Genomic DNA, 72089 nt, shown 5'->3' with positions numbered 1-72089 from the left:
ATCAGAAAGATATAGTAGCGGTAGGTTATACAAAGTTTTATAAACAAAGAGTAAAATTTTAAAGTCTATTCGGAAATGAACCAGCAACCAATGTAGTGATCGCAATATTGGTGTGATATGGTCATATTTGCGGCTACTCAAGAGCAAACGGGCTGACATTTTGGACCATTTGAAGTCTAAAAATAGAAGCTGAAGGTAGACCAATATATAAAGAATTTTAAGCCTACTTGCTTAGGACCAAAACGAATAACTCTGGGTTTTATCTTCATTCAAAAGCTTGAAGTTATCGGTGAGCCAGAGTTTGATTTGTCTTCTAATCTTTTGAGGGTTAAGCTATCATTTTTGGATAGGTATATAAAGCTGTGTATCATCTGCATAGCAGTGATACATAATTCCAAACTTCCAAATTCCAAACGAGAATAGCTGGGATGCAAAAATCGATCTCTGTGGAACACCACAAGTCAGCTCTGCGTGAGAAGAAAGAAAGGTACTTAGACTCACTGAAAAGCTTCTATTTGATAAGAAGGACTCGAACCAATTCAGAACTGTGCCTAAGATGCCAAGTGCAGATTGGAGTCGAGTTAGAAGTATTTTGTGATCAACAAAATCAAAAGCAGAGCTTAAGTCGAGCATCACTAAGGCCAATGTATTACCCTTGTCGGAAGTCATCAAAATATCATTTAAAACATTTTAAAAGTGCAGATTCAGTACTATGCAGAGATTTAAATCAGGATTGAAAGACGTTGGATATGGAATTATTATATAAATAGTTTTGTAGCTGGAAAGAAGCGACCTTTCAAGTATTTTAGATAAAACGTCAAATTAGAAATAGTTCCAAGAAATTAGTTCTAAGAACCAGATTGGTAATACTTTACAAAAAGGTTCCATTAGTTAACACTGAGGTCTAAGGGTTTTTTGGGTCACTGAAGTGTTGGCATGCCCTGAAATTTGTGTTATTTTATTTATTTATTTATATATTTTTTCAGATTCTTGTAAGTATATTTAAGTGGCATAACACTGTATTTAGCACTACATTTGCTACAATAATACTTGAAGCATGGATGTATGATGTTGTGTTTTGATAAAATATGGATATCCATTTTTTTTTTATTCACTTTTACTTCATTAAGTCACTGAAATATGGCTAAAACAGTTAATAAATATGTATATATGCAGCTTTGGTTAACTAATTGATAATGGTTAGTGTTTATGCCACAAAATTATCTAATAATATCCCTGTTTACTCATTCACTTTAAACAATATTTAATTTTACATTTAGTAAGACACATGTTTTGTTTGTTAATGTATTTACTTGCATGAACAAACAATTAACAATACACATATTACAGTATTTATTAGTCTTTGTTAACATTAAAGAAAATCTAGTTGTTTACTGTTCATCTCATCTTACAGTGAGTTAACTAATGTTCACAAGCACAACTTTAGATTTAAATAATGTAAATGTTGTACTTTGATTATTAATAAATGCTGTACAAGTAGTCTAGGTTCAAATATGCTAAATTTACATTAACCAGTGTAAGCTTATCTTAAAGTGGGAGCGATTTTGTAATGCTTTTCCTTGCCTTGATTCACGGTCACTCTTGTGTCATTGACCTGCTGTAGAGTGCACTTACACCGTAAACAATCAAGAATGGTCTGGGGAGCACTTTTATTTGTAAATAACAAACCTTTTATTATGATATGGAAGTTGTTTAGCTGATGGCTTTGCCAGAGAATGGGCTAAATTAGCCTGATTACTTGCAAGCGTTTAAAAAGGAAGCATGCGGAAAAGGTGGTTCAACCCTTCACCCAGAGTAAATGCATCTTTCTTAAGGGTGTTCCCCGTTTTAATTATCTAAATGTAAATACTTAACAAATTTTACTCCGAGTAATGAGCTAAAGTGCGCACTACCTAAATGAGTTATTCTAATTAATCATGTATGAACCACTGCTTTAACGAAAAGCTGTTTAAATTCTACGGGCGCTGGGCAGGTGCCAAATTGCAAATCGGCATTTGCATTCATAGATGACTTCACCTATTAAGCCGTTCAAGTCCTCAGCAGCACTACAAACAGTATATGGATGGTGTTTTTTCCGAGCTTTCAAGAGCAGCAGCTTTGAACTTGCTTCAAATATTGCTGATTGCTGCTCCGGAGAGCTTCAAACGAATGCAGTTGAACTGATGTGCTTCTTCTGCGGAATAACGTCAAAGAGCATTTCTGTCATTTCTGCGCCGAGACTATATAACGATTTTAAAAGGAGGGTCGATCTCTAGGAAGTTTTTGGGCGTTTTAAGTGAAGATATGATGAATTGTAGATTCAGAAATGTAATGCACGTAGCTGCTGAGTCTGAGTAGTGGGTCCTAAAAACTTTGGAATGATTCAGTTTTGCTTTTTACACCTACATCCTCAGTCCAAATTAAAGCCGCAGTCTTAAGCTCAAACTTGTCTTTCTCCACAGGCATGTAATGAGTTCACTACCCACGTCATGAACCTGTTGAGGGAGCAGTCTCGCACACGGCCCATCTCGCCCAAAGAGATTGAACGCATGGTCAGCATCATTCATCGCAAATTCAGCTCCATCCAAATGCAGCTTAAACAGAGCACCTGTGAGGCCGTCATGATCTTGAGGTCCCGCTTCCTTGACGCCAGGTTGGTGTCCTCAATTTTATTTTATTTTTTTTTTTAGAATGTGTATGCACAAATTATTCTAACTTGTGTTTGAAATAATATATCATCTCCATTCATCTGCAACTATATGTTATTCAAAATGACAACTCGTAATTGCATTAATAGAAACACTGAAAGTCTTGGTACTTTGTTTCTCGAATTGTTTCTTGAAGTATGAACTTTTAACCTACATACCCAGGGTTTAGGCATTCCCACTGATGGAAAGGCACCTGTTATAAGCCATGCAGAATAATGTATTCAACATTATTCAACCACTAGCGGTTAAGATGGGGTGTTGCCAAGACAAGGGTTTTAGAGCTTAGAGGCCATCCACCGAACACAGTCATGCTAAGCACCTGAAAGCAGTTAAGAGTTTTATAGAGTGGAAATGAAGTCATTTGCGTTTGGTGGGTAGGAGGTCATCAGCAGGTGGTCCAGATTACTGTAATCACAAACAGTTGGTAGAGGAGATCTGGAGAGGCGTTCGGGGGAGAGAAATGATGCAGTGAACATGAGAAAAGAGTGGATGAGGTCTCGAGGAGAACACTCAAGTGAAGCGGAAGCACAATCGTTTGGCCGGCCACTCGTGTGAAAGGCATTAAACAAGGCGAGAGAAAGAAGCCAGCGCTTAACCGCGTTGGGGTGGGCTGCTGCAGTGAGTGGCGGTAAGTGCAACTCCATCAGGCCCTGCCCCAGTACTTGAGGAACAGTGTTCAGCTGGCCATGGCTTGATTTCCCTAATGTCCCAAGATACAGCTCTGACTGGGAATGCTTGAGCACTTCTAAACGCCCCCATCAGAATGAAAGCACGAGAAATAGAGAGAGGGAACGCTTGTCGCTCTAAACACTGAACATTTCACGCTTCGCTTAAAGCTCAACTGATAACGTAACAGCGTCCATTTGTGCGTCTACATATGTATTCCGATAATAGCCTTCCCGACTTCATTTCCTGCCAGCAGCTTCATTATGAGTTTGGCCATCACACAAGGTTTTATTTGAGTTTCTCTAATTGCCTTCCTCCTCTTGTTTCCCTCTCCAACTTGTCCGACGGCAGACGGAAACGGCGGAACTTCAGCAAGCAGGCGACCGAGATCCTGAATGAGTATTTTTACTCGCATCTTAGTAACCCTTACCCCAGCGAAGAGGCCAAAGAGGAGCTGGCTAAGAAGTGCAGCATAACAGTATCCCAGGTGAGATCACACCCCCCATCAATGTTCTTCTCAGTTTGTTGGATAATCTAAAAGGAATGATTAACTGTCTGTCAGAGCCTGAAGATTTAGAGTACCCATGCCCAGGGAATAGTTAGATAAATTCAATTCATTCCAATCCCTGCTATACATAAAAAAATATCTATGGTTAAAAATGCTGGTTTAAGATGGTCCATTAGCCTGGATAAGTTGGTCTACAGCTGGTCTAACTCAAGGATCTTCAATGCTGTTAATAAAGACCTAATCTCCCGCAGAGTTAAGTCTTACTGCAATCTCAAATTGGTAATCCGGAGGAGGTTCCTTAGCTGGTTCAGGCATGTTTGAATTAAGGCGAGCCAAATTACACTTTGGATTCTATTGACTTGGCAAATGTAGGAGACAGGAAATGCAATGTGTGAAAGTAATTGCATTCCATTGTTCAAATATGGTAAACTATGCGCTGCAAATTCATATCACATGAAGATGTGTGACTAATAGAAGTCATAATCTCTTAAAGTTTGTGTAAAATCAAAATTTACTATGTTTAATTTGCTAGCACATATTGCAATCTTTTAGCTAAATAACTAATGGCCCGTTTCCACTGAGAGGTACAGTAGGGTATGGTACAGGTTTATCAGGCTTGCGTTTCCATGGGCGTGATGTATGACAGAAAGTTTCAGACAATGTCATTTTTACTCGAGGAAATGTCTAAAGTAAAGCTGTACAGGTGGTTCACATATCATACTGTATGAGAAGCACTTCTCACAAAACAGATGCTTTATACACATAAATACTTGTGTATAAATGTTCATTACTAACCTTTCTATGAACATGATTTGATTGTAACTGCAGATCAATGAGTGCGAAATAGCCTACTGTAACGTCTGCAATAAAATAAAATAAATAAATAAATGCAACATATATGAACACACACAGCCCCTTACAGTCTCCGATATGTTACCAATTACAGAAAAACTACACACCGCATACATTTAGTCCTAATTTGGGTTCAAAAACAACACGAAATATAGCCCACAGTCAGTGCAAACCTGTCATCTGTGTCTGTAATCTTCAGCAGCAAATGTAACCTCTTGTTAGAAAGTAATTCCGTCATTCCGAGTTCATAATAGTCCAAAAGGCGATGATAAAAGTTAAACATGGCAGTTTGTTCATTTTCTTCTCCTTTGTTTTTTCGCGCTTCACTCTCACGTTTGTCCCTTTCTGAAAGGATCGGATATCAGAGCGCTTCAATGATTACGCGCATGTTAATAATATGAGCTCAAGAAGTTCGTTATTTCAAATATAGACGCGCGGCAAGCTCTTTGGAGAAAGTGAAACTGCTCGCACTTTTAGGCAGGCTCGTAAAACAACAACAGGACACAGCAGATGTTGTTTTTCTTGGCTTTGTGGCTGTTCATCAAAATGACGACAAGGTTTGTTTGAGCTAGGGTCGACCATGGCTTGTTATTATATGTATATATAATTACGGTGTAATGTCTTGGCTGTGTTTTTAAACATATTGGTTCCTTTGTTTTCATTCTCCTGCTTTTGCGAGTGACGTATCTCTGTAAACCAATAGCATTCAGCTGCACGTCTTGCTCCACCTTTTGGTACCCCTTTTTTCGTTCTAGGTACCCTTTGCAAAGGGTATCCAAAAAGTGGTACAGTTCACTTTTAAGTACCCTTTGACAGTGGAAACGGCCATAAAAGCGTACCAAACCAAACTGTACCGTACCATACCACTCAGTAGAAGCGGGCCAAAGGTTAATCCAATAAGTTTTTGGTAATAAACTTGGTTCTCTTAAATCAAATCCAGATTTGGACTGCTGTCCTTCTCTGTTTATGTCTGTTTGATGTCTTCAGCCACAATGTTCTGAACTTTTTACAGTTAGTTTGCTACAAGGGAATGATGAGCAAAAAGAAAGCCACAGCCTTAAGTCTATATTCTGTTTCAGTTGGACGTACACCGAAATAAACTTCCGGTTTACACTGACTTTAATTAACATTATAAAAGATGCTAACTTTAAAACTGTGGTTAATAGTTGGGGCTAACTCTGCAGACACAGATTTCCAATTCTGATTAGGGGTGGGGTGGTATTCAGATGGCCTTCTAAAACCAGCCTATGGTCCAGACTGTCAGACTAAGAGACCATCAAACCATCTTAGACTTATATAAAATATCTTTTTCAGCTTATATAAAATATATTTTACTCTAACTACAGATAATTGGCAAGTCTAGGTCAGATAAGGCAAACAAAGGCCCTGTCTCCAATGGTGCACTTAATGTGGAGAGTCTTGTGACTTTTGTTGGTGCTGTATGGTGTACAGTTTGTCGTTTTAGGTTTTCCAAACCCTCCCGAGCATCCCCTTTGCAGCCACTATGCACTATGCAGCATGGACTCGCAAGGAGGAGGATCGCAAGGGCACCGTTTGGGACAGGGCCAATCTTGATCACACCAGAAAGACTCTTCAGTCGCTCTCTCTCATTGTCCTCTTCTTTCCTCTCGTCACTGTCTAGCATGCATACCTGTTTGCTCTAACACATCAGTCTGATACTTCCACTGAGCTGAGTCTCAAGCAGGGCCTGAAGACACAGCGTGTACCCTGTTGTGGATGGATGCCACAGTTTGTGGTGATCTGTGTCAGTCATTGTGTTTTAGAGTAAATTTGTGCAAAATGTGAGTGTATGTGTGTCGGAGAGGAAGAAGAGGGACAAACTTTTAGTCACACAGTGTGATTTGTTATCGCGAAAGAAAGAAATAGGATTAAAAAAAATGCTATCAATTATTATATGAGCATTGCAGTGTTTTCCCACTCAAATATCTAAATTCAGAATCCACCTGAAGGCAAGAGTACCCACCCACACCCATCTCCCCACAGACAAAACTCTTTTGCGTTTTTCAAACTGTCACAGAGGTGGTCAAGGAAAATGTATACTGTTTAAGTCATTGGTCTCAGATCATATTTGCATACTCTGTGATGATATCAATGTTTTTTACTCTGTGGGGAGGGGTTATGGAGGGTTGTTCAGAGTCAGATCCTGTAAAAGCCATTCTTTTTTGCCTTCAGGGGGTGGGAACCACCATCACAGTGGCACAGGTATGTCATGACTTCTGCTCCACTTTTTTTGTGCCATTTTTTTCTTTATTGTTGCTTTTCCTTTATTCTGTCACCCCTTCATGTGTGTTCACTTATACCTCAGACCATGTTAAGACATACTCAGCACTCTGTTCCCCAAAAGTCCACCTTCCCTGCACTTAGCGACAACAGATCTGCACACCAAGCAAGTCTCGAGTGGAACTTTATTTGGAGTGCTCAGTAATCAGTATCAGACTGTATTTATGTAATATACATACGATATTTATGTATATACACCCCCTCCACTTTTCCCTAAAGAACTTCACTCGATTTGTCAAACCGCTTAAAGTATGTGTCCTGTCTTATGTCTTGTCATTATACATTTTGACATGCCTGTGGTAGATATTTACCTCACATTGTATTTAATCACTGCATATGTTAAGGTACCGTTTTTATTTGTATTTTTTAATGTTAATTTATATGCTGGACAATCTGTTCTCAATACTATTACAAAACTGGTTGGTATACTAACAATGGTGTTATTTTTAATGCATTTATTTATTTCATAACACAATCCAAAAAAAGTAAACTCTGATAAAATTGGGTAACACTTTAGTAATGTAGCAATTCACAATATTTACTACTGGCTTATTCTAGGCCCACACTGAATCTGCGCGCTAAGAAATCTGCAGATTTCCACAGATTTTAACACATACTTGAGTCTATTTATTCAGTTGTGTGTTAATATGTGTACATTTTGTATTTATTCAGTTTTTAAATTAATTTCTGACTAATATAATTACTGACTAATATGAAAACGTTCATATGATTTACTTACAATACAGTTTATACAGTAATAATTTAGGTTTTTAGTAGATATATGGTAGATATATTATATGAGAGACTTGTTTTGTTTACCAAATAAATGGATCTAAAAGATTTGCATTGTAAACATTAAATAAACATTAAAAAAAGATATATATTTTTAATCTAACATATTAAGTTTTTAGTTAAGATACACCCAAAATCATTCCGCATAAATCAGCAGATTTTTCACAATATTCTGCGCAGAAATAGCAAAAAAATGTCTGTAGATTCTGTCTGGCTCCACTTATAACCTGCCTATTATTATTGTATTAACTGTTTATTAGCACTTGCTGTATACAGTATGATCTTATTTTACACTCCTAATCCTACCCAATACCTAAGCTACTACCTAACTATTAATAAGCAGCTGTTAAGTAGTTTATTGAACTAAAAGTCTTAGATAGTGGCTTGTTAATAATTTGAATTGTACATTAAAATAATGTGTTACCCACATGTGCTATGCATTTAAAACCAAATGACATATAATAATATAATTAATATAATTTGAACTCTTATTGAAACAAATTCTTGCACATTTAGATTCCAGAGGCTGCCTGAGACATGCAACTGATTAGAAGTGATGTGTGGTGTTAATAGTATTGTTGATGAAATGTAGCTGCCGTTATCAGGCACCACTTCATTCAGCACACAGAATCAAGCTCATTATCTGGGCACGATCTCTGTGCATGTGTGATGCTCTGCCTTCTAAATGATCGCTTTGGCATACAGGGTCGCACAAGGTTTTTTTTTTAAATTGTTTTCATAACCGTTATGATTTTAGGCATTGAATCTAGAGGGGATATCGTGCACCCTGCAAATGAGTGGGCACAAAGTGTGGTGCCCATCACCCAATTAAATGGGGTTCTTCTGCTTCGATCTTCCTGCGGTTCAAACGAGCGACACTTATCAATATTTCAGCTCATTATACATGTAGCAGAGCTCTGCCTCAGGTTAATGTGTTAACTATTAATGCAGACCACTTCATTATTGATAATATCAGCAGCCCTGTCCACTGCAACCGCCTAGTGTGTGTGTGTATGTGTGTGTGTGAGAGAGAGAGAGATGAAGCCAGAAGTCTGAGTCTCCATTTAAGCTCCACTCTCAGCAAGAGAAGCAGTATAAATCGGGAGGTATTGAGACCTGGGTAAGATCATCCATCCCATTTCAGTGACACTAGCAGCTTATTGACCCAAGCTTGGGGAGGGAGTAGTGGTGAATTATTTACTACACCCACACAGGCTTTCCCCTCCATTGGTTTAAAGCAAACAAACCAGGTATTGGGTTCCAAGCGCAGAAGTCCACTGCATCTTCAGTCGAGTGTCTTCTGGCATAAATATGAATGTAAAAAAGTATGTAAACTTAAAGTCTGTGTTGTATAACCACCTAAAATTTAGATATACTGTAGATATGTGCTGTAGTCTTACAGAAATTTGTCTTATAGAATAAAACAATTGAAAGTCAGTTGAAACTAAACTTTCTCTATTTAAATAATTTGGTTACACTTCAGTTTAAGTACCACTTCTTGCTAATAACTACTCAGCAGGCACAGGACGTCAACATGACGTCAGATTGACGTTGTACGCCAACATCGTGGGACATTGCATTTTGTTTGGAAATGAAAATCGGGTTGACATCAGAACTCAACGTTCAACGTCAGACAGACATTGCATTTTGGTTACTTTCCAACGCAACCTAAAAACAACAAAATATCAACATCTAATGATGTAACAGCTTGACACTCTGTGGATGTTGTCTATCAGACGTTATATTTTGGTTGCCAAACCTGATGAATAAATGTCAGTTAATCCAAAACCAAACAAAGCGCTCAGGGGTAGCTCAAACATTTGGTCGGTGCTCTTTGGGTAAGGGATCCATCAAATCAACAGCAAAAATCAGTCCAAGGCACTCGAATAATGTGGAAAAATTAAAAAAAACTTTATTCACATGGCTAAACCTTAAAAAATCCTATGCGTTTCGGCAAGGAAATGCCTTCATCAGGTCAACAATGATCAGGTGTGTCTAGATTCTCTTTTGAGTACTACGATCACATGACTAATTTAAATATCTCAACAACACTTAATATAAATGTCAGTATATGATGTCAATATGACGTTGGTTTAAGATGTTGGCTCGACATTAGATTTTGGTCACTTTCCAACACAACCTAAAATCAACAAAATATCAACGTCATTTCATTTTGTTATTGGACGTCAAAACAACATTGTCCTTAGATGCTGGTGACCTAAATCTAACCTAATATTAATGTCTTATGACATAGTGTGTCTGCTGGGTAGTGTCTTATTATCTTATTATTATTATTATTGCGATATTGGCTGTGTGTTAGTTCTTATAAAGTACAAACTCTGAATGATCTTATTCTACATTCCTAAACATACCCAATACCTAAACCTAACAATAACTGTTAATAAGCAGCAAATTAAAAGTTTATTGAGGCAAAATTCATAGTTAATGGTTTATTAATAGCACAGGTTAAATTGTGTAAGCCCCAAGAAAACATATCTATTAAAATAACATAATAATACAATATTCTCGCATTTATCATAAGAATTTAAATTGATTTTAAAAAGTCAATACTGTATGTTTTGTGTTCTCAGACATCTCAGACATCCTTTTTCAATTTGCATAACCACTGAATTTATTGTAAAAGAAAAAAAAGACATACAGCAAATGATGGAAACAATAATTTGAATAAGCTGCATCTTGTAAACATCTTATTTTATTATAATATGAAATTTTAGGGTTAAGAAAAGAAAAGTATAAGTTATGTTATCTTTTGAGGTAGCATAGCTTAGAGACTGTGTGCCTTTTCCATGGCCTTAAACTGCTTCATAAGCAGGTTAAGTAAAAAGGATGACGGCTAGTGCTTTCATTGCTTCCAATTAAACCTTGCTTGTTAGTTTAACCTCTAGGTAAACCCATCAAACAATTGATGTTAAGGCAAAAGCCTGCCAACGGTGGTGGCTTCAGCCGAATGGTCATTAATTTTAATTGCCTAGATATTAAAGATTTAGAAGCGCAGAGGCATGGTGGGGGTAGAAATGATCTGATGTCATGTAAATTCAGCGGCTGTAGCGTAGTGTGGCTCGGGCTGCTGGAGATATTAAAATGGAAGCAGAGAGGTGGAAATTAAATAAAGCATCATTAAGGGGCTGAGGCTCTCTGGTCCTCCAGTCCAGCCAGAGCCGGAATACAGCAGGAGAGATTGCCACGGCGACAGGCCACCGTAATTTATAGGGCTATTAAGAAACAACCCTTAATCTCTTTATTATTCCACAATTATGCAGTGCTAGCATTTGCACATCTACCACCCCCCATGTGACCCAGATCTTATTGTTTTCTGGCTGCTGTTTTTAGTAAAATTAGCGTTATTGTAATTATTAATGTATTGGGTTGAGGCGGTGCGCCTGCTTTTAGGTGTACTGCGTGAGTTGTGGTTATTATTATGTCCGTTATTTTTCTTAAGGCGGGCACACAAAAGTGGTTTCATGCAAAAGAAAAGAACATTAGTGTTATTAAGACACAGAGTCAGAATTATTAGCCCCCCTGTTTATTTTTTCCCAATTTCGGAAAGCAGGTTTTTTCAACACATTTCTAAACATAATAGTTTTAATAACTCATTTCTAATAACTGATTTATTTTATCTTTACCATGATGAAAGTAAATAACATATGACTAGATATTTTTCAAGACACTTCTATACAGCTTAAAGTGATGTTTAAAGGATTAACTAGGTTAACTTGGCAGGTTAGGGTAATTAAGCAAATTATTGTATAACGATCGGAGTAAAATTATAGCTTAAAGAGGGCTAATAATTTTGATCTTAAAATCTTTTTTTTAAATCTAATTTTGATCTTAAAATGGCTTTTGAAAAAATTAAAAACTGCTTTTATTCTAGCCGAAATAAAACAAATAAGACTTTCTCTAGAAGAAAAAATATTATCAGACATACTGTGAAAGTTTCCTTGCTCTGTTAAACATAATTTGGGAAATTTTAAAAAAATAAAAAAAAATTCAAAGGGGGGCTAATAATTCTGACATTAACTGTACATGAAAGTCTTGCCTTACAACCAAATGCATCCAAGTTACCTTTAAAAAAAGGTAGTGGAAGTAAAAACAAAATAAAGTGTTATGTTAAAACTTAGCGAGAATGCATTAACATATTGAACAGGGCTGCGGACAAGGACAAACACTTTGTTTAGCAGGATCTCAGCTAGCCCTGCAAGGAAATATGCCACCTTCACGTTTGGCATTAGCTACCTGATCCCTTAAGCACAACACTGATCCTAATTTTGCCACAAGACAAGCAGCCCCTTGTGTGTTGGTTTTGTCTAGAGACAAACAGAGAGCATGTCACGCCTCCATCCGCAATAACGCACAAGCCCTGTCTGATAATCGCTTAATTAGTCTGCATGCCCAGCGGATATTACTGTGGGAGGCTGGGGACTGTGGACTTGATGGACCCAAACATGACATCTTGAAACAATCACTCTGCTCAGTGCACAGTGCCTCGTCTGCATTGACGTCTGACGCCCCCTCCTCTTTTTTCCCCCTTTCTTTTTCTTTCCATCTCTCCCCCAGGTATCCAACTGGTTCGGCAACAAGAGGATCCGCTACAAAAAAAACATCGGCAAGTTCCAAGAGGAGGCCAACCTGTATGCCGCTAAGACAGCCGTGACTGCAGCACATGCAGCAGCTGCCGCCGTCCAGAATAGTCAGACCAACTCACCCACCACACCCAACTCCGGTAAGCTTGCACCACTCCCGGACGAGCCCCCCGAAAACCAACCAGCCATCCAAAATCCCAGTTTGGTCCCTTCTGAACCTCTGCTCCCTTTGGCACGCTGGTTGGTTGCTGTGACAGTGAGAGGTCCCAGCCTGGGGGATGAGCCTCACTCTCCTGCCTATGAGACTATACATGCTGAACGAGACGAGCAAAGTCAAGCAGAAAACTGTGTGCACATGCTGAATATGTTTGTAGAATCGAGGGGTGGGAGGGTGGTGGTGCTGGTGGGGGTAGAAGAGATAATCCTCACCCACCGTCCTCCCTTCCTATCCATAAATATGTGACAGTGTTACCCCCGCTGTGAATTGATGGAAATCTCTTGCTCGGAGCATGTTACGCTCTTAAAGAAATGTATAGTTTGGAATAATGATGAATATTTGATTAGTGGAATGATGCAGTGTGTAGCTTAAATTTATGCTCTTTAAACATAATACGCAGAAGATTTGACTGTAATATGGACATGGCTTAAACCCTGAGGAGTTGTGGGTAAGCAATTTTTAAGGGGTCCCCTTTTTCTTGCACCCAGGATTCCAGATGAAAGATGAAGAATTTCAGCTGGATTCTGCAGAGAACAAAAACACTCTATTAACCAACATGTTCACTGGTACTGGCCTTTTCCATAAGCTTCTTATTGTCCTTCTTGTCATTGGCATATAATCCCCTTTATGAACTCGTCCACTAGAGTAGTATTAGGTGTGAACCCCTGTGGAAAACCTAGACTTCCAACTCCATACACCATCTCCGTGCCTTGTTGTGATTTCCCCCATTTGATTTTGCTTTTTTTGGTGACCCCGACGTGCCCTTTTAGAGTTTTAATGCAACCAGGCCGTCATCCCCATCCTTGTCCTTTCATTTCTTCCTTGTTTTCTTTTGCTGTCCTTTTGTTGCTTGCTTTCCGAGCATCACTTCCTAGTGTGGCGTGTGGTGTGTGTATGTCCTCTGTACACTGCGTGTATGTGTGAGTCTGTGATAGCCTCTCTTTCTCTTTCTCATCCTCTCGTTATTCAGCTCCTTACATCTTTCCTTTCTAGGTTCGTCAGGTTCTTTTAACCTCCCAAACTCGGGGGACTTGTTCATGAGCATGCAGAATCTGAATGGGGATTCTTACCAAGGGGCACAAGTCGGAGCCAATGTGCAGTCACAGGTAGGCGCTACGCACAGGAACTGGGGCTGTGAACCAGAGCAGACCTGTCAGCTAGCCTACCATCCACATTTAAACCTCAACCCCCCTCCCCTTTAACATATAGACAATGAAAAAGATTTGATCACCCCTTCAACAATTAGTCTCATTATAGTCATGTAAGATTAATAAGTAGGATATGGATATGGATGGATCCTTCACATTTCCAGTCTGGAACCCCCAACCAAATTACCATATCGCAGCCTATAAGAGGCCCATCTAAGTAGACACTCATTATTTACAGCAGTATGCTAGGATATTGATCCTGGAGCAGACCCCATTTTGTAGTTGATGTTGTGAATGCATTTTGGCTCTGACTTGAGCTCTTGGGTTGGTATTGGTTGTATGGTACTGTTCTTTCCTCCAAACCTCTATATCCTTTTCTCATTGTGATGTTTCCAGTCTTCCAAATTGGCATCCGCTCATTTCATCCTTGTGCTGAAGACACCATTTGAAGGAGAGAGAAAAGATAATCTAAACATTTCCTAGATTCCTATTATCTGCTTATACTTCGGTAATGGATTGTCACCAGTGCTAGATGTAATTAGTTACAAAGTAACTAGTTACTGTAATTAAACTACTTTTGACCTGAGAAATTACTATGAATTTTGTAGGTGATTTAATTAGTTAATCATACTTGTATAGATACTGTACATACATTCAGCAGGTCTGTAAAATCAATTCAAAAAAGCACAGTAATTGTATTTTTTGATTGTTCTAATATATATATATATATATATATATATGTATTTTTAGCATAGTTTTATTTTTCAACTAAAGAACATTTATCAAGGCATTTGCATGTCTGCTTGTCATTTGCAAAAATGTATTGAGAAGTTAGTTAGAAATTAAGAGATCCACAGTAATTGTGTATGTATATATTCAGATTGTTTTGCAGAATAATTAAATTTTAACTAAAGAAGGATGGTTTTATTTGTACATGCATAAAAAAAAAACAATTAATTGCTTTAGAAAATTAATATTAATATATGTATGAACACGGCTTGACATTAACACCCGTCAAATGCGGGTAGATTTCAGCTGTGGTAGGTTAGACAGGCACTCCCACTAGCCACTTTGACTGGTTGGAAATCATTTTCAAATTGTAGTTTTCTTAAAAGCAGGGTTTGACAATAAAGATGACCCAATATTCATGCTAATGTGATCTTAGAGTCAAGAAGCAGCATGACTGATAAAAATAACTGTGTTCTCGCGAGCAAAAGAAAGCAGGTGAATATGAGAGGATGATCAGCAGCAGCAGTCACTGCTTTCGTTTTAATTATTCTTTGAACAGATTATTAATAGGCCTAACATTAACCGTGTGTGCGTGATCATCCTTTCATTATCACTCGCAGTATGTTTTTTACTTACTTTCTTTTGCTTACTGTTATTTTTGTTAATAAAGTTTATTTCTCTTTTTTTTTCCAATAACATTGATTACCTCCCGTTTATGTGAAGTTAACTGGTGATCTGAGACCTTTAGCTAGCATATTTTAGATACTTGACAATAATTCTTATTTTAAAGAAAAGTTTGTTGAATAAAAAGTGCATGTATACAGCTATATTTTGCTTGTTTTGACACATGTAAAATTGTGGCTAAGAAATTATTATTTATTTTTGGTGTGGTCAGAGATAAATTTGGTCAATCCTTTATTTTGAGCCCTGAAAAGTCAAGTGAAATAAACACTAATTGCAACACAACCCATTTGCTCATAACACAACATCTAAATCAAGTAATTTTAGCATGTCAAACGCAAATTTATGCATTAAAAAATATATATTTTCCCAAAAACAAAAACGTGGCTAGTGAAAATGGCGAGTGGCTAGTAATGTTGGAAATCTACTAGCCACATTGACTGGTGATTAAAAAAGTTAAAGGTGCGAAGAAGGTGTCATTACTTTGAAACGGTTCATTTTTAGATACATGTTTAAGATGAAATTGTTTTCAAAACAAATCTAAAATGTCCTCTTTGACTCAAATTTAAACAATTAAGAGTTTAATTTCTATTGACTACGCAATGGGATTTATGTGGATTGTAGTCGTGAGTTAAGTAATCAAATTACACTTGAGTAACTAAGTTACTTTTAATTAAAAAACGCATTTAAATACAGTATTAATATTGTAACTAGCAATAACGACTTTATTTTAAGTAACTTATCCAACACTAGTTGTCTCAATCAAGATTCTCCTCCAACTGCTGTCATGTGTGAATATTTTTGTGCTTTTGTTGAAAATTCCAAATCATAATTATTTCATTCTTTCTTTATATGTTTTTGTGTTTTGAACTCTGTTTTGAACACCAGAAAGCTTTAGAGAGGGGAAACACATATGCTGTCCTAAATGTTGCATTAAACCACTTATGTATTCCTAACCTCATCCGGCTGGATATTCCATTTAGTATGATTCATTTAGTAAACTGCAGATCCACCTTTTTTTGGTTGTTGTTCTTCTTTATTTCTTTAAACATCAGTGCCTTTGTCTGTTGTAGCCATACATCACTGTGTTGATGTTTGCACGTGTTGCTGAAATGCAGAATGTTGACAAGCTTGACTTTCTGTTGTGTCCTCTGCAGGTGGATACCCTGCGCCATGTTATCAGTCAGACGGCAGGATACAATGATGTCCTGGGGGGGAATCCCATGTATAGTCCACATGGCTTGAATGTAAGTATAGTCTCAGTCAGCCATGAAGAGGCTATTACACTATTAGCTTTTTTTGGTGTTTTGAAAAATGTACCACCTACATTTAAAGATAGTTTTAAAAATATTCCTGTAATAGAAGAGGTGAATTTAGCAGCCATTAATCAAGTCTTCAATGTCAAATAACCATTCAGAAATCTTTCTAATATTAATATTATGATCCAGTAGTTAAGATTATTTTATTATTATTATTATTATTATTATTATTATTATTATTATTATTATTATTATTATTATTATTATTGCTGTTGTTGTTGTTGTTGTTGTTGTTGTTGTTGTTGTTATTATTATTATTATTATTATTATTATTAGTATTATTTCAATTATTTATTTATTAATTGATTGATTGATTAATTGTGAAATGATGATAGTTTGCGGATAATTAATCGAAAGCTCAAAATAACAACATATACCTTCACCGGACACTTTATTAGGTACACCTTACTAGTACCAGGTTGGACCTCCTTTTGCCTTCAGAACTGCTTTAATCCTTCGTGGCACAGATTCAACAAGGTACTGGAAATATTCCATATTATAATTGGTCCATATTGATATGATAGCATCACACAGTTGCTGCAGATTTGTCGGCTACACATCCATAATGCTAATCTCCCGTTTCACCACATCCCAAAGGTGCTTTATTGGCTTGAGCTCTTGTGAATGTGGAGGCCATTTGAGTACATTCAACATTGTCACGTTCAAGACAATGATCCAGTCTGAGATGATATGCGCTTTATGACATGGCGTGTTATTCTGCTTGAAATAGCCATCAGAAGATGAGCACATTGTGGTCATAAAGGGATGGTCATGGTCAGCAGCAATACTTAGGTAGGCTGTGACATGGCCGCGATGTTCAACTGGTAGTATTGGGCCCAAAGTGTGCCAAGAAAATATCCCCCACACCATTAAATCAACATCACCAGCCTGAACCATTGATACAAGGCAGGATGGATCCATGCTTTCATGTTGTTGACGCCAAATTCTGACCCTACCATCTGAATGTCGCAGCAGAAATTGAGATTCATCAAACCAGGCGACGTTTTTTTAATCTTCTATTGTCCAATTTTGATGTTTTCAACATTTTGTGCATTCAGAGATGCTCTTCTGCATACATTAGTTGTAACAAGTGGTTATTTGAGTTACTGTTGCCTTTCTGTCAGCTCGAACCAGTTTGGCCATTCAAACCATTCGAACCAGTTTAAATCACCTTTATTCCCCATTCTGATGCTCGGTTTGAACTGCAGCAGATCGTCTTGAACATGTCTAAATGCATTGAGCTGCTGCCATGTGACTGGCTGTTTAGAAATTAGCATTAACAAGCAGTTGTGTACCTAATAAAGTGGCCAGTGTGTGTATATTGCCACAAATATGTCTACAAAATACAACAAATAAATTGAATCTAATTAGAAAGTGTTATTAATGCATCTTCATTGAATAAAAGTATTTTGATTTTACTTTAGTTAGTAGTTTAGTACAGTTCATTTAATAATGTGCCACAGATTGGGACACATCATGTCTACAGTGGGCTGGAATTTACTTCAAATTCTCTTATTTATTTATTTTTTAGTAAAACTTCATAATGTGCTGTACATTTAGTTATTATTATATAAATCATAAGTATCTGAGCCAGACAGCAAGAAGCCACCATAAATCCAAACTCCACGACAAACAGAGTGATGATTCAGAGGATGACAGGAGTGTCTATCCCATAATATGCATAAAGCGGAAAATGTGGCAGTTTTTTTTAAAGCAGAAATAAATGCTTTGCTCAGTAAAAGCTCCTGCGGCTCAAGTATTAGGGAGTGGTGTGAGGAAAATGAGATTCGGAAACATATTAAGTCAGTTTGTTGCCTGTGTAAACAGTTTCCTATTACAGTAACCTATAACGTGGTAAGATGAAAAGGCTTTTACCAGCACGCCTTGCCTCTGTTTGCCTGTTTTGCAATGCTTCAAAGAATTTGCAATATCCTTATCTACATGATGAAATATGAAAGTATGATTGCCTGCAGCCGTCTGCAGGCATGAATTTTATCTTCCCTGATGAGGTTTGATATGATGTTTTTTTTTTTCCCCCACTATACACTGCATAATCTTGAAACCATCTGAGTAAAGACTCATTTATTTGATGAGAGGGAGAGAACAAGTGTGTGAGAAATGCAGACGTAAATCTTCCTTGAACTAAACACGGGTTTAGATGTATCTATTACCTTGCTTGTCGGGATGCTGTTCATAAAAGTATAAACTTAGATGCGATAGCTTTAAACAATGCTACAACTGATTGAAGATATGTGTACATGGGTGCATTTTATTTTAGTCAAAACTCAAGATTTTTGCAAACTCTGCAGACTTTTATTTTGTAAATTCCAGGTTTGCCTTTCAGTATAGACAATACAGAACACAGACTAACAGTGTTCACTCTCTGATTGGCTTATCTCATCATAGACCCTTTTCACATTTCTTGGTTTCTCAGTAGCGGAATACATCATGGTTTGGTAAACTGAGAGTGTAGTGAATCGAATAGTACAACAAATGATGTTTTTACAATCCTATTTGCTGAAATAATAAAAGAAAAACTCCTCTATGGTGTTATAAAGACTTTCAGAAAAAGGAAAATAAATTGTGTGAGACTGATGACGGCAGCCAGAGGAGAGCATAACATCAAATTTACTCTCAGCCCTAAAGATGCTACATTAGAAACACCTTGAATAAGTGGTTATTCCTTTATTGTAATTTGATGCAAAGATGATATAATACATTCATAAATGCATATAAATGTTCATATATTTAAAAAAAAAAACTAAATATTAAATCTCGTCATGTCACATGACCATTGCACTAAATTTGTTACATTTTAGGTTTCACTTTACAATAAGGTTTTGTTAGTTAACGTTAGCTATTGTAACTATTAACATAAACTAGTAATAAGCTTGTACAGCATTTATTAATCAAAGTTTAACATTTACTTATGCATTATTGAGATTCAAATGCATGCTTGTTAACATTAATGCACTGAGCGAACTTAAACAAACAATGAACAACTTTATTAACATTAATAAAGATTAATAGATACAGTAATAAATGTATTGTTCATTGTTTGTTCATGGTAGTAAATACATTAACTAAAAAAACTTATTGTCAAGTGTTACCCATTTTTGTGACATGCTCAAAAGAAACCAAGATGGCAGAAAGCACATCCTTTATGTTTTCTAAACTTTAAAACACCACAATGTTTTGTTGTGAGCATGCACAAATAAAAAGTAAACTCATTTGGACTCTATTTTAATGATCTAGGCACAAAGTCTAAAGCTCATGGTGCTAAAAAAGCATTAAGAGCATGTCCTTATCCACTTTTGCTATTAGAAAGACGTAAAAAAAAAACAGTTTGCGCCCTGACACATGGTCTAACAGGGTTGAGCTTATTCTCTTAATAAGTTATAGGTATGTTTTGAGCACAACATGCATTAAACCAATCAGAGTCTCATCTGCCATTGCCTTTAGGAGTCAGTTGTGCCGCACCACCATTGCACATTTGCTATTTACATGGCGAACTTTGTAAGTGGAAAAACTGAATGGAAAAACTAAACGCCTTCTCCATTCGGCCTCTTTACTTTCTCTTTACTTGTACTCTTTACTCCTTTACTTTCGTGGAGTCTGTGTTGTACACACTCCACTGAAGACATCCATTAGGCAAGGCAAGTTTATTTAAATGGCACATTTCATACACAGTGGCAATTGAAAGGGCTTTACATAAACAAGAATAAAAAAGACAAGTATAAGAAAAAAAAAAAATTAATAATTAATAAAAATAAATAATAAAATTATTAAAACAGACAAAAACAGATTCAAATGTGTTACAACAGGTTTAAAAGAATGAAAAAGAAAAGAAAGACATAATAGTGTGATCTGTCGGATGTGGCACAGTGCTCATTCAGTAAAGGCACAGCTAAACAGATGTGTTTCAGTCTTGATTTGAATGTGCCTAATGTTGGAGCACATCTGATCATTTCTGGAAGCTGATTCCAGCAGCGGAGGGCACAACAGCTAAAGGCGGATTCACCCTGCTTTAAACTAAACCCTTGGAATTTCTAGTTTATTTGATCCTAAAGATCTGAGTGATCTATTAGGTTTGTATTCAGTGAGCATATCTGTAATGTATTGAGGTCCTAGGCCATTTAGTGATTTATAGACAAGTAATAATACTTTAAAATCTATTCTGAATATAACTGGGAGCCAGTGTAAGCCTACATATTTAATTTAGTTTCTCAAGCACAAAGAGTTGTTCAAAACTATTTCTAAATTTAGTTCTAATTTCCAGCAAATGAATAAATTAACAATAATAACAAAGTGTTAGTTATATTTAAACACACGTCCTATTCTTGTGTCCCATATGGTGACGCACACGTCTCCAAAACCGAAGACAAATCTAAACTTGTTTTTATTACAACAATATAAATATGCACATGATAAATTTTACTGCTAATAATAATATAATAATAATAATAATAATAACATTATACAAATGCAAATTGTCATGAATAAACTAAAAAAAAACACTGACATGAAGAAGGCATGGTGGTAGTGGTTTTTAAATCTATGTAGTAAATAATAAATTTTGTTAGCATATTAATCTTTAATTTTTTTTTCATATGTAAAGACATTTGTGTATTGCTGTACATCCTATGTCTATTAAGCGTTTGAACCTGCATAGGCACATAACAAATGCACTCTTGAGTGAGTTTCTCAAAAATAGCAACACGGCAACAATGCGCCTTAACACACCTCCTTTATTGACCAGAATGCCCATGAGTCACAAAGTGGCGCAAATGGATTTGCTATTTTAAAAACATGGTGCAAAACGTGAAAATTAGGGTTGCGCTAGTCTTAGAAAAAAAGCAGAGTATGATATTAATATTAGAGTAAAATATGCGCCGGGTGTATGATAGCGGCCACTATTTTCTCACTTTTGTCAGTATGTCTAAAAAATGATGGAGTAAATCCACTTTGTCTATCGTGCCTGAGCCTTTCATGTACACACAATATACAGCAATATACAGTACATAATATGCTAAGTTGATATCAATGATATCATAAAAATGAATACATAGAAAAAGTTAGTAAATTGTCAGTTGTACAGTTTATGCAAATTGCAGTGATCTTCCTCGCTGCCAAATGATAATATTTTATTTAATAATTGTATTTAGCCAACAGTTTTGTGCTACAAATTTGTAGATATATTTAGCTTCTAACGTGATCTTTTCAGAAGCGTATCAGAAACGTCAAACATAACTGTGGCGACCTCTGAAATAGACACTAAACCGAAGGAAATGAATGAATGAATCAATGTTTTCATCTAAATCCACTGTTTAAAATGAAAATGTACTAGTTCAAGCATACCCCGACAAGACTCACTGCCGAGCTGATAAAACTGGAAGATTTGAATATTTTGAGCCTTTTCCGGATTTGTTATTTTATCAAACGAGGCAGTAAAATCTGCAAAGATTATTAATATTCCTTATCCAAAACGCTTATTTATCGGACCAAATGGTCGTCGTACATTATCGAAAAAAGACAAAACGAGCTTTCCGAACGCAAAACAAATCACTTTCTATTGAGAAACAGATGCAATCAGATGGAGGAATAATTTGCTGTGAGGTAATTAATGAGGCATAGCTGTCATATGTGTTACTTTCTGATGACTGTTAGAGCTCCATTTGCATGAATTAACTCTAGCAAAAGCACACAACGATAAATGTCATAAGTCACAAACGTATGCCCCGATTTTTCACAGTGCCGAGACCCAGACGTGGCAATGTATCTGTGGCTAATGCCGTGTGTGTGTGTGTGTTTCGAGGTCTCTGTGGCCTGTAGCTGTGCAGATGAAGAAAGTGTCAGTCTGTTTGCAGACTCAAACACCACATTTTCACACTCTCTCACTCTGGTCCCACTGCTCAAGTCAGAACTCACTCCTATCACTAATAGTGTGCGTGTGTTTGTTTGTGTGTGTGTGTGTGTGTGTGTGTGTGTTTGTGTGTGTGTGTTTGTGTGTGTGGTGTTTGTGTATGTGTGTGCGTGCAAGTGATCTATGTCATGGGGGTACAGCAGACTTTCTCATAATACTCGCGTTTCAGCATGGGTTCAGACTCTGTGGCTGGAGGAGAGCAGGACAATCTATTTATCGACCTGTTCCAGGAACTCCAAATCAGCAAATTCCTAATTCCGCCATTGAACAAATCCCCTAACACACACAACTAGGCCTGTGTGTGTGTGTGTGTGTGTGTTTTTTTTTAATAGAAACACAGGAAGATTGTTTTGATAACCAAACACCTCATTAGCAAATGATCATATGGCCATTGTTCTTCTCTAGTTTTGTGACAGGATTCAATCAAACTCTCATTTTTTTATTTAAGTTAAGACAAAATATCAATAAACATTTAAAATATGATTTATAATGATACATGATAATTAATAATAATCCAGCTAATAATTAACCATGTCCTTTATTATTATTATTATTATTATTTATTATTATTATTATTAATATTATTATTATATTATTATTATTATATTATTATTTTATTATTATTATTATTATTATATATTATTATTATTATTATTATCATCATCATCACATAGAATTGTGTATTCATTTGTTATATTAAGCCAACAACTCCCTGATTCTTTTATTTATTTAGTTATTTTTTTATTTACTTATTTATTTATGAGACAACAATTTACCATATGTATTATTTTTATAATGTGTTTATTATATTAAGTCAAAGATTCACCAAGTTTATTATATATTATTATTATTATTATTATTATTTTATATTATTATTATTATTATTATTATATTATTATTATTATGCAGAATTGTGTATTTATTTGTTATATTAAGCCCAGAAACTCTTGATTCTATAAATAATTAATGAATTAACTAATATATTTATTTGTTTATATTTATATCCTTGAAATGAGCAATTTACCATGTTTATTAAATTATAATGTGTTTATCATATTAAGCCAAAGATTCACCAAGTTTATTATTATTAATATTATTATGTAAAATCGTCTATTTAGTTGTTATAGTAAGCCAACAACTCCCTGATCTATTATTTATTTCTTTTATTTATTTGTATCCTTGTAATGAGACAACAGTTTACCATATTTCGTTAATATTTACAATTTTACCATACCATATTTATAATTTTTACAATGTGTTTATTATTAAGCCAAAGATTCACCAAGTTCATATTATTATTGTTTTTATTATATTATTATTATTTATTTATTTATTTATTTATTATTTATTTATTTGAAATGAGCAAACAATTTACTGTTATTATAATGATTATAGTGATATTATAGTGATATTATAATGTGTTTATTATATTAAGCCAAAGATTCACCAAGTTAATTATAATTATTATATTATTATTATTGTTGTTGTTATTGTTATGATATTATTATTATTATTATTATTATTATTATTATTATGTTAATAATATATTATTATTATTATTATTATTTTATTATTATTATTATTATTATTATTAATAGTATTATGTTTGTAACTACATTACAATATTATTATTTTAGCATTTTTTTGCATTACCTTCAATGAGTCAATTTTTGTTGTTGTCACTTGTTGAACGAATGAAAGAATTAATAAAAAATGAAAAAAATGATTAAGAAGCAATGAATAAAAATAAAATAAGAATCTAACATTTATTTCTTCATGTCAGAACATGCTTCAGATGTTTGGTTTAGTCTACAGTGTCGTTGGCCTCCTCTAGCCATTACGTGATACAAAGAATGACTATCGCCTTCAGCCTCAGATCTAAGCCATGTTTTCGAGGGAAAATCTCTAGCAAAGCTTGGTCTCCATGCAGTGCGAGTGGTTTGTGTTCAGGCGATCAGGGTGGAGGAACGGGAACGGCCTGCACCGTCACTTCCACTCAACATCCCCAGGCTCCCCCTCCCAACCGGCCTCCTCCCCTTGACTGACATCAAAATATGGAGCGACAAGCTGTCGGCCCACCGCTGAAATCTGATTAGACATTGATTCCAGCAATCGTCCCATTGGCCACAACGTTTATGTGAATTTGTTTCAGAGAGCGAGGGAAACGGGGCCGGGGAGAGAGAGAATAAAGCCGATGTGGGTTTAACGTGGCAAGATGGCCGTCGGCATGTCAGACAGTAGATCAGAGGAGACACTCGCTCTATTAATTTCTTAATGCATTAGTATGCAGATGTATGCATGCTAAACACGTACACAGCCGTACCTTTTTCACTCAAAGTTGACTTGTTTTCAACTGCGAGCGCACAGCGCGCATTGGAAAAACGCAAAGCAGCACACAAAATGCTCTGGACACTAGTAAACCATTAAAAAAGGACGCCTCTCAACGCAAAAAGTGCGTTTGGTGTGATCGGCCCCTAAGTTGACGGGTCATTCTGCTGTGGCTACCCCAGACAAATCAGGGATTAAGCTGAATGAAATGAATGAATGAATAAATGAAAGAATAGATGAATGAATGAAAATAAAATGGCAAAAAAAGTCATAATTTAGCTAATTTTTAAAGCAGTATTTTTCATTTTTAACCTGCTGTACTTAAATTAAGATGGAAATATAAATTAATAAAACTTTATAGACAGACAGACAAATAATCAATCAATAAAATAGAAAAAAAAAAACATTAATTATTTAAAAATTTACTGAAATCAAATCAAAACAAACCTTAAAATGAAATTATAAAAATGAAAAATGAAAATTAAACTTCAATAATGAAGATGTTTTAAGATTTAAAATAAATAAATTACAATATAAACTATAATCTTAACTATAACTATATATTAGCAGGTTTGGCATGCTGTCCAGGGAGAGATAATTGATAATTGAGTCCGAGATCAGGTAGGTCTCGAGAGCTCCCCCTAGTAAAGGGAGGAAAAAAAGGAGATGGGGTGGAAGGGGGATTCTTCCAAAACGAAGATAAGGTAGTAGGGTGAAATCGTTCTGATCTATAAAAATTTGTTTGTAAGACTTCACACACACACACGCACACGCACACACATACTGTATATATAAAATTTCACTATAATTAAAATACAATTAATAAAATTATAAATATAATATAAATATGTATTATAATTATAATTTTTTTCCATTTCAGATGAATAAAACAATACAGTGTACAAAATTATAAAATAAATAACTAAATAAAAACCAAGACATTGTACACATAGTAAAGCTATAATAAAAACAACTATAATACAATTTTTAAAAGTTAAATTACCACAAAAATCAATTAATCAATCAATCAATCTGAAAAACATGAAAATTCAACTCTCCAGCTTAATAAAAACTGTTGCAGTACCTCTAAATAACTTGATTCTGATGGTAACATCATTAAATGACATGATTCAGATTGTAATATCTCCAAACTACATGATGTCTGGCTTTTTGATCTGAGGTGGTCATGTGTGTCTCTATATCAGTGTTGTAGTTGTGATCATGTTTTTGTGTGTCTGCTCCAGGTGTGAATGGAGGGGGTCGTGTGTGTGTCCCCGCTGTGGCCTTGGCTCTGTCCGCTGACACTGCATTGTCCAGCACACAAATGACCTCATTCATCCTCGGCCTCTCACACCATTACACCCCATGGCCTAATATCAACAGCACATACATGATCAATATCGCACCTCCATCGCCAGACCAGGCTCTGCAGATTTGTTGTGTTAGTGGAGTAAATGGTCTCTTCATGTTGACAGCGGCTTGTCTTTGTTTATTTACAGAAGTGGGTTAGCTGGAGTGGCCGTGTTTGGTCGGGGGTTTGTTTGGTTGTCTGGGTTTTGCTCGCGGGTGTTGATGGATTGTTGCTTTTTTGTGCGCTTTTTATGGGAGCGAGTGTTTACAAAACAACGAAATGAATGTGTAAATGTTGGTTTGTGTTGGAGTGTGCGAGAGGTTTGGAAGCAAGTGTAAGTGTTGTTGATGTATGACTTTTGTCAGTAGTGTTTGCATGTGTTTATTGATTTTGATGGGGATTTATTAAATAAACCAGGTTGACAAAAAAAAAAATAATGAAAATAAATTAAAATAATGCAATGTGTGCAGTGTTCTATTATATATATTTTTTATTTAATATATTGATTTTTTTTACTATATTTTATTTTTTTTTAATGTATTTTATATTTATTTTGTTATTTTTATTTTATTTTATTTTATGTTATTTTATTTTGTTTTTATTTTACTTTATTTTATCTTTTATTTTATTTTGTAATTTTTTTATGTTATTGATTCTTTATTTTATGTTATGTTATTTTTTATTTTATTATATGTTATTTTTTATTTTACTTTATTTTTTATTTATTTTATTTTATATTTAATAAAAAAATATTTTATTTTATATTATACTATTATTATTATTTTTTTTATTTATTATTATTTTTAAAGACTTTAGAACTTAATACTTTTATTCCAGGGGAAAAATACATTAAATAATACAACTTTTATATTTATACATTTAAATTTATTTATTTATTTATTTATTTATTTTTATTACATATTTATACTTACATTTATTCATTTAAATTCCATAAAAATAGACTATTTTACCTTCTATTCATAAAATAATTCAAAAAATAATATCACATTTTCACACTTTGTCACAGTCATTTCCATAAATATTTATTTGTTTTATTTCATTTATTTATTAAATTTGCAGTAAATCAGCAAGTTACATTGATTTTTGGAGGGTAATGTTATACTGATGACTGGTGATCTTGAAAATGAAATTTGAAAAGCATTTGCAATCAATAATACATTTAATGTAAAAAATAATTCAAATAGAGAACAGTTTTTTTATTGTAATATTACACACAATTGTTTTTTGTATTTTTAATCAAATAAATATACCTTTGGTGAGCATAAAACACTTCAAAATCTTTAAAAATGTCCTACTGCCACCTTTTTAACTATATAATATTTCCATGTACATTACAGATTAAATTACCTAATATAATCTATTTTGTCAACAAATACTCAAAAATGTTTTCGCATGAAACACACAATACCCGCGCACTTCTATGTACTTCTGCTTACTTCTGTGTAATCTGTGTGAGTGAGTGTATGTACTGTATGTGTGTCTTTGTGTCTCTGTCAGCCACACAAAGAGGCTTAGCTGGTTGCCAGGCTTCCACAGTGCAATAATAAAGTCAGTAATCTGCTCATTTAGGATTCAGCATCTCACAGTATCTTAATGAAGCCTGTAATGAAGCTCTTAGAAACCCTCAGAACCCCCAAATCACCCAATACTTAAACCATCCAAAATACCCAGACCAACCACACCATACGCACGCTCCACTTAGTCCAAGACATTTATTTGTGCATCCATGATGATTTTTGCCCTCCTTTGTGTTAACTAAATAATAGTATGCTAATCTCAGCTCATTTTTTATTGAGGTTTTTGTTTTTATTTTATGTCTGGCTTTTAAGGTTGGAGCTCTCATGTCAAGCCAGTGCCGAAACCTATTTCCTGAATGAGATATAATTATGATTTGCTGATAGATCTCTTAAGACAAGAATATTTTATGCACAGATTAATGTATATCTGTTCGAACACAGGCACTAAACACAAGCAGACAAGAAATATTAATCCTCTTTCGGTGTCCATGCTTATTTTTCTATTTGAAATCTATATAAGCAATAAAAAGGTTTTTGTACCGATTTGAAGCAGAGTTGTCAGTATCTTGTAATCCCCTCACAAATGTGCTCAGTAATGTGGGCTTTTTGGCATCTTCAGTAGTTGTTGTTGTTCTCTCTTGTCTATTTTCTGACTGTTCCTGAAACATTTCAGTTCAGTGTTGACACCTTGTGGACTACATTAGTGCAAAAACCATTACAATACCATGCGCAAAAACAATAAAAAATATTTAAAAACCAATTTATACATTGGTGAACTAATAAATGAAAATAGCTGAACAAATTATTGGCCAGTAAATTATGTATTATTTTCACTGATTGCTCTGCACTGTTAAGGAAGGTAATTGTTTACACATTGTTTCAGAAAAGCCGGTTCTGTAATCAGTAGTAAGTCTCCAGCATGTACAAACCAGTTGAAAACAATTGTGGGATTTTTTTCCTGTAGTCCGTCTTAGAAGAAAGTCATGATTTAATAGTATTTAAATGAAATATTTATTGTAATTACAATTTAAAGTTTAATTGATTGACAACATCTAATTAATTTATTTCCTTCATTAAAAAGTTAATGTTTTTTTTTTCATTTTGAAGCCCTTCGATTAGTATTTTATGTATTCAATTTAATACAGGGTTTAATACAATGTTGATAAGTCAATTTAGAGAAATTTAAGGCCCTTAAAAATTCTTAAATGCTGTTACAAGGTATTAAATTTAGCATCATTTTTGATTATAGAGTTATATAATTATAGTTGTATGCTAATGTTTGAAATTTTGCGATGCTGTGTAGTTTATAAAATCGATAAAATCCTGCCATATTTGATGTCACACTGCTTTGTTACTGCAGTAACCAAGGCAGCACCATTATTATCTGCTGTTCGGGATTAACATTTTTATAAAGTACAGTATATGAAAATTTTTTTTGTTGTTTGTTCTGTAGACTATCGAAAAAATATATATATAACTTAAAGGGGCTAATAATTTGACCTTAAAATGGTTTAATAAAAAATAAAAACTGCTTTTATTCTAGCCTAAATAAAACAAATAAGACTTTCTCAAGAAGAAAAATTATTATCAGACATACTGTGAAATTCCCTTGCTCTGTTAAACATAATTGGGAAATATTTAAAAAAGAAAAAAAAATATAAAAGCGTGGCTAATAATTCTGACTTCAACTGTAAACTCTCAACAATAAAGGTATGCGAGCTGTCACTGGGGTGGTACCTTTTCAAAAGGTACACATTTGTACTTAAAGGGTCCATATTGGTACAGTACCTCAAAAGTATACCTAAAGTGTACCTAAAACATTTACACTTTTTTACTTTTTAGGTACTAATATGTACCCTTGAGGTAGTTAATATGAAAATTTGTACCTTTTGAAAAGGTCCCACCCCAGTGACAGCTTGCGTACCTTTATTTCTGAGAGTGTATGTATCTATCTATGTAATTGTTTGTTTGTTTGTTCATTCCTTTGTGTGCTCATGCGTTCCTTTGTTTGTTCCTTCATTTTTTCCTTCGCTCATTTGTTTGTTCATTTGGTTCTTTGTTCATTTGTTTGTTTATTTGTTTGTTTATTTATTTAAATGTTATTTTGTTCAATTTATTCATCATGATTTTCCATATTGGTGGATATATCCCTGTATAGTATGTATAAGTATATATTGGGTTTTACCTTGAAGTGGGGCATCCAGTGGATACTAAAAAAAAAAAATTATATATATATATATATAATATATATATATATATATATATCTATATATATATATATATATATATATATATAATATATATATTATATATATATATGTTATTATTATTATTATTATTATTATATTATATTATTATTATTATTATATTATTTTATAGAATTATTTTTATTTTTTTGCTGCTTTAAATACAATGATCATTAATTATTTTATACAATCACAACTACTATTACTACTACTGCTACTACTACAAATTTGAGACAATTCCCATTAACAAAGAAAAATGCCCTCTTGCCCCCTAAAAAAACTCCATTCCAAATACATGTTAAGATTAAAACATTTGATTAAAATCTTTCACCAAAAGAACTTTTTTTCTGCTTCATTATTCTCCAGTATGAATGGTGTTCATTATGCAAACACAGAAAGAGAGAAAGAGAGGCAAGCGTGATGTGGAAGTTTGTAATCAATCTTAATGGCTCTTTACTGCTCCGAGGTTCATTATGAATATCAGGCAAACACAATGAGCTATCTTTCACCCTCATATCGATTGCTATGCAAATTTACATACATTTCAAAGCAAGCCCATCCTCTGCACAGAGCAAGGAACAAACCCAGGGTGTGTAATAAAACAGTTTGTTAGCAACGAAACATAACGGCACTTGTGAGAACACTTTTTCCTCCTGGTTATTACGCGGCACTACTTGATTTGGGAAGCAGCAGCGAGCGCGTTCAGACACGTGTAGATGGCGCGTCTTTCTGCTTAGCAGTCGCCTCAGCGTGGAGAGGTGGCCAATCACAGCAGCCGTCGAGTGTGGTGTCAGTCGGCGGAGTGTCCTGTCATGTATTGGCTGTGAGTACACAACCGTTGTGCAGTGGTGCTGTGAAAATTGAGACGGCAAGCGCTGCAAAACAGAGGAAAAAACAAATTCGTACCTACGTGGGCCTTTTCAGCAGCGTTCTCTCAATACCTCAAGCGCCCCGATCAGTCTCACTTGAACTCAAGCATAGCCGATGGGCCCGGAAGTGACCAACGTTTTTTTTTTTGTCACTTGAATACAATCTGGACTTATTTGGGCCTGTTGTGACAGATCGTGGTATTTGCTGGCAGACTCGATTGCAGAGCCTCGCTGCTTGTGTGATGGCGTGTCTGTGATTAAAACCAATAGCAGATTCAATCATTGGACAATAACTCATTCACTCTTTTTATGTTATGGTTCCTGAGGGCAGTGGCTCATGCAGACTGTGTCTTTATTTATTTATTCAGTAAAGTGTCAATAACTTGTTGCTTTAATCTTAATGCGGGAACACTGCAAAAATACTTTTCCTACTTAGATTTTTTTGTCTCGTTTCTAGTCCAAATATCTTAAAATTCTTGAATCAAGAAGCATTTTCTAGACCGGCAAAAAATATTGTCTTGTTTTAAGAAATAATATTTAAAATTAAGTGAGTTCTTCCTTAAAACTAGCAAATTAATCTGCCAATGGGGTAAGCAAGTAATCTCATGTCAAGATGAAAATAAGATAATTTTGCTTGGCTAAATCTGACTAAAAAATACAGTTTCTAGGTTTTTATAACTTAAAACTTGAGTTATAAACTGTAAATCGCAAGACTTTTTTGTGTGAGGCATAAAATCAACGATTGTGAGATGTTCAGTTGGAATTTTGAGTATACTAATTTGATATTAAGAGATAAATTTGGACATTCTACAGAGAATGTACAAAGTGTAATTTAACTGCCATTATGAGATACAGAAATTACTTGATGAAACAAAATATGTAAAAGTATGTAAACATTTATCAATCTTAGTTACATATGAAATAAGAATGCATTATATATGTATCTGATCATTGTATCTAATGGATCTGAGCTAACACATAGTAATAAAGAGTTGTAGCTTTGACTGATGTATTATATATATAAATATTTATATATATATATATATATATATATATATATATATATATATATATATATATATATATATATATAGTATGAAAATTGTTATTCTCGTGTCAAAACGAAAAACTAGATAATTTAGCTGGCTAATTCTGACATCTACAGAAAAAAAGTTCAAATTATGTGAGACAAATAGTCAAAATGACTTACTTTCACAGTCTTCCATACAAAATCTATGTCCATTATACTTCTCTAAATTAAAAAAAGTTGAAGCTTTGTTATGTTTCTACAACTAAAACTGATTCATACATCTTCTTGAAACTGTTTAAGAATATAAAAAGCCTCATCATGTCACTGAGCATCTCTTGTTTTTTGTTGATCAGGTCTAAGTATCCGCGGGGCTCAGGAGGAGGATCCACCAGATCCACAGCTGATGCGTCTGGACAACATGCTGCTGGCGGAGGGTGTAGCCGGACCAGAGAAAGGGTGGAGGATCAGCGGCAGCGGCGGCGGCAGCAGCAGCGGCTGGCAGTCCCACTGACAACTCCATCGAGCACTCCGACTACAGGGCCAAACTCTCCCAGATCAGACAGATCTACCACACCGAGCTGGAGAAATACGAAGCAGGTGATTGACAATATACACTACAGTCCAGTAAGGGCCTTAACAGCTTACAACAAATACTGTCATGCTGAAAGTCCTCTGCACTTTCTTCCCCATACATTTAACCCAATACCAATGTTGTTTTAGTATCACTGAGTAGTTATTGTGGTGTGTTTTTATAATTTCAATTCAGATATATTATTAGATTTGTATTTCCTTTTAATTGTAGAAAAGGTTGTATTAATTGAGCTGTGTGTTTTTATACACTATTATTGTTTTTATTTACGTTTTTACATTTTAAAATGAATACAAATTGCTTTGGCCACTAGCTGAAATAAAAAGCTTTACTAGTTGATTTTATTTTAAATAGATTGTGGTAAAGTTACCCAAACTGTCCCTATTAAATTTTTGACTCAAATGTATGAATATATTTTCTTAGTATTTTCTGATATTCTGAAGTTTCATATGTAAAAGTTTACTGTAACTGCATTATAAAATAAATATAGTACTTGATGAAACAAAATTATGTTTAAGTATATAAACATGTATCAATCTTATTACATATGAAATAGGAATGCATTATGTATGATCATTTTATTTAATGGACCTGAGCTAGCATTAATAGTAACAAAAGATTTGTAACTCCGACTAATGTATTTTATATATATATATATATATATATATATATATATATATATATATATATATATATATATATATATATATATATATGAGTATTAAAATTGTTATAAATGTTAATTTAGTATATAAAGAGTTCCGATGCAAAACTTCTAAGTGCCATGTGAACTTTCTATAGACAATGAACATTTTTCTCAGCCTCCTGTGTTTTTGTTGCAATATTTCACTTTAAAGACTATGAGAAGGACTTACCCTGTGCTGTAAAAGTGAAATTACTGAACCTACACACAGTAGCCTGATAAAATGCTCATTTTAGAAGAAAATTTCAGATGGCTTTTAGAGGTTTTGCATCTAAACTCTTCATATTATATCTTACAGCTTCACTAAGCAAATTTGATATTTAAAAGCACCAAAACAAACACGACAATTCCATCTTCCAGACAAAGACATCGCTCCTTTTGTGAAATCTTCGCTATCATTACTAGATCCATCACTTACTACTAATTGAACTAAAAAAAAAAAAGCTAAAAACGTCAACATTTAAAATAAAATGTGCTTTTAAAAGTTAAAAATGGTAGCTGACTATTCTTAAAAAGTTAAAAAAATGAATAAAATCCTGTACTTAAATGTAAAGTATTAACATACAGTATCCTATTTATCAGCACCTGGAAATGTTGCCTGGACCTCATCAATACATGTCATCATATTCATCCATAAATCATTTTTGATAATTGTTTTAAATATATGTAGCAAGTAAATATGACATATTTGATTTTTCCGCGTACCACTAGAAGGAAGCCCATGTACTGTAGAACATTTATAATTAAAAATCTAAGCAATTACAGTAATGCCACTGCAAAAATTCTGTGCAAAATTGTGATATTTTCTTTCTTTCTGTAAATAGATTTTATTTTGTTCTAATCATGATGACAGGACTAGGTTAATTTTAGACAAAAGCAAATGAGTTTGCATTTAATTACGTAGAAACAAGACCCCAAATCCTTTTCCAGCTTTGAAAACGAAAATCTACAGTAGTAATGTTACAAAACCCAATCTAATTGTAGTTTTGCAGAGCCAAGAATACTACAAAAGAGCTTTGCATCTGCATCCCCACATTTGCATCGATCCCATAAGCGTGAATAATCCTAGCTTGCTGTTCTGTCTGAATAGATATTTTTTCAGTGGCGCTTTATGACAGGTTTAAAGGGAGACCTGGAGGCCTTCGTCTGAACTAAAGGTGTCAGAGGTCTAAACCTGAGCAAGCATTTTGCATTTTACAGTCCTGTCTATCATGATTACGACTGATGTGATTATGGTGGTATTCAGGCATTAGGACATCTTCAACTTACCTGACCCCTGAACAGCGCTAGTCTAGACATCCTCTTTTAAATATTGAGCAGACGCTTTTAGTTACAGTGTGGAGAGCAGCCTCTGATTGCGTAGTACATTTGAGAGTGTGGCTATGCAGGACGCGCTGCTTCATTGAGGTCATGTATTGATTCTTTAATGGAGCTGACATTAATTTTGATTCAGCGCTTTAGTTATTTTCCTCATAATCAAGGACGAGTTGAACGAGGGCCTTTCCATCATTTTGTTTCCCCAGGTGTAGCTAAAGTGGTGGGGGTTTTGAGGAAATCCCTTGGAAAAAAATATATATATTTATATTTAAAAAACAAACACATTTAGCACATTCTAAATCAAATCAAAGTTTTGTAACACACTTATTTACAATCTTTGGTCGACCAAGGGGCTGTACAATAGCAGTAGCAGGTGAAAACAGCAATACACTACAATAAAACCAACAATATAAACAAAATGACTATAGTAAAAGTTTCCAAGAAAGAAGCAATTTAGTATAGCCTTGAATCGCATTAGGGAATATTAAATGCATTCGAAAAAAGATTTTAACATTCGAAAAAAGTCTTTAACATTGAATTAAAACAAATAGAGTGGGTGCTATTCAGATTTTCAATGGTAACTTATTCCATAGTTTCGGACCCACAACTGCAAAGTCTCTATCGCCCCTGCATTTAAGATGAGATCGGGTTGTTTGCAATAGATGGCAGTCGGAATTTGATCTAAGTGATCAGGTTTGGGCCTTAGGAGTATTCAGATCAGAAAGATATAGTAGCGGTAGGTTATACAAAGTTTTATAAACAAAGAGTAAAATTTTAAAGTCTATTCGGAAATGAACCAGCAACCAATGTAGTGATCGCAATATTGGTGTGATATGGTCATATTTGCGGCTACTCAAGAGCAAACGGGCTGACATTTTGGACCATTTGAAGTCTAAAAATAGAAGCTGAAGGTAGACCAATATATAAAGAATTTTAAGCCTACTTGCTTAGGACCAAAACGAATAACTCTGGGTTTATCTTCATTCAAAAGCTGAAGTTATCGGTGAGCCAGAGTTTGATTTGTCTTCTAATCTTTTGAGGGTTAAGCTATCATTTTGGATAGGTATATAAAGCTGTGTATCATCTGCATAGCAGTGATACATAATTCCAAACTTCCAAATTCCAAACGAGAATAGCTGGGATGCAAAAATCGATCTCTGTGGAACACCACAAGTCAGCTCTGCGTGAGAAGAAAGAAAGGTACTTAGACTCACTGAAAAGCTTCTATTTGATAAGAAGGACTCGAACCAATTCAGAACTGTGCCTAAGATGCCAAGTGCAGATTGGAGTCGAGTTAGAAGTATTTTGTGATCAACAAAATCAAAAGCAGAGCTTAAGTCGAGCATCACTAAGGCCAATGTATTACCCTTGTCGGAAGTCATCAAAATATCATTTAAAACATTTTAAAAGTGCAGATTCAGTACTATGCAGAGATTTAAATCAGGATTGAAAGACGTTGGATATGGAATTATTATATAAATAGTTTTGTAGCTGGAAAGAAGCGACCTTTCAAGTATTTAGATAAAACGTCAAATTAGAAATAGTTCCAAGAAATTAGTTCTAAGAACCAGATTGGTAATACTTTACAAAAGGTTCCATTAGTTAACACTGAGGTCTAAGGGTTTTTTGGGTCCACTGAAGTGTTGGCATGCCCTGAAATTTGTGTTATTTTATTTATTTATTTATATATTTTTTCAGATTCTTGTAAGTATATTTAAGTGGCATAACACTGTATTTAGCACTACATTTGCTACAATAATACTTGAAGCATGGATGTATGATGTGTGTTTTGATAAAATATGGATATCCATTTTTTTTTATTCACTTTTACTTCATTAAGTCACTGAAATATGGCTTAAAACAGTTAATAAATATGTATATATGCAGCTTTGGTTAACTAATTGATAATGGTTAGTGTTTATGCCACAAAATTATCTAATAATATCCCTGTTTACTCATTCACTTTAAACAATATTTTAATTTTACATTTAGTAAGACACATGTTTTGTTTGTTAATGTATTTACTTGCCATGAACAAACAATTAACAATACACATATTACAGTATTTATTAGTCTTTGTTAACATTAAAGAAAATCTAGTTGTTTACTGTTCATCTCATCTTACAGTGAGTTAACTAATGTTCACAAGCACAACTTTAGATTTAAATATGTAATGTTGTACTTTGATTATTAATAAATGCTGTACAAGTAGTCTAGGTTCAAATATGCTAAATTACATTAACCAGTGTAAGCTTATCTTAAAGTGGGAGCGATTTGTAATGCTTTTCCTTGCCTTGATTCACGGTCACTCTTGTGGTCATTGACCTGCTGTAGAGTGCACTTACACCGTAAACAATCAAGAATGGTCTGGGGAGCACTTTATTTGTAAATAACAACCTTTTATTATGATATGGAAGTGTTTAGCTGATGGCTTGCCAGAGAATGGGCTAAATTAGCCTGATTACTTGCAAGCGTTTTAAAAAGGAAGCATGCGGAAAAGGTGGTTCAACCCTTCACCCAGAGTAAATGCATCTTTCTTAAGGGTGTTCCCCGTTTTAATTATCTAAATGTAATACTTAACAAATTTTACTCCGAGTATGAGCTAAAGTGCGCACTACCTAAATGAGTTATTCTAATTAATCATGTATGAACCACTGCTTTAACGAAAAGCTGTTAAATTCTACGGGCGGCTGGGGCAGGTGCCAAATTGCAAATCGGCATTTGCATTCATAGATGACTTCACCTATTAAGCCGTCAAGTCCTCAGCAGCACTACAAACAGTATATGGATGGTGGTTTTTCCGAGCTTTCAAGAGCAGCAGCTTTGAACTTGCTTCAAATATTGCTGATTGCTGCTCCGGAGAGCTTCAAACGAATGCAGTTGAACTGATGTGCTTCTTCTGCGGAATAACGTCAAAGAGCATTTCTGTCATTTCTGCGCCGAGACTATATAACGATTTAAAAGGAGGGTCGATCTCTAGAAGTTTTTGGGCGTTTTAAGTGAAGATATGATGAATTGTAGATTCAGAAATGTAATGCACGTAGCTGCTGAGTCTGAGTAGTGGGTCCTAAAACTTTGGAATGATTCAGTTTTGCTTTTTACACCTACATCCTCAGTCCAAATTAAAGCCGCAGTCTTAAGCTCAAACTTGTCTTTCTCCACAGGCATGTAATGAGTTCACTACCCACGTCATGAACCTGTTTGCGGGAGCAGTCTCGCACACGGCCCATCTTCGCCCAAAGAGATTGAACGCATGGTCAGCATCATTCATCGCAAATTCAGCTCCATCCAAATGCAGCTTAAACAGAGCACCTGTGAGGCCGTCATGATCTTGAGGTCCCGCTTCCTTGACGCCAGGTTGGTGTCCTCAATTTTATTTATTTTTTTTTTTTAGAATGTGTATGCACAAATTATTCTAACTTGTGTTTGAATAATATATCATCTCCATTCATCTGCAACTATATGTTATTCAAATGACAACTCGTAATTGCATTAATAGAAACACTGAAAGTCTTGGTACTTTGTTTCTCGAATTGTTTCTTGAAGTATGAACTTTTAACCTACATACCCAGGGTTTAGGCATTCCCACTGATGGAAAGGCACCTGTTATAAGCCATGCAGAATAATGTATTCAACATTATTCAACCACTAGCGGTTAAGATGGGGTGTTGCCAGACAAGGGTTTTAGAGCTTTAGAGGCCATCCACCGAACACAGTCATGCTAAGCACCTGAAAGCAGTTAAGAGTTTTATAGAGTGGAATGAAGTCATTTGCGTTGGTGGGTAGGAGGTCATCAGCAGGTGGTCCAGATTACTGTAATCACAAACAGTTGGTAGAGGAGATCTGGAGAGGCGTTCGGGGGAGAGAAATGATGCAGTGAACATGAGAAAAGAGTGGATGAGGTCTCGAGGAGAACACTCAAGTGAAGGCGGAAGCACAATCGTTTGGCCGGCCACTCGTGTGAAAGGCATTAAACAAGGCGAGAGAAAGAAGCCAGCGCTTAACCGCGTTGGGGTGGGCTGCTGCAGTGAGTGGCGGTAAGTGCAACTCCATCAGGCCCTGCCCCAGTACTTGAGGAACAGTGTTCAGCTGGCCATGGCTTGATTTCCCTAATGTCCCAAGATACAGCTCTGACTGGGAATGCTTGAGCACTTCTAAACGCCCCCATCAGAATGAAAGCAAGAGAAATAGAGAGAGGGAACGCTTGTCGCTCTAAACACTGAACATTTCACGCTTCGCTTAAAGCTCAACTGATAACGTAACAGCGTCCATTTGTGCGTCTACATATGTATTCCGATAATAGCCTTCCCGACTTCATTTCCTGCCAGCAGCTTCATTATGAGTTTGGCCATCACACAAGGTTTTATTTGAGTTTCTCTAATTGCCTTCCTCCTCTTGTTTCCCTCTCCAACTTGTCCGACGGCAGACGGAAACGGCGGAACTTCAGCAAGCAGGCGACCGAGATCCTGAATGAGTATTTTTACTCGCATCTTAGTAACCCTTACCCCAGCGAAGAGGCCAAAGAGGAGCTGGCTAAGAAGTGCAGCATAACAGTATCCCAGGTGAGATCACACCCCCCATCAATGTTCTTCTCAGTTTGTTGGATAATCTAAAAGGAATGATTAACTGTCTGTCAGAGCCTGAAGATTTAGAGTACCCATGCCAGGGAATAGTTAGATAAATTCAATTCATTCCAATCCCTGCTATACATAAAAAAAATATCTATGGTTAAAAATGCTGGTTTAAGATGGTCCATTAGCCTGGATAAGTTGGTCTACAGCTGTCTAACTCAAGGATCTTCAATGCTGTTAATAAGACCTAATCTCCCGCAGAGTTAAGTCTTACTGCAATCTCAAATTGGTATCCGGAGGAGGTTCCTTAGCTGGTTCAGGCATGTTTGAATTAAGGCGAGCCAAATTACACTTTGGATTCTATTGACTTGGCAAATGTAGGAGACAGGAAATGCAATGTGTGAAAGTAATTGCATTCCATTGTTCAAATATGGTAAACTATGCGCTGCAAATTCAATATCACATGAAGATGTGTGACTAATAGAAGTCATAATCTCTTAAAGTTTGTGTAAAATCAAAATTTACTATGTTTAATTTGCTAGCACATATTGCAATCTTTTAGCTAAATAACTAATGGCCCGTTTCCACTGAGAGGTACAGTAGGGTATGGTACAGGTTTATCAGGCTTGCGTTTCCATGGGCGTGATGTATGACAGAAAGTTTCAGACAATGTCATTTTTACTCGAGGAAATGTCTAAAGTAAAGCTGTACAGGTGGTTCACATATCATACTGTATGAGAAGCACTTCTCACAAAACAGATGCTTTATACACATAAATACTTGTGTATAAATGTTCATTACTAACCTTTCTATGAACATGATTTGATTGTAACTGCAGATCAATGAGTGCGAAATAGCCTACTGTAACGTCTGCAATAAAATAAAATAAATAAATAAATGCAACATATATGAACACACACAGCCCCTTACAGTCTCCGATATGTACCAATTACAGAAAAACTACACACCGCATACATTTAGTCCTAATTTGGGTTCAAAAACAACACGAAATATAGCCCACAGTCAGTGCAAACCTGTCATCTGTGTCTGTAATCTTCAGCAGCAAATGTAACCTCTTGTTAGAAAGTAATTCCGTCATTCCGAGTTCATAATAGTCCAAAAGGCGATGATAAAAGTTAAACATGGCAGTTTGTTCATTTTCTTCTCCTTTGTTTTTTCGCGCTTCACTCTCACGTTTGTCCCTTTCTGAAAGGATCGGATATCAGAGCGCTTCAATGATTACGCGCATGTTAATAATATGAGCTCAAGAAGTTCGTTATTTCAAATATAGACGCGCGGCAAGCTCTTTGGAGAAAGTGAAACTGCTCGCACTTTTAGGCAGGCTCGTAAAACAACAACAGGACACAGCAGATGTTGTTTTTCTTGGCTTTGTGGCTGTTCATCAAAATGACGACAAGGTTTGTTTGAGCTAGGGTCGACCATGGCTTGTTATTATATGTATATATAATTACGGTGTAATGTCTTGGCTGTGTTTTTAAACATATTGGTTCCTTTGTTTTCATTCTCCTGCTTTTGCGAGTGACGTATCTCTGTAAACCAATAGCATTCAGCTGCACGTCTTGCTCCACCTTTTGGTACCCCTTTTTTCGTTCTAGGTACCCTTTGCAAAGGGTATCCAAAAAGTGGTACAGTTCACTTTTAAGTACCCTTTGACAGTGGAAACGGCCATAAAAGCGTACCAAACCAAACTGTACCGTACCATACCACTCAGTAGAAGCGGGCCAAAGGTTAATCCAATAAGTTTTTGGTAATAAACTTGGTTCTCTTAAATCAAATCCAGATTTGGACTGCTGTCCTTCTCTGTTTATGTCTGTTTGATGTCTTCAGCCACAATGTTCTGAACTTTTTACAGTTAGTTTGCTACAAGGGAATGATGAGCAAAAAGAAAGCCACAGCCTTAAGTCTATATTCTGTTTCAGTTGGACGTACACCGAAATAAACTTCCGGTTTACACTGACTTTAATTAACATTATAAAAGATGCTAACTTTAAAACTGTGGTTAATAGTTGGGGCTAACTCTGCAGACACAGATTTCCAATTCTGATTAGGGGTGGGGTGGTATTCAGATGGCCTTCTAAAACCAGCCTATGGTCCAGACTGTCAGACTAAGAGACCATCAAACCATCTTAGACTTATATAAAATATCTTTTTCAGCTTATATAAAATATATTTTACTCTAACTACAGATAATTGGCAAGTCTAGGTCAGATAAGGCAAACAAAGGCCCTGTCTCCAATGGTGCACTTAATGTGGAGAGTCTTGTGACTTTTGTTGGTGCTGTATGGTGTACAGTTTGTCGTTTTAGGTTTTCCAAACCCTCCCGAGCATCCCCTTTGCAGCCACTATGCACTATGCAGCATGGACTCGCAAGGAGGAGGATCGCAAGGGCACCGTTTGGGACAGGGCCAATCTTGATCACACCAGAAAGACTCTTCAGTCGCTCTCTCTCATTGTCCTCTTCTTTCCTCTCGTCACTGTCTAGCATGCATACCTGTTTGCTCTAACACATCAGTCTGATACTTCCACTGAGCTGAGTCTCAAGCAGGGCCTGAAGACACAGCGTGTACCCTGTTGTGGATGGATGCCACAGTTTGTGGTGATCTGTGTCAGTCATTGTGTTTTAGAGTAAATTTGTGCAAAATGTGAGTGTATGTGTGTCGGAGAGGAAGAAGAGGGACAAACTTTTAGTCACACAGTGTGATTTGTTATCGCGAAAGAAAGAAATAGGATTAAAAAAAATGCTATCAATTATTATATGAGCATTGCAGTGTTTTCCCACTCAAATATCTAAATTCAGAATCCACCTGAAGGCAAGAGTACCCACCCACACCCATCTCCCCACAGACAAAACTCTTTTGCGTTTTTCAAACTGTCACAGAGGTGGTCAAGGAAAATGTATACTGTTTAAGTCATTGGTCTCAGATCATATTTGCATACTCTGTGATGATATCAATGTTTTTTACTCTGTGGGGAGGGGTTATGGAGGGTTGTTCAGAGTCAGATCCTGTAAAAGCCATTCTTTTTTGCCTTCAGGGGGTGGGAACCACCATCACAGTGGCACAGGTATGTCATGACTTCTGCTCCACTTTTTTTGTGCCATTTTTTTCTTTATTGTTGCTTTTCCTTTATTCTGTCACCCCTTCATGTGTGTTCACTTATACCTCAGACCATGTTAAGACATACTCAGCACTCTGTTCCCCAAAAGTCCACCTTCCCTGCACTTAGCGACAACAGATCTGCACACCAAGCAAGTCTCGAGTGGAACTTTATTTGGAGTGCTCAGTAATCAGTATCAGACTGTATTTATGTAATATACATACGATATTTATGTATATACACCCCCTCCACTTTTCCCTAAAGAACTTCACTCGATTTGTCAAACCGCTTAAAGTATGTGTCCTGTCTTATGTCTTGTCATTATACATTTTGACATGCCTGTGGTAGATATTTACCTCACATTGTATTTAATCACTGCATATGTTAAGGTACCGTTTTTATTTGTATTTTTTAATGTTAATTTATATGCTGGACAATCTGTTCTCAATACTATTACAAAACTGGTTGGTATACTAACAATGGTGTTATTTTTAATGCATTTATTTATTTCATAACACAATCCAAAAAAAGTAAACTCTGATAAAATTGGGTAACACTTTAGTAATGTAGCAATTCACAATATTTACTACTGGCTTATTCTAGGCCCACACTGAATCTGCGCGCTAAGAAATCTGCAGATTTCCACAGATTTTTAACACATACTTGAGTCTATTTATTCAGTTGTGTGTTAATATGTGTACATTTTGTATTTATTCAGTTTTTAAATTAATTTCTGACTAATATAATTACTGACTAATATGAAAACGTTCATATGATTTACTTACAATACAGTTTATACAGTAATAATTTAGGTTTTTAGTAGATATATGGTAGATATATTATATGAGAGACTTGTTTTGTTTACCAAATAAATGGATCTAAAAGATTTGCATTGTAAACATTAAATAAACATTAAAAAAAGATATATATTTTTAATCTAACATATTAAGTTTTTAGTTAAGATACACCCAAAATCATTCCGCATAAATCAGCAGATTTTTCACAATATTCTGCGCAGAAATAGCAAAAAAATGTCTGTAGATTCTGTCTGGCTCCACTTATAACCTGCCTATTATTATTGTATTAACTGTTTATTAGCACTTGCTGTATACAGTATGATCTTATTTTACACTCCTAATCCTACCCAATACCTAAGCTACTACCTAACTATTAATAAGCAGCTGTTAAGTAGTTTATTGAACTAAAAGTCTTAGATAGTGGCTTGTTAATAATTTGAATTGTACATTAAAATAATGTGTTACCCACATGTGCTATGCATTTAAAACCAAATGACATATAATAATATAATTAATATAATTTGAACTCTTATTGAAACAAATTCTTGCACATTTAGATTCCAGAGGCTGCCTGAGACATGCAACTGATTAGAAGTGATGTGTGGTGTTAATAGTATTGTTGATGAAATGTAGCTGCCGTTATCAGGCACCACTTCATTCAGCACACAGAATCAAGCTCATTATCTGGGCACGATCTCTGTGCATGTGTGATGCTCTGCCTTCTAAATGATCGCTTTGGCATACAGGGTCGCACAAGGTTTTTTTTTTAAATTGTTTTCATAACCGTTATGATTTTAGGCATTGAATCTAGAGGGGATATCGTGCACCCTGCAAATGAGTGGGCACAAAGTGTGGTGCCCATCACCCAATTAAATGGGGGTTCTTCTGCTTCGATCTTCCTGCGGTTCAAACGAGCGACACTTATCAATATTTCAGCTCATTATACATGTAGCAGAGCTCTGCCTCAGGTTAATGTGTTAACTATTAATGCAGACCACTTCATTATTGATAATATCAGCAGCCCTGTCCACTGCAACCGCCTAGTGTGTGTGTGTATGTGTGTGTGTGAGAGAGAGAGAGATGAAGCCAGAAGTCTGAGTCTCCATTTAAGCTCCACTCTCAGCAAGAGAAGCAGTATAAATCGGGAGGTATTGAGACCTGGGTAAGATCATCCATCCCATTTCAGTGACACTAGCAGCTTATTGACCCAAGCTTGGGGAGGGAGTAGTGGTGAATTATTTACTACACCCACACAGGCTTTCCCCTCCATTGGTTTAAAGCAAACAAACCAGGTATTGGGTTCCAAGCGCAGAAGTCCACTGCATCTTCAGTCGAGTGTCTTCTGGCATAAATATGAATGTAAAAAAGTATGTAAACTTAAAGTCTGTGTTGTATAACCACCTAAAATTTAGATATACTGTAGATATGTGCTGTAGTCTTACAGAAATTTGTCTTATAGAATAAAACAATTGAAAGTCAGTTGAAACTAAACTTTCTCTATTAAATAATTTGGTTACACTTCAGTTTAAGTACCACTTCTTGCTAATAACTACTCAGCAGGCACAGGACGTCAACATGACGTCAGATTGACGTTGTACGCCAACATCGTGGGACATTGCATTTTGTTTGGAAATGAAAATCGGGTTGACATCAGAACTCAACGTTCAACGTCAGACAGACATTGCATTTTGGTTACTTTCCAACGCAACCTAAAAACAACAAAATATCAACATCTAATGATGTAACAGCTTGACACTCTGTGGATGTTGTCTATCAGACGTTATATTTTGGTTGCCAAACCTGATGAATAAATGTCAGTTAATCCAAAACCAAACAAAGCGCTCAGGGGTAGCTCAAACATTTGGTCGGTGCTCTTTGGGTAAGGGATCCATCAAATCAACAGCAAAAATCAGTCCAAGGCACTCGAATAATGTGGAAAAATTAAAAAAAACTTTATTCACATGGCTAAACCTTAAAAAATCCTATGCGTTTCGGCAAGGAAATGCCTTCATCAGGTCAACAATGATCAGGTGTGTCTAGATTCTCTTTTGAGTACTACGATCACATGACTAATTTAAATATCTCAACAACACTTAATATAAATGTCAGTATATGATGTCAATATGACGTTGGTTTAAGATGTTGGCTCGACATTAGATTTTGGTCACTTTCCAACACAACCTAAAATCAACAAAATATCAACGTCATTTCATTTTGTTATTGGACGTCAAAACAACATTGTCCTTAGATGCTGGTGACCTAAATCTAACCTAATATTAATGTCTTATGACATAGTGTGTCTGCTGGGTAGTGTCTTATTATCTTATTATTATTATTATTGCGATATTGGCTGTGTGTTAGTTCTTATAAAGTACAAACTCTGAATGATCTTATTCTACATTCCTAAACATACCCAATACCTAAACCTAACAATAACTGTTAATAAGCAGCAAATTAAAAGTTTATTGAGGCAAAATTCATAGTTAATGGTTTATTAATAGCACAGGTTAAATTGTGTAAGCCCCAAGAAAACATATCTATTAAAATAACATAATAATACAATATTCTCGCATTTATCATAAGAATTTAAATTGATTTTAAAAAGTCAATACTGTATGTTTTGTGTTCTCAGACATCTCAGACATCCTTTTTCAATTTGCATAACCACTGAATTTATTGTAAAAGAAAAAAAAGACATACAGCAAATGATGGAAACAATAATTTGAATAAGCTGCATCTTGTAAACATCTTTATTTTATTATAATATGAAATTTTAGGGTTAAGAAAAGAAAAGTATAAGTTATGTTATCTTTTGAGGTAGCATAGCTTAGAGACTGTGTGCCTTTTCCATGGCCTTAAACTGCTTCATAAGCAGGTTAAGTAAAAAGGATGACGGCTAGTGCTTTCATTGCTTCCAATTAAACCTTGCTTGTTAGTTTAACCTCTAGGTAAACCCATCAAACAATTGATGTTAAGGCAAAAGCCTGCCAACGGTGGTGGCTTCAGCCGAATGGTCATTAATTTTAATTGCCTAGATATTAAAGATTTAGAAGCGCAGAGGCATGGTGGGGGTAGAATGATCTGATGTCATGTAAATTCAGCGGCTGTAGCGTAGTGTGGCTCGGGCTGCTGGAGATATTAAAATGGAAGCAGAGAGGTGGAAATTAAATAAAGCATCATTAAGGGGCTGAGGCTCTCTGGTCCTCCAGTCCAGCCAGAGCCGGAATACAGCAGGAGAGATTGCCACGGCGACAGGCCACCGTAATTTATAGGGCTATTAAGAAACAACCCTTAATCTCTTTATTATTCCACAATTATGCAGTGCTAGCATTTGCACATCTACCACCCCCCATGTGACCCAGATCTTATTGTTTTCTGGCTGCTGTTTTTAGTAAAATTAGCGTTATTGTAATTATTAATGTATTGGGTTGAGGCGGTGCGCCTGCTTTTAGGTGTACTGCGTGAGTTGTGGTTATTATTATGTCCGTTATTTTTCTTAAGGCGGGCACACAAAAGTGGTTTCATGCAAAAGAAAAGAACATTAGTGTTATTAAGACACAGAGTCAGAATTATTAGCCCCCCTGTTTATTTTTTCCCAATTTCGGAAAGCAGGTTTTTTCAACACATTTCTAAACATAATAGTTTTAATAACTCATTTCTAATAACTGATTTATTTTATCTTTACCATGATGAAAGTAAATAACATATGACTAGATATTTTTCAAGACACTTCTATACAGCTTAAAGTGATGTTTAAAGGATTAACTAGGTTAACTTGGCAGGTTAGGGTAATTAAGCAAATTATTGTATAACGATCGGAGTAAAATTATAGCTTAAAGAGGGCTAATAATTTTGATCTTAAAATCTTTTTTTTAAATCTAATTTTGATCTTAAAATGGCTTTTGAAAAAATTAAAAACTGCTTTTATTCTAGCCGAAATAAAACAAATAAGACTTTCTCTAGAAGAAAAAATATTATCAGACATACTGTGAAAGTTTCCTTGCTCTGTTAAACATAATTTGGGAAATTTTAAAAAAATAAAAAAAAATTCAAAGGGGGGGCTAATAATTCTGACATTAACTGTACATGAAAGTCTTGCCTTACAACCAAATGCATCCAAGTTACCTTTAAAAAAGGTAGTGGAAGTAAAAACAAAATAAAGTGTTATGTTAAAACTTAGCGAGAATGCATTAACATATTGAACAGGGCTGCGGACAAGGACAAACACTTTGTTTAGCAGGATCTCAGCTAGCCCTGCAAGGAAATATGCCACCTTCACGTTTGGCATTAGCTACCTGATCCCTTAAGCACAACACTGATCCTAATTTTGCCACAAGACAAGCAGCCCCTTGTGTGTTGGTTTTGTCTAGAGACAAACAGAGAGCATGTCACGCCTCCATCCGCAATAACGCACAAGCCCTGTCTGATAATCGCTTAATTAGTCTGCATGCCCAGCGGATATTACTGTGGAGGCTGGGGACTGTGGACTTGATGGACCCAAACATGACATCTTGAAACAATCACTCTGCTCAGTGCACAGTGCCTCGTCTGCATTGACGTCTGACGCCCCCTCCTCTTTTTTTCCCCCTTTCTTTTTCTTTCCATCTCTCCCCCAGGTATCCAACTGGTTCGGCAACAAGAGGATCCGCTACAAAAAAAACATCGGCAAGTTCCAAGAGGAGGCCAACCTGTATGCCGCTAAGACAGCCGTGACTGCAGCACATGCAGCAGCTGCCGCCGTCCAGAATAGTCAGACCAACTCACCCACCACACCCAACTCCGGTAAGCTTGCACCACTCCCGGACGAGCCCCCCGAAAACCAACCAGCCATCCAAAATCCCAGTTTGGTCCCTTCTGAACCTCTGCTCCCTTTGGCACGCTGGTTGGTTGCTGTGACAGTGAGAGGTCCCAGCCTGGGGGATGAGCCTCACTCTCCTGCCTATGAGACTATACATGCTGAACGAGACGAGCAAAGTCAAGCAGAAACTGTGTGCACATGCTGAATATGTTTGTAGAATCGAGGGGTGGGAGGGTGGTGGTGCTGGTGGGGGTAGAAGAGATAATCCTCACCCACCGTCCTCCCTTCCTATCCATAAATATGTGACAGTGTTACCCCCGCTGTGAATTGATGGAAATCTCTTGCTCGGAGCATGTTACGCTCTTAAAGAAATGTATAGTTTGGAATAATGATGAATATTTGATTAGTGGAATGATGCAGTGTGTAGCTTAAATTTATGCTCTTTAAACATAATACGCAGAAGATTTGACTGTAATATGGACATGGCTTAAACCCTGAGGAGTTGTGGGTAAGCAATTTTTAAGGGGTCCCCTTTTTCTTGCACCCAGGATTCCAGATGAAAGATGAAGAATTTCAGCTGGATTCTGCAGAGAACAAAAACACTCTATTAACCAACATGTTCACTGGTACTGGCCTTTTCCATAAGCTTCTTATTGTCCTTCTTGTCATTGGCATATAATCCCCTTTATGAACTCGTCCACTAGAGTAGTATTAGGTGTGAACCCCTGTGGAAAACCTAGACTTCCAACTCCATACACCATCTCCGTGCCTTGTTGTGATTTCCCCCATTTGATTTTGCTTTTTTTGGTGACCCCGACGTGCCCTTTTAGAGTTTTAATGCAACCAGGCCGTCATCCCCATCCTTGTCCTTTCATTTCTTCCTTGTTTTCTTTTGCTGTCCTTTTGTTGCTTGCTTTCCGAGCATCACTTCCTAGTGTGGCGTGTGGTGTGTGTATGTCCTCTGTACACTGCGTGTATGTGTGAGTCTGTGATAGCCTCTCTTTCTCTTTCTCATCCTCTCGTTATTCAGCTCCTTACATCTTTCCTTTCTAGGTTCGTCAGGTTCTTTTAACCTCCCAAACTCGGGGGACTTGTTCATGAGCATGCAGAATCTGAATGGGGATTCTTACCAAGGGGCACAAGTCGGAGCCAATGTGCAGTCACAGGTAGGCGCTACGCACAGGAACTGGGGCTGTGAACCAGAGCAGACCTGTCAGCTAGCCTACCATCCACATTTAAACCTCAACCCCCCTCCCCTTTAACATATAGACAATGAAAAAGATTTGATCACCCCTTCAACAATTAGTCTCATTATAGTCATGTAAGATTAATAAGTAGGATATGGATATGGATGGATCCTTCACATTTCCAGTCTGGAACCCCCAACCAAATTACCATATCGCAGCCTATAAGAGGCCCATCTAAGTAGACACTCATTATTTACAGCAGTATGCTAGGATATTGATCCTGGAGCAGACCCCATTTTGTAGTTGATGTTGTGAATGCATTTTGGCTCTGACTTGAGCTCTTGGGTTGGTATTGGTTGTATGGTACTGTTCTTTCCTCCAAACCTCTATATCCTTTTCTCATTGTGATGTTTCCAGTCTTCCAAATTGGCATCCGCTCATTTCATCCTTGTGCTGAAGACACCATTTGAAGGAGAGAGAAAAAGATAATCTAAACATTTCCTAGATTCCTATTATCTGCTTATACTTCGGTAATGGATTGTCACCAGTGCTAGATGTAATTAGTTACAAAGTAACTAGTTACTGTAATTAAACTACTTTTGACCTGAGAAATTACTATGAATTTTGTAGGTGATTTAATTAGTTAATCATACTTGTATAGATACTGTACATACATTCAGCAGGTCTGTAAAATCAATTCAAAAAAGCACAGTAATTGTATTTTTTGATTGTTCTAATATATATATATATATATATATATATGTATTTTTAGCATAGTTTTATTTTTCAACTAAAGAACATTTATCAAGGCATTTGCATGTCTGCTTGTCATTTGCAAAAATGTATTGAGAAGTTAGTTAGAAATTAAGAGATCCACAGTAATTGTGTATGTATATATTCAGATTGTTTTGCAGAATAATTAAATTTTTAACTAAAGAAGGATGGTTTTATTTGTACATGCATAAAAAAAAAACAATTAATTGCTTTAGAAAATTAATATTAATATATGTATGAACACGGCTTGACATTAACACCCGTCAAATGCGGGTAGATTTCAGCTGTGGTAGGTTAGACAGGCACTCCCACTAGCCACTTTGACTGGTTGGAAATCATTTTCAAATTGTAGTTTTCTTAAAAGCAGGGTTTGACAATAAAGATGACCCAATATTCATGCTAATGTGATCTTAGAGTCAAGAAGCAGCATGACTGATAAAAATAACTGTGTTCTCGCGAGCAAAAGAAAGCAGGTGAATATGAGAGGATGATCAGCAGCAGCAGTCACTGCTTTCGTTTTAATTATTCTTTGAACAGATTATTAATAGGCCTAACATTAACCGTGTGTGCGTGATCATCCTTTCATTATCACTCGCAGTATGTTTTTTACTTACTTTCTTTTGCTTACTGTTATTTTTGTTAATAAAGTTTATTTCTCTTTTTTTTTCCAATAACATTGATTACCTCCCGTTTATGTGAAGTTAACTGGTGATCTGAGACCTTTAGCTAGCATATTTTAGATACTTGACAATAATTCTTATTTTAAAGAAAAGTTTGTTGAATAAAAAGTGCATGTATACAGCTATATTTTGCTTGTTTTGACACATGTAAAATTTGTGGCTAAGAAATTATTATTTATTTTTGGTGTGGTCAGAGATAAATTTGGTCAATCCTTTATTTTGAGCCCTGAAAAGTCAAGTGAAATAAACACTAATTGCAACACAACCCATTTGCTCATAACACAACATCTAAATCAAGTAATTTTAGCATGTCAAACGCAAATTTATGCATTAAAAAATATATATTTTCCCAAAAACAAAAACGTGGCTAGTGAAAATGGCGAGTGGCTAGTAATGTTGGAAATCTACTAGCCACATTGACTGGTGATTAAAAAAGTTAAAGGTGCGAAGAAGGTGTCATTACTTTGAAACGGTTCATTTTTAGATACATGTTTAAGATGAAATTGTTTTCAAAACAAATCTAAAATGTCCTCTTTGACTCAAATTTAAACAATTAAGAGTTTAATTTCTATTGACTACGCAATGGGATTTATGTGGATTGTAGTCGTGAGTTAAGTAATCAAATTACACTTGAGTAACTAAGTTACTTTTAATTAAAAAACGCATTTAAATACAGTATTAATATTGTAACTAGCAATAACGACTTTATTTTAAGTAACTTATCCAACACTAGTTGTCTCAATCAAGATTCTCCTCCAACTGCTGTCATGTGTGAATATTTTTGTGCTTTGTTGAAAATTCCAAATCATAATTATTTCATTCTTTCTTTATATGTTTTTGTGTTTTGAACTCTGTTTTGAACACCAGAAAGCTTTAGAGAGGGGAAACACATATGCTGTCCTAAATGTTGCATTAAACCACTTATGTATTCCTAACCTCATCCGGCTGGATATTCCATTTAGTATGATTCATTTAGTAAACTGCAGATCCACCTTTTTTTGGTTGTTGTTCTTCTTTATTTCTTTAAACATCAGTGCCTTTGTCTGTTGTAGCCATACATCACTGTGTTGATGTTTGCACGTGTTGCTGAAATGCAGAATGTTGACAAGCTTGACTTTCTGTTGTGTCCTCTGCAGGTGGATACCCTGCGCCATGTTATCAGTCAGACGGCAGGATACAATGATGTCCTGGGGGGGAATCCCATGTATAGTCCACATGGCTTGAATGTAAGTATAGTCTCAGTCAGCCATGAAGAGGCTATTACACTATTAGCTTTTTTTGGTGTTTTGAAAAATGTACCACCTACATTTAAAGATAGTTTTAAAAATATTCCTGTAATAGAAGAGGTGAATTTAGCAGCCATTAATCAAGTCTTCAATGTCAAATAACCATTCAGAAATCTTTCTAATATTAATATTATGATCCAGTAGTTAAGATTATTTTATTATTATTATTATTATTATTATTATTATTATTATTATTATTATTATTATTATTATTATTGCTGTTGTTGTTGTTGTTGTTGTTGTTGTTGTTGTTGTTATTATTATTATTATTATTATTATTATTAGTATTATTTCAATTATTTATTTATTAATTGATTGATTGATTAATTGTGAAATGATGATAGTTTGCGGATAATTTAATCGAAAGCTCAAAATAACAACATATACCTTCACCGGACACTTTATTAGGTACACCTTACTAGTACCAGGTTGGACCTCCTTTTGCCTTCAGAACTGCTTTAATCCTTCGTGGCACAGATTCAACAAGGTACTGGAAATATTCCATATTATAATTGGTCCATATTGATATGATAGCATCACACAGTTGCTGCAGATTTGTCGGCTACACATCCATAATGCTAATCTCCCGTTTCACCACATCCCAAAGGTGCTTTATTGGCTTGAGCTCTTGTGAATGTGGAGGCCATTTGAGTACATTCAACATTGTCACGTTCAAGACAATGATCCAGTCTGAGATGATATGCGCTTTATGACATGGCGTGTTATTCTGCTTGAAATAGCCATCAGAAGATGAGCACATTGTGGTCATAAAGGGATGGTCATGGTCAGCAGCAATACTTAGGTAGGCTGTGACATGGCCGCGATGTTCAACTGGTAGTATTGGGCCCAAAGTGTGCCAAGAAAATATCCCCCACACCATTAAATCAACATCACCAGCCTGAACCATTGATACAAGGCAGGATGGATCCATGCTTTCATGTTGTTGACGCCAAATTCTGACCCTACCATCTGAATGTCGCAGCAGAAATTGAGATTCATCAAACCAGGCGACGTTTTTTTAATCTTCTATTGTCCAATTTTGATGTTTTCAACATTTTGTGCATTCAGAGATGCTCTTCTGCATACATTAGTTGTAACAAGTGGTTATTTGAGTTACTGTTGCCTTTCTGTCAGCTCGAACCAGTTTGGCCATTCAAACCATTCGAACCAGTTTAAATCACCTTTATTCCCCATTCTGATGCTCGGTTTGAACTGCAGCAGATCGTCTTGAACATGTCTAAATGCATTGAGCTGCTGCCATGTGACTGGCTGTTTAGAAATTAGCATTAACAAGCAGTTTGTGTACCTAATAAAGTGGCCAGTGTGTGTATATTGCCACAAATATGTCTACAAAATACAACAAATAAATTGAATCTAATTAGAAAGTGTTATTAATGCATCTTCATTGAATAAAAGTATTTTGATTTTACTTTAGTTAGTAGTTTAGTACAGTTCATTTAATAATGTGCCACAGATTGGGACACATCATGTCTACAGTGGGCTGGAATTTACTTCAAATTCTCTTATTTATTTATTTTTTTAGTAAAACTTCATAATGTGCTGTACATTTAGTTATTATTATATAAATCATAAGTATCTGAGCCAGACAGCAAGAAGCCACCATAAATCCAAACTCCACGACAAACAGAGTGATGATTCAGAGGATGACAGGAGTGTCTATCCCATAATATGCATAAAGCGGAAAATGTGGCAGTTTTTTTTAAAGCAGAAATAAATGCTTTGCTCAGTAAAAGCTCCTGCGGCTCAAGTATTAGGGAGTGGTGTGAGGAAAATGAGATTCGGAAACATATTAAGTCAGTTTGTTGCCTGTGTAAACAGTTCCTATTACAGTAACCTATAACGTGGTAAGATGAAAAGGCTTTTACCAGCACGCCTTGCCTCTGTTTGCCTGTTTTGCAATGCTTCAAAGAATTTGCAATATCCTTATCTACATGATGAAATATGAAAGTATGATTGCCTGCAGCCGTCTGCAGGCATGAATTTTATCTTCCCTGATGAGGTTTGATATGATGTTTTTTTTTTTCCCCCACTATACACTGCATAATCTTGAAACCATCTGAGTAAAGACTCATTTATTTGATGAGAGGGAGAGAACAAGTGTGTGAGAAATGCAGACGTAAATCTTCCTTGAACTAAACACGGGTTTAGATGTATCTATTACCTTGCTTGTCGGGATGCTGTTCATAAAAGTATAAACTTAGATGCGATAGCTTTAAACAATGCTACAACTGATTGAAGATATGTGTACATGGGTGCATTTTATTTTAGTCAAAACTCAAGATTTTTGCAAACTCTGCAGACTTTTATTTTGTAAATTCCAGGTTTGCCTTTCAGTATAGACAATACAGAACACAGACTAACAGTGTTCACTCTCTGATTGGCTTATCTCAATCATAGACCCTTTTCACATTTCTTGGTTTCTCAGTAGCGGAATACATCATGGTTTGGTAAACTGAGAGTGTAGTGAATCGAATAGTACAACAAATGATGTTTTTACAATCCTATTTGCTGAAATAATAAAAGAAAAACTCCTCTATGGTGTTATAAAGACTTTCAGAAAAAGGAAAATAAATTGTGTGAGACTGATGACGGCAGCCAGAGGAGAGCATAACATCAAATTTACTCTCAGCCCTAAAGATGCTACATTAGAAACACCTTGAATAAGTGGTTATTCCTTTATTGTAATTTGATGCAAAGATGATATAATACATTCATAAATGCATATAAATGTTCATATATTTAAAAAAAAAAAACTAAATATTAAAATCTCGTCATGTCACATGACCATTGCACTAAATTTTGTTACATTTTTAGGTTTCACTTTACAATAAGGTTTTGTTAGTTAACGTTAGCTATTGTAACTATTAACATAAACTAGTAATAAGCTTGTACAGCATTTATTAATCAAAGTTTAACATTTACTTATGCATTATTGAGATTCAAATGCATGCTTGTTAACATTAATGCACTGAGCGAACTTAAACAAACAATGAACAACTTTATTAACATTAATAAAGATTAATAGATACAGTAATAAATGTATTGTTCATTGTTTGTTCATGGTAGTAAATACATTAACTAAAAAAACTTATTGTCAAGTGTTACCCATTTTTGTGACATGCTCAAAAGAAACCAAGATGGCAGAAAGCACATCCTTTATGTTTTCTAAACTTTAAAACACCACAATGTTTTGTTGTGAGCATGCACAAATAAAAAGTAAACTCATTTGGACTCTATTTTAATGATCTAGGCACAAAGTCTAAAGCTCATGGTGCTAAAAAAGCATTAAGAGCATGTCCTTATCCACTTTTGCTATTAGAAAGACGTAAAAAAAAAAACAGTTTGCGCCCTGACACATGGTCTAACAGGGTTGAGCTTATTCTCTTAATAAGTTATAGGTATGTTTTGAGCACAACATGCATTAAACCAATCAGAGTCTCATCTGCCATTGCCTTTAGGAGTCAGTTGTGCCGCACCATTGCACATTTGCTATTTACATGGCGAACTTTGTAAGTGGAAAAACTGAATGGAAAAACTAAACGCCTTCTCCATTCGGCCTCTTTACTTTCTCTTTACTTGTACTCTTTACTCCTTTACTTTCGTGGAGTCTGTGTTGTACACACTCCACTGAAGACATCCATTAGGCAAGGCAAGTTTATTTAAATGGCACATTTCATACACAGTGGCAATTGAAAGGGCTTTACATAAACAAGAATAAAAAAGACAAGTATAAGAAAAAAAAAAATTAATAATTAATAAAAATAAATAATAAAAATTATTAAAACAGACAAAAACAGATTCAAATGTGTTACAACAGGTTTTAAAAGAATGAAAAAGAAAAGAAAGACATAATAGTGTGATCTGTCGGATGTGGCACAGTGCTCATTCAGTAAAGGCACAGCTAAACAGATGTGTTTTCAGTCTTGATTTGAATGTGCCTAATGTTGGAGCACATCTGATCATTTCTGGAAGCTGATTCCAGCAGCGGAGGGCACAACAGCTAAAGGCGGATTCACCCTGCTTTAACTAAACCCTTGGAATTTCTAGTTTATTTGATCCTAAAGATCTGAGTGATCTATTAGGTTTGTATTCAGTGAGCATATCTGTAATGTATTGAGGTCCTAGGCCATTTAGTGATTTATAGACAAGTAATAATACTTTAAAATCTATTCTGAATATAACTGGGAGCCAGTGTAAGCCTACATATTTAATTTAGTTTCTCAAGCACAAAGAGTTGTTTCAAAACTATTTCTAAATTTAGTTCTAATTTCCAGCAAATGAATAAATTAACAATAATAACAAAGTGTTAGTTATATTTAAACACACGTCCTATTCTTGTGTCCCATATGGTGACGCACACGTCTCCAAAACCGAAGACAAATCTAAACTTGTTTTTATTACAACAAATATAAATATGCACATGATAAATTTTACTGCTAATAATAATAATAATAATAATAATAATAATAACATTATACAAATGCAAATTGTCATGAATAAACTAAAAAAAAACACTGACATGAAGAAGGCATGGTGGTAGTGGTTTTTAAATCTATGTAGTAAATAATAAATTTTGTTAGCATATTAATCTTTAATTTTTTTTTCATATGTAAAGACATTTGTGTATTGCTGTACATCCTATGTCTATTAAGCGTTTGAACCTGCATAGGCACATAACAAATGCACTCTTGAGTGAGTTTCTCAAAATAGCAACACGGCAACAATGCGCCTTAACACACCTCCTTTATTGACCAGAATGCCCATGAGTCACAAAGTGGCGCAAATGGATTTGCTATTTAAAAACATGGTGCAAAACGTGAAAATTAGGGTTGCGCTAGTCTTAGAAAAAAGCAGAGTATGATATTAATATTAGAGTAAAATATGCGCCGGGTGTATGATAGCGGCCACTATTTTCTCACTTTTGTCAGTATGTCTAAAAAATGATGGAGTAAATCCACTTTGTCTATCGTGCCTGAGCCTTTCATGTACACACAATATACAGCAATATACAGTACATAATATTGCTAAGTTGATATCAATGATATCATAAAAAATGAATACATAGAAAAAGTTAGTAAATTGTCAGTTGTACAGTTTATGCAAATTGCAGTGATCTTCCTCGCTGCCAAATGATAATATTTTATTTAATAATTGTATTTAGCCAACAGTTTTGTGCTACAAATTTGTAGATATATTTAGCTTCTAACGTGATCTTTTCAGAAGCGTATCAGAAACGTCAACATAACTGTGGCGACCTCTGAAATAGACACTAAACCGAAGGAAAATGAATGAATGAATCAATGTTTTCATCTAAATCCACTGTTTAAAATGAAAATGTACTAGTTCAAGCATACCCCGACAAGACTCACTGCCGAGCTGATAAAACTGGAAGATTTGAATATTTTGAGCCTTTTCCGGATTTGTTATTTTATCAAACGAGGCAGTAAAATCTGCAAAGATTATTACATATTCCTTATCCAAAACAGCTTATTTATCGGACCAAATGGTCGTCGTACATTATCGAAAAAGACAAACGAGCTTTCCGAACGCAAAACAAATCACTTTCTATTGAGAAACAGATGCAATCAGATGGAGGAATAATTTGCTGTGAGGTAATTAATAGAGCATAGCTGTCATATGTGTACTTTCTGATGACTGTTAGAGCTCCATTTGCATGAATTAACTCTAGCAAAGCACACAACGATAAATGTCATAAGTCAAAACGTATGCCCGATTTTTCACAGTGCCGAGACCCAGACGTGGCAATGTATCTGTGGCTAATGCCGTGTGTGTGTGTGTGTTTCGAGGTCTCTGTGGCCTGTAGCTGTGCAGATGAAGAAAGTGTCAGTCTGTTGCAGACTCAAACACCACATTTTCACACTCTCTCACTCTGGTCCACTGCTCAAGTCAGAACTCACTCTATCACTAATAGTGTGCGTGTGTTTGTTTGTGTGTGTGTGTGTGTGTGTGTGTGTGTTTGTGTGTGTGTGTTTGTGTGTGTGTGTGTTTGTGTATGTGTGTGCGTGCAAGTGATCTATGTCATGGGGGTACAGCAGACTTTCTCATAATACTCGCGTTTCAGCATGGGTTCAGACTCTGTGGCTGGAGGAGAGCAGGACAATCTATTTATCGACCTGTTCCAGGAACTCCAAATCAGCAAATTCCTAATTCCGCCATTGAACAAATCCCCTAACACACACACAACTAGGCCTGTGTGTGTGTGTGTGTGTGTGTGTTTTTTTTTAATAGAAACACAGGAAGATTGTTTTGATAACCAAACACCTCATTAGCAAATGATCATATGGCCATTGTTCTTCTCTAGTTTTGTGACAGGATTCAATCAAACTCTCATTTTTTTATTTAAGTTAAGACAAAATATCAATAAACATTTAAAATATGATTTATAATGATACATGATAATTAATAATAATCCAGCTAATAATTAACCATGTCCTTTATTATTATTATTATTATTATTATTATTATTATTATTATTATTATTAATATTATTATTATTATTATTATTATTATTATTATTATTATTATTATTATTATTATTATTATTATTATTATTATTATTATTATCATCATCATCACATAGAATTGTGTATTCATTTGTTATATTAAGCCAACAACTCCCTGATTCTTTTATTTATTTAGTTATTTTTTTATTTACTTATTTATTTATGAGACAACAATTTACCATATGTATTATTTTTATAATGTGTTTATTATATTAAGTCAAAGATTCACCAAGTTCATTATTATTATTATTATTATTATTATTATTATTATTATTATTATTATTATTATTATTATTATTATTATTATTATTATGCAGAATTGTGTATTTATTTGTTATATTAAGCCCAGAAACTCTTGATTCTATAAATAATTAATGAATTAACTAATATATTTATTTGTTTATATTTATATCCTTGAAATGAGCAATTTACCATGTTTATTAAATTATAATGTGTTTATCATATTAAGCCAAAGATTCACCAAGTTTATTATTATTAATATTATTATGTAAAATCGTCTATTTAGTTGTTATAGTAAGCCAACAACTCCCTGATCTATTATTTATTTCTTTTATTTATTTGTATCCTTGTAATGAGACAACAGTTTACCATATTTCGTTAATATTTACAATTTTACCATACCATATTTATAATTTTTACAATGTGTTTATTATATTAAGCCAAAGATTCACCAAGTTCATTATTATTATTATTGTTTTTATTATTATTATTATTATTTATTTATTTATTTATTTATTTATTTATTTATTTGAAATGAGCAAACAATTTACTGTTATTATAATGATTATAGTGATATTATAGTGATATTATAATGTGTTTATTATATTAAGCCAAAGATTCACCAAGTTAATTATAATTATTAATATTATTATTATTGTTGTTGTTATTGTTATGATATTATTATTATTATTATTATTATTATTATTATTATTGTTAATAATATTATTATTATTATTATTATTATTATTATTATTATTATTATTATTATTATTATTAATAGTATTATGTTTGTAACTACATTACAATATTATTATTTTTAGCATTGTTTTTTGCATTACCTTCAATTGAGTCAATTTTTGTTGTTGTCACTTGTTGAACGAATGAAAGAATTAATAATAAAAATGAAAAAAATGATTAAGAAGCAATGAATAAAAATAAAATAAGAATCTAACATTTATTTCTTCATGTCAGAACATGCTTCAGATGTTTGGTTTAGTCTACAGTGTCAGTTGGCCTCCTCTAGCCATTACGTGATACAAAGAATGACTATCGCCTTCAGCCTCAGATCTAAGCCATGTTTTCGAGGGAAAATCTCTAGCAAAGCTTGGTCTCCATGCAGTGCGAGTGGTTTGTGTTCAGGCGATCAGGGTGGAGGAACGGGAACGGCCTGCACCGTCACTTCCACTCAACATCCTCCAGGCTCCCCCTCCCCAACCGGCCTCCTCCCCTTGACTGACATCAAAATATGGAGCGACAAGCTGTCGGCCCACCGCTGAAATCTGATTAGACATTGATTCCAGCAATCGCTCCCATTGGCCACAACGTTTATGTGAATTTGTTTTCAGAGAGCGAGCGGAACAGGGGCCGGGAGAGAGAGAATAAAGCCGATGTGGGTTTAACGTGGCAAGATGGCCGTCGGCATGTCAGACAGTAGATCAGAGGAGACACTCGCTCTTATTAATTTCTTAATGCATTAGTATGCAGATGTATGCATGCTAAACACGTACACAGCAGGATTAGGACACACACTTTACTGCGAGCAGACAAATAAACAGGCACACTTCATGATGCCCACGCTTCTGTGAATTTATGAATACTGGGGGAGATTATTTATAGGATTTAACATTACAAGTTGTAGAAGATTTATTAGTTGTCTTTTGGTATTTCTTACATATGTGTATATATAAAAAACAACTGGTCAAAACAGGTTTACATGCATTTGAAATGGTAGTTTTATTTGACTAAACTTTTTACTAAAGAAATGCATTTAATTGATAAAAATTAATCAAATTAATTTAATTATATTCCATAACTACACACATATATAAGTTACACAACCACACTACAATTTACTATTTAATTTTACTATTTGTATTAACATTTCGTAGCACCAATAAAAGTTGATAACACTTAAATGATTTCACTTGAATGAGTTGATAGCACTTGAATGATTTCATAGAATGATTTCTGTATAGGCTAGTATGACACTGAAAACTATAGGGGTTTCATGCATTTGAAATGGTCAATTAAATGTAAAAATTTAGTAAAATAAAACTACAAACAATAAATAAATAAAATCAATTAAATAATATTAAATATAATTACACACATAAATACATTACACAACCACACTGCAATTTCTTATTTATTTTTAAAAATTGTATTAACATTTCGTAGCACCAATAAAAGTTGATAACAATTGAATGATTTCAAAGAATGATTTCTGTATAGGCTAGTATGACACTGAAAACTATAGGGTTTTCATGCATCTGAATGGTAGTTTTATTTTACAATTTTTTTACTAAAGGAATAAATTTAATTGACAAAAAATAAATAAATAAATCAATTAAATAATATTATATATAATTACACACACAAATAAGTTACACAACCACACTACAATTTCTTATGTAATTTTTCTATTTGTATTAACATTTTGTAGCACCAATAAAAGTTGATAACACTTGAGCTTTTAATTATCATCGTAGAATGATTTCTGTAGGCTAGTATGACACTGAAAACTATAGGGTTACCATTACTGAAACTAAATGTTTTTACTGTCAAACTTTAGCTACAATAGACTAATACAGAATATTATATTAAATTATATTCTATTACATATATTACATATTTTATTTATAGGTTTTTGAATTGCATATTTATTAGTAGAATATTTATTTGTTGTCCTATGTTATTTCTTACATATGTATGTAAAAAATACGGTTTTTATGCATTTGAAATGGTAGTTTTATTTTACAAAATGTTTACAAAAGGAATGCATTTAATTGACAAAAAAAATCAAATCAAGTAAGTTATATTACATATAAATACATATGGTTATACAACCACACTACAATTTATTATTTCATTTTTATGCAAAAAGTCTACTGAACCTTTCATTTCCTCGGCGGTAGGTAGGAAGCGGTCCAGAAATGATGATCTGCGTGAAGGGCGAGAAGTATTAGCGCTTAATGTTATCCTTCCAAACACCATGCAAAAACCTATGTTATCTCTCGCTCTAATCACCATATATAGACCCCCAGGACCCTATGTAAATTTTCTAAAAGAGTTTTCTGATTTTATCTCTGACTTACTAGTTAAAACTGATAAAATACTAATTGTAGGACACTTTAACATCCACATAGATGACGACACATTAGGGCTCGCGTTTATGGACTTACTACATTCACTAGGGATAAAGCAAAATGTTATTGGTCCAATCGCTTAAAGCATACACTAGATCTAATCTAAATCTGGTATCACTAATGTACCAATTAAATGTTTTACTGTGAAACTTTAGCTACAGTTCACTAATACTGAATATTATATTAAATTATATTCTTTTTATTCTATTACGTTTATATATTATATATTTATTTATAGGCTTTTGGATTGCAAGTTGTAGAATATTTACTTGTTGTCCTATGTTATTTCTTACTTTAATGTTTGTAAACAACTGGTCAAAACAGATATTCATGTGTTTAAAACAGATATGTTATTTTACTCAAACTATGTATGTTTATATGGGAGTAATATCACATGAGTTGCTGTGCGATATGGCTGTATATCGGCACTGGTGGGAGGTGTGCACCGGCCAAGTGCCTTAGTGTTCCATCAGTGACGATTATACCTATATTGCACGGCTACGAGTGTGATATTACATTTATACAACAGTTCGATGTCAAAAAGAAAATCAAACACGAGGCTGAAAATTCTTTTGTAAGAGTAACTACTGTTTTTCGCCATTCCTTCACATCTGCAGCTGACGTCAGGACAGCAGAAACCGTTGCTACTTCACAAACGTATTTTTAGGGCTAGTATTTGAATGATTCTCTAGCGTAATGTCTAAAGTGATGACAAAGCAGGTGATTTTACTCACGTTTTAAGATTATAAAGCTAAACTGCATGAAATGCCAACAGTCTAAAGACATTTCCCAGTATTTCTGTTGCAATCGGGATATCACAATAAATATCCCAGAAGAAGCCAAAGGACAGCAAACTACCAGAAACACTACCAAATTACTATGGTATAAAAATGCAGCACTACAACATACAAAAGAGAGAGATTGACTTAGAAAGTCACTTACCAGTTTAATAATGATTTGATCAGCTGTAGTTTGAATTACCCTGAGTTTTTTGCTTCTAAGGGCTTATTATGCAGTCACTGTCACCATCTTGTGGCGGAACATCAACCATCTTTGGTCTGCTCAGTATGACAGGCTAATGGATGCTGGCGCGCTGTATCTAAAATGACAAATATTTAAAATAGGCATTGTCCTTATAAATAAACTACATAGTTGCAATCTAAACAATTACATTCTTGCCTGAAAAAACCCCAAAGTACATTATGTTGTCCAACAGCTGCAATATTTGTGAAACTGTTGTGAGTATTTTGATCTGCTGTCACTCTATGCGGGTGGAGTAATACAGAAGGGTGAGGAGGCTCTATGAATGCTGTTATTGCAGGATAACCAGACAGAACTGCTGTAAATGTATATGTATATACAAATGCTTATATTTCTTTTGACCATGAAATGACTTGTATATTTGTATTTGTGTGTTTTCAGGGTAATGGAGGATGGCAGGACGCTACGACTCCATCCTCTGTGATCTCCCCTACAGAAGGCCCCGGTAGTGTGCACTCTGATACCTCGAACTGACACGCCCCTTCCCAAACTGTGGAGAGCCAATCACACGATTGCAAACCCCACAGACTGACCAATCAGAGACACAGAATAAACTCTCATCCTCATGGAATCATCCACTTTTCCACAGTGTTTCGGAAGCTGGACAATTCTCAGCCGTAAACATCAGTCCACTGCGGTTTTTACTAACACAAGCTCTCCTCCAACATATTCAGCTGTTTTTTTTTTTTTTATATCTATATTATTTGAAATGTACAAGCTCGAAGTGTATGTTACATTTGTTTGTTTTTTGTTTGTTTTTTTAGTTTGTTGGTCATAATTGTTTTAACCGACTGTCGGCAAAGCTTTAGAGCAGTAATACAATTGAAAACTATGAATAAATTCATAAGATGCATTTAACAGGGCTAAATGCTACGGAAGGCAGCTTGGGGAATTCATTGCTTTTTTTTTCTTGAGCTTTTATTAATGTCACACTAAAATAAGACCACCTATGAATGGCAATCCACTCCAATTTTGGGGGGTGATTTTTAAATACCTGGCAATTAATGTCTTTTTTTAACAAAAATGAAATGTAATTAATATTCAGTCCACTACAATTAATGAAGGAAGTTGTAAAGGAAATATGGGACATTTTGTTGGACGCTTTTCTGGCAGTTTTCCATTCAAAAAAAGGTTCTTGTATATGACATAGCTTGAGAGTATTTATACACCACACAAGTAAATACTCCGCTTTATTACCTCATTGAAACTCATAGAAAACCAATAGATTTAAAACGTTTCTTTAGCTTCTAGTGCTCTCACTGACTACCTCTCAACAAAATCACCACCACATTTTTTCGTCTTTTTCTTTCGTTCTTTCTTTTCTTTTAAATACATTTTTTTTACATTTCTTAGTTCAGTTTAAATCCATCTTGTAAGAAATTTGCTCTCTCTGTCTCTCTCTCTCTCTCTCTCTCTCTCACTCTTTATGTAATCTAATGTATATTTTAACCTTCTAAGAAAACTAAGTTGCTTTGTTGCAACTTTTAAAAGAAAAAAAAGAAAAAAAGAATCATAATATTAATAATACGAATAGCACGGAGAGGATGGAGAGTACAGTGGCTGGTGGAGGGGAAATTCTGTGCTGGATTTCAAGGGAAGGGGGGAAATATGATCATAAAATTAACACCAAACAGTTAAACTGTTGTAAATACTGAAAAAAACAAACATTTTGAATGTTGCTCATCTTGTTACTAATTCATGCAAAAAAGGAATAAAAAAATAATAAATAAAAACCCATGATTTAAAAAAAAGAAAGAAAACCTGTAATGCATAGAGGTTTCAGTATTCAGAATTGTACATTTCAAACCCTGTGTGACAGGGTTACCGACTTACTTTCTCTTTTTTGTATCGTATGTGATTCTGAAACTGATAAAAAAAGTCATACAAAATTTATTTGTGGCAGTGGTTCTAATGTATTAAAGATGTTTCGTGTTTCTTTCTAACCAGACTACACCCTGGACTGAAAAGTCTTCCTTGTGGTAGTTATGTGTAATTTCAGACATGAATAAACTGTTTTCCTTTCATGACAGACTGCTTTGCTATTGCCTTTTTTGTTTTAATTGCATTTGAGATGATGATAATGTACTGTAAAATGATTTAAATAGCATGTGCATTTGTAAACTGCTCATGTCTATTTATAATCTTAATGTGATAGTTCACTCAAAAATGTGAAAATGAATATTTCCTTATGATTAAAGTTCATTGCACACTGTATGAAATTTTCGCATGAAAAAATATATATACATTTGGCTGTATCCAAAATCGTGTACATCCATGCTATATAGTACGCTAAAAACAGTATGCGAGCAGAGTAGTATTTCCTAATTTAGAGAATTTGAAAAACAGTATGCGATAAGTACCCAGATGACCTCCTACTTCCAGCAAGATTTTGAAGTGTGCATCTGATGCATGCTGTTATCCCATAATGCACTGCGAGAGAATTCATCAAGGGGAGTGAAGCAAAGCATCTGACTCGGGTAGGTCACGTGATTGTGACAAAAAGGCGGAAGTAGCATATCCGAGTTCCATTCATACTACTCCCATTCATACTGCATAGAACGTACTTCTCAAACGGTCGAGCAGTAAAGTCATATTCAAAGGCAATAAACATTGAATTTGATTTGATTTGTTTTGTTTTTCGCATCCATAGAAAGTGTTTTGAGAGGTGTTCTGACAATTTAGAGCCACCGTACAAAAATATGTGCAAATGAAAATGTTGGACTTCAGTGTGCAAGAACGTTTACTCACACACACCGTTCTAAGCTTATGAATGTCTTTCTTCTGTTGAACCTAATTCTGAAAAATGCTGGAAAAATCAGCCATTGACATACATAGTAGGAAGTAGGAATAGTAGGATTTCAATACTATAGAAGTCAATGTCAGTTTTTTCAACATTCAGAATATCTTCCTTTGTATTCAACAGAAAAAAAGTGAATGACACATAAATGGTCAGAATTTTCAATTTTGGGTGAACTATGCCTTTAAGAATTATATGTTTTAATAATTAAGTCATAATGACACTAAATGAGTTAATCTACGTTACAGTATTACTATACAGCACTACTATACAGTATACAGTGGCCACTTTATTATTAAGTACACTTGTTCAATTATTGCTAATGCATATATCAAATCAGCCTCAAAAGATTGAAAGGTGATTTAAGTACTTTTGAATGTAGTATGCTTGTTGGTGAAGACAGGCTTCTGTAAGTACTTCAGAATCAGCTGAACTACTGGGATTTTATACAGTATATCATTTGCATATGTCATTTTTTTTAACCTTTGGAATTACAAATGTGTACATATACATGTATATATACCATATAACACCACTTCCGCAAAAAAAATGTGATAATGACATCGCGTGAGTGTTTTTGGCACGTTGTACAACATCAACAAATAAATTTGCTTCAAATTATAAATCGCAGCATCAGCGCATTCAGAAATAACAGTTTGTATGCAAAAGCTGCTAAACGTTACTTGCCTTTGACAGCAAAAGTCGTTATATCTCGAGAACCAATCAGAAGATGTGAATTGAATCATGTTTTCAATGTAGCAGCACGCTGATGAGCCGGCTTTTATGAGAAAAAAGTTTTATTCTACCTCTGATTTAAATTTTTAAAGAGTTTTGATGAACTGGATGAGCCTGTCTGACTGTGAGTGGATGGCAAATGAAAACGTACCTTACCTCAAAACTCTGTGCATTATAAGAAAACACAATGTACAGTCGGAAGTGTAACATCCATTCATCATGTGCTTTTGCGCAGCGACTCTACTTTGAATAAGTCCAATTTACTATACATTAAACGGCAACACGTTTCCCAAAAAACAGAGTTAAGATACCTTTCTTTTATCCAACATGCTATGAGGATAAACAAGAGACAAAAAAGAGACCAAGACCTTGAGTATGGTGAGAATGAATGAATGAACGCTTCTAAAATTGTCAGAGAGAAATCCCCTTTTTGCCCAGTAGGCCCACCTTGTGATTTATCTGCTAATGTAAGCTATATTAAGAGATAACTATAATATATAAAACTATACATTTATATTAACCTACTTCATATTACCTATATGTCTGATAAGCTGTTTATATTAATAGACAGGGCACAGATATTGATGTTTACATCACTTAAATTCATTAAACCTAAATCCCAAATATCAGAAATGACAACAGATAGCTAAGATTTAATTCATGTCAGTTTTAATGTTATTTATTAATGCATTTACTTGACAGATTTCATTTGTTCATTTTCCTTCTTCTTTTTCTCTGGTTTACCACAGCAGAATGAACCACCACTTGCTTGACAGATGTATTTTTTAATTTTAGGTATTTTGTGTATGTGTTTTATGTTTGGCAAAATTTCTAATTGCATCTTTAGTAATTTTTCCACTAAATACACTGTCTTGTCCCAATAGGTAGTTTTAGAGGTTTTTGCAACAAAAGCAGAGGTGGATTTAGCAGGCTTTGACGCAAAAGAAAATTTAATTTGTTAAAAACCAAAGAATTGTCTAAAGTGACATTTATGAAAAAAAGTTGTTCTATTTACAAGCTAATAACCTTATTATTACATATAAAATGAAACTTCTGAGCCTAATTATAGGAGGCTGATAGAAAATGCTCATTTACAAGAAAAGAGGTCTGATGGATTTAGCGGGTTTTGCATCGGAACTCTTCATATAAATATATATATATATATATATATATATATATATATATATATATATATATATATATATATATATATATTCAAAGAGATTAGAATTAAAGCATCACCTTGTCAATCCATGAAGCAGATGAGCAACAGCAGCAGACACTGAAAAGCATCAAACTGAGGATACAATTTACTAACTATCCAAAAGAAGGCCGAGTCTGATGTGTCTCTACAGCATGTCTTCTTTGACATTTGAATGCAGGGTTCTTGCACCATTTTAAAAGTAACATTTAATGCTTTTTTAATACCTTTTTAAGACCTCAACAAATATAATTTAAGACCCAAAAATTTCATAATTTCTTTGGAATAGTCTACTCAATTTAATGTTCTCGCTAGATTTAAATGAATTGTGCCTCATCACAGTATGGATAACCCACAGTACCTGTCTTTTGGGTGTCTGGCGGTGAAATGAAACTGTTATAGCTGACTGTGAGGTGGCGTCTGAACTAGAGCTGTAATCGGCCATAAAAGTTAGGCCCGACAGGGCCTGAGCCCGACAAGTACATATTGATTGACAGCTTTTAAAAAGCCTGAACCTGTTTTTAGACCGACATTATTCAAATGTGCACATGCACACAGCTCTTTTGCCTTTTTTCATGAATGAGTCGTTTATGTGTTAACGTTATTTATTCAGAACATAGGCTATAGGCCACTTGGAAGTTGAAACAAAAAAATAAAATAAGTCCTCTGTAACATCTTAACATCTCAGCACTCTAAATAGGCCTGGGTACATACACTTAGCCTTGAAATTGGCCAACACACAAATAAAAATAAGTCTTTCTTAGCTAATTAAATTAAAATAAATGATAAATGATGATGGGTATTTGGCAATAATGAAATTAAGATAAAGGCTCTGTGGGATTTGTTTCCCTTCTCTTCACAATCTGCATTAAGGTGACGGTGAAGCTGAATAATAAAAGATTAATGCCAACATTAGCCTATATACTCTGCTTACATTATGATTTTGTGGTTTAATTTAAATTTTTAGTTATAATTTGAAAATTCTTTACTCATCAAGAGTAGGCTATGTGTTTTTGCGGGGGAACATCATTGAATCCACTGTAAATGGCTTTAGCACAGTCCTGCGCTCACTGAGCAGAATTGACCTGGCTAATTTAGCATCTTTTGGGTATGGGTAGGATTGTTTGTTCATCTTCCACCAGTCAAAAACATTAGTTTCATCTATAGAGGTAAAGTTGTTTTTATATTCGAATATTCAGACATTCTGCTTAATAATATAATTTCAGAAAAGTATTCTTTGCAAACACTAAATAGGGAAATCATATTAGCAGCAAATGACTGTCAAAGTACATCATTGTTCACAGTGAATTAGATAGTGTTAATGTTGTTAAGAAGTCATACTTGCATGCTAATTCCAAATCGAATATTTAAAGTAACATGGTAAACAATTTAGTGACTTCCAAATGAGCGAATGTGCGAATATAAAACCAACTTTACCTCTATATTTCATCTTCCCTGTCAGCTCATACATTGCATCAGTACATTGCTGTTTAATGCTCTACCGTAATACACAGTGTATGAGTGACCGCAGGAATACCTTTGCGGCTAGAATGACTGTTCTTATTGAACTAGCAGCTGGCCTGAACGCAGTCAAAATTTGCTTCTTTTAACTTCTCCATCATCATTTGTTTCCCCTTTGCAGGGATGGATTTTAATGTTTTTACAAATGATTTGATTACTTCCTTGTGCTAATCGAAATGCATGACATGTTCATTTACTGCGCCAACCCAAGCCCACCCGGCCCGACCCCGTCTAAAATGATAAAAATTAAGTCCGAGCCCATTCGTTGGGTTTGGGCAAATATCTTCAGCTCTAGTCTGAACTAGTAACATTGTTAGGTCTAGCTGCAAACAATGCAGGGATTAACCTGGACCCACTATGACTAGCTGTTGCAACGTAACTTACTGCTGATGCTTTCCTCCTTTCATGTGCGACTCGACGGCTTTGAGCCCCATGGTCCCTAACGAAAAGGTCTTTTTGCAGAATTTACACATTGCCTCATTGCCACATCGTTAAATTTACACTTTCCCATCTTTGCATTTTGAACCTCAACTGGACAACCGCGTAATGTCAGCACGCAGGTGCAGACCGACGTAAGCGTCTGTAGCCGACCTACCATAATAAGCAAATAAATCACAGGGACTGTCATTTCTCTCCTGTTTCACACATACGAAATTAATCAACTATTAGATGTTTCACTGTGGACTACTGTGCTTCCCTATTGTCATTAAAGACACTGGCTAAAAATTAACCCTGGGAACCCGGGAACCCTGGGATGGTGGGGTCAGGGTTTGCCATAAATTGAACCAAAGCTTGGATCCATCCTGCTTTGTATCGGCAGTTATAATGATGTGGGAGAGATTTTGTAGTACACTTTAGGTCCCTAAGTACCAATTGAGCATTATTGTTGACCGTGTCCATCCCTTTTACAACCACAGTGTACCCATCTAGTGATGGCAAACTCCAGCAAGATAATGTGTCATGTCACAAAGCTCAAACGGGCTTCTTGAACTCACTAAACACAAGTGTCCACAGTCTTCAGATCTCAATTCAACAAAGCATCTTGTGTTGTGCTGGAACTGAGATGCTCACTGTGGATGTCTCCAGAACCTTCTTGAATATTTAGCACAAAGAACTGGGCAGTTCTTAAGGCAAAAGAACGAGCAACGTGTATCTAATAAAGTGGCCTGTGAGTGTACATATCAAAAGCAGGATCTGGTTCATTTGCATGAATACCTCTTTATGCCAATTTCGACAAAGTGAGAGATTTATTCTCCTCCAACGCGCATGTATCAAATCAAGCACACACGCCGAACTAAACACAACACCCCGTTTTGCTACAGCATAAGTGCTTGTGTCACATTACTTAGACAATCATACGCCAATATCTTAAATGCATTAGTACACGTCTACGCAAACCACACATGCGCGTGACAGAGCTTCTAAGAAGAATTGACAGTCCCCTCATAGAAAGCATGGTTCCCCCCGCAGGCTTGTTCTCTGTCAAAGAGAAAGAGAGGGATTTTAGCATAGCGAGGGCTTCTAGGGCCAAATGAATTATTTGGTTTGATAGGGATCCATGGAACAGCTTGTGAGAAGCTATTCCATGTGGCATGGCGACATGTGACAAGATTGCATTAATAGTACTAATTGTTGCCTGAGCCCTTTGACAAATGCAACTAAATTAATAGCTTCCTTTAATTGGCCTGTTTGTGGAATCGCGCTTCCTCCCAAATCCGGGACTTTTTCCCCCTTAATAAATAAACAGGATGTGATCTCTAGACAATGAGTCTGGCTTCAGCTTTAAATGGTAATCTGGTATTGCAGAGAATGGATGAAGACACACTCTATTCAATTCCATCTTTTATTGAAACACATGCTGATTCTTTTAATAATAAAGAATAATGACAATTGCAACGTTCATATTTATGTTCAAATTATGCTTGCAACATGATAAACAGAAAGTGTCCATAAATATCTGATGGTGTGTTTGAATCATGTCGATGAATGAATCCAATGCAATTTCACAGTAACCTTTTGATTTATTGGCTAATTCGTATTAATGTGTAAGATTTCATTTGTACATTTTAGCATGATTTGCTCAGGGGTGGGGTTTGTGGGCATTTCTCTTTTAAAAATCATACATTATTAGCCCCTTTTTGCACAATATGTGAAACTGTTACGTTTCTTTGTATAAATTGTATTTATGAGATAAACACACATGAATGCCACCACAACGTCATTACTATGCATGATATATATATATATATATATATATATATATATATATATATATATATATATATATATATATATATATATCGGCACTGGTGGGAGGCGTCCCTTAGTGTCCCACCAGTGACAATAAACAGCCACATCGCACTGCTATGAGTGTGATTAGGGCTGCTCGATTGTGGGAAAAATCATAATCACGATTATTTTGGTCATAATTGTAATAACGATTATTCAAAACGATTATCAGTTGAAGTCAAAATTATTCGCCCTCCTGTGAATTGTTTTTATATATAAATATTTCCCAAATTATGTTTAACAGAGGAATTTTTCACTGTATTTCCTATAATATTTTTTCTTCTGGAGAAAGGCTTATTTGTTTTATTTCGGCTAGAATAAAAGCAGTTTTTAATATTTTGAGACCTATTTTAAGGTCAATATTATTAGCCGCTTTAAGAAATATATATTTTTGATTGTCTGCAGAAGAAATGACTGTTTTACTATGACTTGCCTAATTACCCTAATTAAGACTTTGAATGTCACTTTAAGCTGAATACAAGTATCTTGAAAAATAACTAGCAAAGATAAAAGAAATCAGTTATTAGAAATGAGTTATTAAATCTGTTATGTTTAAAAATGGGTTGAAAATAAATCTCTGCATTAAACAGAAATTGGGGGAAAGGGTCGCTAATAATTCAGGAGGGCTAATAATTCTGCCTTCAGCGTTATTTTCCTCCCTGTAAATAAGGAAAGGGAAATAAATACAATAGAATAAAAATATGAAACAAACTGTGCTTTAAGCATCTTCACTGTAAGAAAAAACTTCAGCTTCAGAAGTCCTTCAGTCAAGAGCAGTGAGGGATTTTCTCCATTTGTTGTCTGATATATCAACACAATCTCACGGCAATTCGTAACTTTTTTGATTTAGTGGCTAATTTGTATGAATTCGTACATCTAATTATGTGTATCTAATTCGTAAGATTTAGTACGATTTGCTCATCCCCCAATGACAGTTGGGTTTAGGGG

General features: G+C 35.0%; 1 protein-coding gene and 1 pseudogene across 4 annotated transcripts in view; both read left to right on the top strand.

Annotated features, from left to right (window-relative positions):
• LOC130233315 (pre-B-cell leukemia transcription factor 3) overlaps positions 1-16451 on the top strand; it is a 142941-nt gene extending 126490 nt beyond the window's left edge. The window contains exons 4-9 of one of the 4 annotated variants that reach the window (XM_056463277.1): positions 2463-2653; positions 3726-3861; positions 6928-6957; positions 12403-12568; positions 13134-13211; positions 16361-16445. In XM_056463277.1, the coding sequence (XP_056319252.1) occupies positions 2463-2653; positions 3726-3861; positions 6928-6957; positions 12403-12568; positions 13134-13211; positions 16361-16407 (648 nt within the window). In that variant the 3' untranslated portion in view covers positions 16408-16445. Of the gene's footprint in view, positions 1-2462; positions 2654-3725; positions 3862-6927; positions 6958-12402; positions 12569-13133; positions 13212-16360 lie in introns of all 4 variants that reach the window. The other 3 variants (XM_056463279.1, XM_056463278.1, XM_056463280.1) reach the window with 3 other exon arrangements.
• An 8209-nt stretch (positions 16452-24660) lies between these two features.
• On the top strand, positions 24661-64627 carry LOC130234028 (pre-B-cell leukemia transcription factor 3-like; annotated as a pseudogene).
• The last annotated feature ends 7462 nt before the right edge of the window (positions 64628-72089 follow it).

The sequence above is a fragment of the Danio aesculapii genome, chromosome 8 (genome assembly GCF_903798145.1).
Source record: "Danio aesculapii chromosome 8, fDanAes4.1, whole genome shotgun sequence".
NCBI lineage: Eukaryota > Metazoa > Chordata > Actinopteri > Cypriniformes > Danionidae > Danio > Danio aesculapii.
Note: the sequence above shows the minus strand (reverse complement) of the source record. Positions and strands in the feature narration are given on the sequence as shown.